The sequence below is a fragment of the Helianthus annuus genome, chromosome 15 (genome assembly GCF_002127325.2).
Source record: "Helianthus annuus cultivar XRQ/B chromosome 15, HanXRQr2.0-SUNRISE, whole genome shotgun sequence".
In the NCBI taxonomy this organism is placed as follows: domain Eukaryota; kingdom Viridiplantae; phylum Streptophyta; class Magnoliopsida; order Asterales; family Asteraceae; genus Helianthus; species Helianthus annuus.
The window spans coordinates 79,924,017-79,996,105 of NC_035447.2; the positions used below are offsets into that span (position 1 = coordinate 79,924,017).

General features: G+C 37.8%; 2 protein-coding genes and 1 long non-coding RNA gene across 5 annotated transcripts; all 3 read right to left on the bottom strand.

The window, feature by feature from the left end:
- Nucleotides 1-2,111: 2,111 nt before the first annotated feature.
- On the bottom strand, nt 2,112-40,554 carry LOC110875627 (glutathione S-transferase T3-like). Its single transcript, XM_022123828.1, has 5 exons — nt 40,452-40,554; nt 7,090-7,228; nt 6,420-6,504; nt 2,729-2,834; nt 2,112-2,626 (listed from the first exon to the last, which is right to left on the bottom strand). The coding sequence occupies exons 1-5, from the start codon at nt 40,552-40,554 to the stop codon at nt 2,112-2,114; spliced, it is 948 nt and encodes a 315-aa protein (XP_021979520.1).
- Nucleotides 40,555-61,424: 20,870 nt separating this feature from the next.
- Nucleotides 61,425-64,219, bottom strand: LOC110874282. 2 transcript variants are annotated; one of them, XR_002555807.2, is made up of 5 exons: nt 63,865-64,219; nt 63,692-63,760; nt 63,439-63,572; nt 63,013-63,106; nt 61,425-62,538 (listed from the first exon to the last, which is right to left on the bottom strand). It is a non-coding gene; the product is annotated as an uncharacterized LOC110874282 (long non-coding RNA). The 2 variants fall into 2 exon arrangements; XR_002555806.2 differs by lacking the exons at nt 61,425-62,538; nt 63,013-63,106 and having other exon boundaries at nt 63,275-63,572; nt 63,865-64,217.
- A 3,363-nt stretch (nt 64,220-67,582) lies between these two features.
- On the bottom strand, nt 67,583-71,179 carry LOC110877551 (la-related protein 1C). Of its 2 annotated transcripts, none has more exons than XM_022125701.2 (6): nt 70,377-71,179; nt 69,250-69,811; nt 69,030-69,159; nt 68,844-68,934; nt 68,440-68,511; nt 67,583-68,254 (listed from the first exon to the last, which is right to left on the bottom strand). In XM_022125701.2, the coding sequence occupies exons 1-6, from the start codon at nt 70,767-70,769 to the stop codon at nt 68,138-68,140; spliced, it is 1,365 nt and encodes a 454-aa protein (XP_021981393.1). In that variant the 5' UTR covers nt 70,770-71,179; the 3' UTR covers nt 67,583-68,137. The 2 variants fall into 2 exon arrangements, with proteins under 2 accessions (XP_021981393.1, XP_021981394.1); XM_022125702.2 differs by having other exon boundaries at nt 69,030-69,156; nt 70,377-71,173.
- Nucleotides 71,180-72,089: the final 910 nt, after the last annotated feature.

Consider the following 72,089-nt stretch of genomic DNA (forward strand, 5'->3'; position numbering starts at 1 on the left):
GTAAACTATTGTCAATGGTTTCAAAGATCAAAAACAATTTGTCACAAAGTTGAAGCAAGAAACAATTCGAAACCCTAAATCAAACAACTACCTCTACCGGGGTGAAACCGAGGAGACTAGGCGTTCATAGTCGAAGAAGCACGATCACCGGAGGATGAACACGAACCCCGAACCATAATCTTCAAGTCTTGAGGAGAGGTGGAAGTTAGGGTTTGAAGATGAAGGTGGAAGAGGATGATGGTGATGATGGAATGATGGAGATGGTGATTTGATTAGGGTTAGGATGAAGATGGTGTTAGTGGTGGTGTTAGGATTGATTAGGGATGAATTGGATGATCAAGAATGGTTCCAAGGAGGTGTTTTTACCTCCCAAGGTTCGTAACCCCCGAAAAATGGTCAAACAAAACGTTATAACTCGTCAAAGATCAACAAGAAACAAGATTTCGCGACTCAGCAAACGGAGGCCCGTCGCCGACGGCCATAGGGGCGTCCCCGACGGCCTCTGGTTTTGCCGGTTTTGTCCGAAACTGTTTTCTTCATAACTTCTTCGTTATAGCTTCGTTTTACTCACCGTTTTCGCCCACGTTCTCGTAATTCAGCCCTCTATCATGCCATCTTCCAATATATTCATTTTAAATCCATTAACATTCCACAAAACACATCCAATCTTCGTGATTAACCTGGTTTCGTTCATTTCACATCCCCGGTTTATCCGATTCGCGTCCCGGTGCTTCGTTTAGCTCCCGATTAGCTCCTTAAACTCTTTTAGATCTGTAAAACACAAATCCCATTAAAAGTAGGCTATTCAAGATTAAAAGCTCTGTAAAAATATCAACTTAAGCACAAACGATCACTGGTTTTCGACCACGTATCAGATGTGCACAAAATGCAACATATAAATTACATCAATTGTGGCATAAAACTAACCCTTTTTTAGTACTAATGTTGGAAAAAGTGTGTTTTTGTCTTCCTTTTGTATTTTCAGGATTAAATGAGCTCAAATAAACAAAAGAAGCAAAAAGGCAGCTAAATCTAACACAAATACAAGAAAAGGAACAAACGTGGCATGCCCGACCCCCCGACAGCATCTTCCCAAGCAAAACAAGAGAACAGAAGGCTGAACACACCCCGTGTTTTAGTTTCTGGCGCGATGAGTTTTGATGTTTCGATTTGCGCGTGTTGAGTGTTACAACGCGATAGAGTTTCCCATTCAAATTACTTTTAATCCCAACATGCGTTTAGCGTCTGCGATTCGATTGCGATTGAGTTTCGATTGTGTTTCTATTAATCACCACAATACAACATAAATAAACATGCACAAGTAACACATAAGGGCACACAAACACATAAAACAATATCTAGAACGCATAAATCGAGTTGCGAGTGCGATAAGCGATAAAGCGATAAATCATGCGATAAACATCGATTAAACCTCGATTAGTAATAGATACTCCACATAATACAACTAACGTAAAAACATAAAAAGACTATCTACGAGTCAAAGAAGTCAAAACAGGAATTGAACAAGGAGTGACAGATCGCAATTAGCAATCTTGTCTCCCTTTGACTTTAATCTTGACTTTGACTTTTGAAACACGGGGTGTTACACTACCCTAGGGCATTTTGCGGCACGTGTAATCCTAGTCATCAAAGGGGCGTTATTCACAAAGGGGCGTAGTGGTGATAACGCCCAATAATGCCTCGTCAATCATTACACTACTATTAAATTTTTTTAATTAAAACGAACAAAATTTCATTAAATAAAAAACATTACATTTTGAAAAAAAAATAAAAACCGGGATTAATAAAAAAATAAAATCCTAAAAAAACTCCGAAACAAATAAATTAAAAAAAACCGAAACTAATAAATAACCTAGAGTCCGTATTTTGACGGATTTGTTCCTGGCGCATTTTGGCTAGGATTAACGCGTCGCCTGTGAGATGGTCGATGGGTTTAGACAAAAATTCGATATCTTTCTCCATTTGTTTCGATTCTTGTATCACGACAAACTTTTTGTTTTCGGCGTTTCTTTCCTCGATACTATGTAAACGCCTATGACCGAGACCTCGAATGTCTTGAAGGCGTCGATTCATCTCTTCGAAATCTTGCTTCAATATTTCTTGATTAGAAGAAGAGGACTCCGCTTTCTTCCCTTATTTTTGGCACTTCTTCTACCCCGTGGTCGTTCCAACTCCAAATCTTCCTCGTCGTCTACAATAATATTTAAATCAACGTTGCGAGCATATGAGGTTGGTGTGTTTGGGTCAACCGATGATGATGTTTTGGACCGCTTTGATTTACGTCTTACGCTAGACGTCATCGTCAGTACGTTTGCCCATTTGGGACTTCCTCTTAAAAGCTCCCAACATCTAAAATAAGTGAAACTTCTTGTCGTATGATTGTATTCTTCCAACGCTTTTGTTATAACATTAGCACCATTTTTGCCGCTTTCCCTGTTGTCCCAATTGCGTTGAAAGACCTCTTGAAACTGATGGCATTTCCAGTTGATATCGGTCCATTTGCTCGAAATAGAATCTTGTTTGCGGTACTCCTCGTCTTTCCCCATAGCTTCAAAGAATGTTTCACGAATCTTTTGCCAAAAAACCGGTGATATTTGGTAATTTGCTACAAAGAAAATAAGAAATTATAATGTAATATTTTACAAGAAAATAAAATACAAATAACACTATGGCCGAAAATAATAATAAAATTTTTTAAAATACTCACCAACATCGGGGGCCTCCGATATATCTAGCCACGCACGTGCCAACGTGCACTCCTCGTCTTTCGTCCATGCAAGGTAGTCTCCTTTTCGACGAGGAGCGGTTGTATCCTTTTTTTGTGAGACCTTTACGATGAGGAGCGTTTGGATGCCTCGACAACGGGCTCGGGTTCGGGTTGTGTCTCCGATACTGTCTCTATCTCCGGAGACGGTTGCAAACCGCCCATGTTTTGAAAGGTTTGAGGAACTTGAAAGAATGGTTTGGAACAGGCCGATGCTAATATTTGAGTGTACACGAATACGTTAGGATCTATCTCTTGTAAGTTGAAGCTCGGTTGGGATTGCGTAGTGTTCGGCCGATACGCGTTGGGTTTACCGGGTCTCGAAGGCACACCAAATGAGGTCGGAAGGGATTCATGATTGTTGGTGAAGAGTGGAGAAGTTGTTAAAAAATGGAGAGTAGAGGTGAAAGTTTTATTAAAAATGAATGAAAAGTGGGATATATATAGGGTTTAAAGTTTAATATATATCTATATAGGGTAGGGATCCTGTACATTAATCCAGAAGTGTGGGAAGTGTGAGAAGTGTATTATAACACTATATATAACACTATATAACACCATATTAACACCGTATAACACCATATAACACCATATAACACTATGTAACACTATATAACACTATACATCTATCATAGACATGCTATCAGAAAAAATATAGTGTTACATAGTGTTATATGGTGTTACATAGTGTTATATAGTGTTTATATGGTGTTATATAGTGTTATATATAGTGTTATAATACACTTCTCACACTGCTGGATTAATGTACAGGATGCTCTCTCTCTCTCTCTCTATATATATATATATATAGGGTAGGGATATGGTAAAAAGTTTTTAAAATGTGAGAAGGGTAAGAAGTGTTTTAAACCATTGGATATTTGATCTAATGGTTGAGATCAATAGGGTATAAAAATGTAAATAGTGTTTTAATTAGAAGGACCTTATGTAAAAGTGAAGGGCAATAGTGTCTTTTCGGATGTTTCAAATATGGTAACCGTATCCTACACAACCAAAACCCCCATTATTCTCCAAAAAACTAGCGACTTCCATTCAAAAGTTGATTATCCGATTTCCTTGACTATTGTAAGACACTATACAGTTTAATTAACAATAATCTGTTGATTTAAATCAGTTAATAATCATAAAACACTACGAACCAGAAAATTAAGATGTCTGTATAGAATATAACACTCTTGATTGGGGATAAAACACTATGAAAGGAAATTAAGATGTCTGTACATAATATAACACTATTGATTGGGGATAAAACACTATACATATAAATATAAAAAAATAACACGGTTAATGATAAAACACTAAAAAAAACTTACCATAAACAATTCAATGTATAAAACACTATTGATTAGGGATAAAATACTATGAAAGGAAATTAAGATGTCTGTACAGAATATAACACTATAGATTGGGGATAAAACACTATGAAAGGAAATTAAGATGTTTGTACAGTATATAACACTATTGATTGGTGTTGGATCGTCGTGTGACCCTAACGAGTCAATCTGAAGAGTTCAACATCAAAATTAAGGGCGGAATCAATGAAATTGACGTAACACAACTTGTTTTCCTCTAATTATCTTCTTATTAACCGATTCTGAGCTTTTACGGATTCAAATGACAAACGGACAGCACCTCGGCTCTGAATCACACCTCCTAATTCCGTTTCAAATGAAACATGCTCATCAGTATTTATAGGCGTTTAATTCCGCACGAAACTGACTCACGCGGAATTACAAGTTCATGCGGAATTAGTTAATTCCGTGCGGAATTACTAATCTCGCTTGAAACATTAATTCCGTTTGAAATGATATATGATCATTTCATGCGGAATTACCCCAAAATATTGTTTTTTCTCGATTTCTGTGCCCTGATCTAACTAATACAATACAAGACTCAATAAAGACGAAGTTAACAGACATCGGTGCACCAACAGACTCCCCTTTGAATGTTGACGAAGTCTTTAGCATTAAGTCTTCAGTCTTTAGTCTTGATTTATCATCCTCTGCTCGAAATTGTATTATAATTGTAAAGCATCCTTCGATCTTCTATCTTCAATCTTTAAACTTCCCTTTGAATGTTGATCCAGAATTTTGACTCCCCCTTTCGTAATCTGGGACTTGAATTCTGGTTCAAACTTTGACATTCTCTTTGCCATGGGAATTTCACTTCATTACTTTCTCATTTTCAAACCTGTAACCTGCTTCTCAAAGATATAACATTACAAACTATTCACAATTTAACTTCTATCATTGTTCATCAGTTTTAGAAATCCACTTAAGTCTTCAGGTCCAAGTTAATGACCCTGAATCCTTAATTTATCTACCTAGTCCAACTTAATGACCTTGGTTGATCTGTGACAGAAACAAAAATGATTTTGTTCAAACATTTTCAAACATTTTCAAACATTTTCTCAAAATTACAAGTTTCAAATTAATGAACTTGGTTTTACTTTAATTTTTTAGATACAATCATAGTAAGCTCCAAACTCATCATCCAGCTAGAATCTTCCTGCATCTGTTCCAGACTGTGAATCTGTAGATCAGCTTTCCACTTTGGTTTGTCAGAAAATAAAGCAGAAATGAAAAATCTTTTTGGATTTTTAATAAAGATTCTAAACTAGAAAAGCAATAAAATCTTTTTGAGCTTTTTGAATTGAGAAACAGAAATAAAATGCAGTAAAAGTAAACTATTTACAAACATATTTTTGGTAAGCGTGTTAGGGAATCATATCAGCTATCAGACAAGCTACGAGTACCGTTAAGCTTTAAATTACATACTCAGAATTTAACAATTCACTTAGATTGTCGATATACTAATCCACTTTAAATTTTCACACAGATTTCAATCTGTTCAGGATACGAATTAAGTGTTTTAGAGACTTAGCTTATACGCGTGTACCATCTCAGAATATACTCCTGTATCCAGACAACTATATTTAGTCTTACAGGTGAATGCACACTAATGATATCTGTATATGGGTAAATGCGAGACCGTGAGAGCTCAGGTCGGAACTTCCGTTCACACGGAGAGATGACGGTTCGACTTTTGGTGTGTTCCCTTTGGGAATCTTTTATTTCAACAGCACATGATTCACATTTTGCAATGTTTCATCATTTTTATGCTGGGGGTGAGCTTTTAAGTACAAAGCTGTGTAAAGCATTATACGAGGACTAGGCTATTGCTTCCGCAAAATCAGAAGTCATGGTATAATACCCCAGATATCATCACGTACAAAGACCTAGTATGTCAGAAATAGCGTCTCTCAAACAAGATTTCAGGGGTTACCTATATATCCGAGAGATGTTCCCCCATGAAATAAACAAGTGATGATTTTTAGATTTATATCCCGAACAAACCTACTAAGTGTGTAAAAACCTAACGGCACATGATCAGCGAGACTGTTTAAGACTTTTAACAACTACAAATCTTTAGCATACTGTAACTGTCTAGCCGATGTACTATCATTTTCCCTTTTTACACAAGCTCTTTTCCAGTTTTCTATTTGGATTTTGAAATTTCTCATGTTTTTGTATTTTTGAATTTTTTACTGTTTTTGTATTTTCTGAAAATATACAAACTCCCCCTAAATACCAAAACAAGTAAAAAATCGACAAACCATTGCAGATTGCTTTTCAGCATTTTCAACAGTATCTCCCTCATCAACGTCAAGAATTTCCTCCGACACCGATAAAAGCTTCATACTATTCAGTTTTAAAAGATATTTAAAACGTGTTTTATCAAAAGCTTTGGTATGTAAATCAGCTTTTTGCTCATCAGTGTGGATTTTCTCAATTCGTATCAACTTCTTCTCGAAGCAATCTCGGATGAAGTGATGACGAATCTCTCTGTGTTTCGTTTTAGCGTGATGAACAGGATTTTTCGTGATATTAATCGATGCCTCATTATCAACAATGATAGGGGTAGTAAGAAATTGCAAACCGTAGTCACGCATCCGTTGCTGGATCCACAAGATCTGAGAACAACAACTGCTAGCAGATACATATTCAGCTTCACATGTGGACAAAGCTACAGAGGTCTGCTTCTTACATTGCCAGGTGACCAAACGAGGTCCGAAAAACTGACAACCCGACGTTGTTGATTTTGCGTTAACTTTGCAGCATCTGAAATCGGAATCGGAATAGCCTTCGAGCGTGAAGTCGCCTTCTTTAGGATACCACAACCCCAGTGATGGAGTTCCTTTCAGGTAGCGTAATATCCGTTTCACAATCACCATATGCGAAGCTCTCGGGTTAGCTTGAAATCTTGCTGCGAGGCACGTAGGATACATGATATCGGGTCTTGAAGCTGTCAAATACATTAGCGAACCGATCATAGAACGATACATTGTTTCATCTACATTCTCTCCGGTGAGATCAGGGTTTATCCCATGGTTCGTTGCTAACGGGGTGGAAGCTGGAGTAGATCCTGACATCCCAAATTTCTCTAAGATATCATGAACGTACTTCGTCTGATGTATGAAAATTCCTTTAGGTAGTTGTTCAACTTGAAGACCCAAAAAGAATTTCATCTCACCCATCGATGACATTTCAAATTTTTGCTTCATAACTCTTTCAAAATCTTTGCACAGATTTTCATTCGTTAACCCAAATATGATGTCGTCCATGTATATCTGAACTATCAGAAAATGACCATCGACTAACTTGGTGAAAAGAGTGGCATCCACTTTTTCACAGATGAAGCTGTTGGCTAGCAGGTGTTGAGACAATGTCTCGTACCAAGCTCTCGGGGCCTGGTGTAAACTATACATCGAATTCAGCAAATAAACCTTGTCTTTGTGGATTGGGTCAGTAAAGCCCGGTGGCTGTCCGACATATACCTCCTCTTTTACCTTCCCATATAGAAAAGCCGATTTGACATCTAACTGAAAAACTTTAAAACCTTTCCATGACGCAATGCTAAGAAGATCCTAATCGCCTCAAGTCTAGCAACAGGAGCATACACTTTAGTGAAATCTATACCCTCCTGCTGACTGAAACCCTGGACAACGAGTCGAGCTTTGTTACGAACAACAACCCCTCGGTCGTCTCTCTTGCATTTAAACACCCATTTTGTGTTAATCTTCCTGTGACCATCAGGCAAGTCTACTAACTTCCACACTCCTAACTTCTCAAATTGACTTAACTCTTCTTGCATAGCATTGACCCAAGAATCTTCAGTTAGCGCCTCTTTGTATGTTCGCGGTTCAATCTGCGAAATAAAACAACTTAGTGAAAACTCAGTTTGTAAAGGAGAAACTGTAGAATAAAAACAAGTAAGCCCTTGGTCAATTTGACGTCTAGTGCGAACGCCTGATTGTAATCATCCAATGATCAACTCCTCTGGATGGTATGAAAGAGTCCTTGGCATCACTTCGCCTGGAACATCTTCTTCACCTTCCAAATTTGTAACATTTTGATTTGCATCGTGTTCACTGACTGGGTTTGTTTGACTTGAAATCTGGATTTGCTCCCCCTCAGAATCTGAATCACCACGATCAAAAATTGGTTTGTGTAACACCTCGTAAAATCATGTCCAATAATATATTGACACGTGTAATGAACCCTAATGAAGTCAAACATTTAAATTTAGGGACTAATTTTTTGAATAATCAAAAACTTTGATTATGAAAGGATTGGAAGTGTTAGCATACCTAAAATAAGTTTCTAAATAACCTCTTACGATGTTTCTATTCACAAATGTGCCACTTGATGATTAAGTGTAGCTGTTTGCGTAATTAATTAAAGGTTTGCGCAATAAGAGGGTTAAAAGCGTCAACATGTTAATTCTTACCTCTGAGTGACCTTTTAACAAACCGGGAGCTTAATAATATTTAATTATACTCTCGGGAATGCCAAATGATGGCCGTCTAAGGTTTTTATGCCTATAAGAAAAGTTACGCGCAACTTTGCAAGTTAGAGGGACTAAAAGTGTCAATATGTTTCATTATACCTCTGAATCACCTTTTAGCGAACCCGAAGTATTGTGATGTTTAATAATACTTTCAAGGATGCCTAATATGGATTAGATGAGGCTTCAATGCTAATAAATGATGAGATGCGTAAGTTTGCGCAATAGAGGGGCCTAAAGCGTCAACTTTTGAATCTACGCCATTCGATGACCATTTAAGCAAATGGGAGCATAGTAATATTTAAATATATGTTTGGGAATGATTATTATGGGCCATGGAAGGCTTAGATATCATTAAACGGCATTTCGCGCTACTTTGCGCAATTAAGGGACTAATTGCGTCAACTGCCAAAGTATGTCGATTCGTATAGAATCGGACCTTCCAGAATGTGACCATAAGTTAAACATACCCTACTTATCCTTTATATAGCTTAGATATAGGCTTAGAGGTGTTTGGAGCACAAAAATAAACTTTTACGTCATAAAGGGACTAAAAGTGTCAAAAAGTGCACAAGTTTGCACTTTCGCGCATATCTCGCATTCTGAATATCCCCGGACACCCAAAAATTTACGTAAGCACTAAAATATTTTATTTTAGTGTTTGGAATGATAAAATCCCATTCGTCTCGTAGTTTGGATCGTTTTTAGCGTTCGTTCGTGTTTCGTCGTAATTAGACGCACAACGTGACCGTACGTCCAAACGAACCGACATCCGACATGTTTTTGAACATTTTTCATACCCCTATGTTTAAACATCATAGTGGAGCCTTAAAATGAGGTTAACAGGCCTTAATCATGCCTAAAATGACCTTATGAGCTCACAGGGACCTTTTCTGTCATTAATTGAAACTGTGTTGCTGAGATAGACTGTCAGGCGGGCCACGAAACCCTCTGGGGTTCCTTACGCGGGCCGCGAGACCTACACTGGTGCAGAAAACAATTTTATTTGCTGGTTTTGATGAAGTCTGGTTTTCCCACTCACAATTATCAAACTAGGGGCTGTTGTGGGCACCCATAGATTGCCCAATTCAGTGGGCATGATGTGTACGGACCAGATTTAAGCACGGTTATCGAGGAACGATCCTAATGGTCCTCTAAAACCTATATATATCCATTCCCCACTTCATTCCCTTTTGCACCTTTCCTTCTAATCTGCTCTTGTCTCTGATTTGTGAGGGTCTTGAACTCTTTTGAGAACCTCCTTCAGTCCCTTGGACTCTTGTAAGTAATCCCTTCATGCTTAGTTTAATTATTTAGCATTTTAAACCGAAAAGTCAAGCGTTTTCGATAAACGCTTTGACTTTTAAATGGTTGAACCATGGTTCGCAATGAACATGGCTACGTGACCATAATTAGGTAGGTACTAAACCCTCAAAAGGGCACCTCCTAATTACCACGTTTACTTAGTTAAATTGTCGGGTCAAATAAAAGTCAAACGGGTTATGTGACAACCCGTATTTTCGAGGTACAAGTCGTTCGTTTCGCTCTTACGAATAAACGGATATACTTATCTATTTTCGACAAATTAAATTTATACTCGTTTAGTATCGTGTGCAAACTTGTAGTCGAAACCGAGTCCGTTGGTGACGAACCTACCCGAACCGTTTGAACCATGACATAAACCGCATAGCATCAAGTTTTGAGGCCCGAACCCTTAGCGTGAATATTTTACATTTATGTTATATAAATCTTTATTAGTTGGTATTAGGTTTATACTAATAACGATATATGATAAAGTACCGAAGTAATATAACCCAAATCAAACTCCCTGTAAATATTCAGCCCAATCAACACAGTGTTGTGACAGCCCAATTCGAGCCCTTAATCTCTACATGTTTCAGCACTACTAGTTGGGCTTGAGCCCATTATCGGCCAAAACAGAAGCAAAGGGAACCGACTATCTATTGTTATTTATTTGCACGTATCATGTATGTTATTATGGAATACAAAAAGAAAGCGTAACCCTACCCTTCTCCCAAGAATACGGACGACAGCTGATACCCCTCCCCACCTCCATCGAAACCTCTTCTTTTAGGGATCACCCTTCGTGTCTTAAGTTCCTGGTTAGTCGATCATCCTTATTCAATTCTTGGTTTATTGTTTGTTCTTGATATATGCTATTTGGTTGTTATAGTTACACCCGATATATGATTGAGTTAGTAATTTCATGTTGGGTGAATCTTTAATTCATAAGTGTTAGTTCGGTTCATGTATGAGTTGAATAACCAAGATTGTACATGCATGGTATATGATGTTTACGTAATGAGGTTTCTGTGTGTGATTTCTTTGATTGCTACAGTAGGGTAATAGTTTTACTGTTAACCATATGTGTTACTAGTATGAATTAATTTGATAGGATGTCTCTAGTGATAAATGGCCGACAACTATGTTTTTGATAAATTTCCATTGGGCCTCACATATATTACTTGATTTAGGCTGCATAAGGTTTGAGTATGTGATGATTATTTAATCACTGATGCTATGGCCATGATTGAATATTGGTCCAATGAGCATTGTGTGGGTAAAAAAATTGTCGGCCACTAAACTTTATTAGACAACCATGTGATTTCATATGTGATTGATGCTTATACATAATACATAACACATGGATGATGATTCAGATGGTATTGCTGATAGGTGAATGAATAATTAAAGTGATTGTATGATTAGATTAGGTTAATCAAATGATTGTTATAACCGATGTAAATGTTAGACAGACGATGATTAGGGCTGTTGTGGTAAGTAACTGCTGTGATGATGATGATTTATTGTTTAGGCCGGTGAAAACCCCCACCCCACATGCTTTCCTTTATATAGCAGTAACATGAATGAATGTCAATTCATTATGTATGAATTAATTGTGAAATAGGGATGGGTTAGGTGGTAGCAATCTTGACGTCTGTTACTTGATGATTGGGCACTTATTTGTATTAAATGGAACCATAGAATTATGTATATTGACATTGAAAATAAATGGATGAATCTTGCTAGAATTGGTAGTCACAGTAAGTTCATGTTAACATTTGCTTAGGGATTTAATTGGGTTAAATATGATTAAATGCGATCTGTTATCAAGGACGAGCTCATGAAATTGTGTTGCGAGACTAGGTGGTTCAATGTACGTGATAGGTATGTAATGTGTAGTTAGTGGTTGATAATTGGACTCATGAGCCTCAATATTTGAATGGGTTAATTAAGTAAATTGTGGATGGATACGGCAGGCCCAGGAGTTATGGCGAAGCCCAACAGAACCCAATTATACCCGCAACTAATGGGCTTTACTGTGCAGACTCGCACACCAATGGGCCGGGCCGTTAATTAATTATTTGGGTCATGATATTTGTATGTGAGCTCGCGTACTGTTATATGGTTACATAGTGAAAATTGGCTTGTTATGTGCATGATATGATTTCTTGGCGCGACTTACATGATTAATTGAATGTGAATTGAACCATTTGACATGTGCTATGGTGTAACATGAACTTGTGTCGTAATTGTAATATGACCCGGATGCTTATTGTGACCCACGTTATGATATGTGTTTGGTTTGGTTATTATTTGAGCAATGTGTGTATGGAATATGAGATTGAGGGATACACGACTGATTGTTAATGGTAAACATGTTAGGATCGTTTTGAGCAACTTGAACACAAAGCTAGTCTTACCGAGCGAAACCAAGGTGAGTTCACACAGCCAAGGCATGGGTTCCCAGGGTGGGAATGGGTTGGATTATTTATTTGCGTTTACCTAGCACATGGAACTTAGTTATATGGTCCTCGGGTGAGGAAGGGTTATTGATAAGATACAACTAGACTAATGGTACTAAATTGAACTGATCTTCGCACACACGCCAGGGTTGGCCGCGATATTATGACTAATCTTCGCACACATGCCTAGGAAGGCCGCGAACTATACTCTAAACTTCGCATACATGCCGGGTGGCCGCGATACAAACATACCTGGTCTAGGATACTTGGGAACTTTCCCTAGTCATCGCACACATGCCTAGAGGGCCGCGATATGAACTAATACGATACATGACTTAACGGACGAACAAAAGGCTTACTTCCCTATTACTATTACTGAACTCTTTACTGTGAACTCGCTCAACTAGTTGTTGACTCTCTGCTGCATGCCTTGCAGGACCTTAGGTACATATGGAGCTTGCACAGGGAGGAGCAGGTCGTTGTGGGCATGGATCATGAATGCTTGTTAAACGTTTATGACATTACACACTTAATACTTATGTTTGGGTTTTTACGTTAATGCTTCCGCTACACTTGATTATGTTGGTTTTGATAAACACCTTTCGTATTGATGGATAACTATTACTACTTATTTACATGTTCAATATGATTGGTGGCTTGATCCTGGTCATGTCACGTCTCCAAGCGGTGGTACTCCGCGGGTGGATTTTGGGGGTGTGACAGGTTAGTATTAAATAAAATACAGAACTATTAATATAAAAACCATAAAAGTCAGTTTTCTCACTTTAATGACTTGGTAAATATTAGTTGAACATGCCTAAGCATGATTCAACCCGATAATTCTAAGTATAGGCTCGGTTTGGAATCGAACGTCGCAAAAGTTGACTTTTGCTTTGACTTTCAGTTCTGACCCGGTTTAGCTTAGTTTAGATATGCCTTAGGATTCCTTTAGGACCATATTATAGGTTAGTATAACCCTTCGAGGTTATACAACTTGGTTCCATAGAAATCCTAGTTCATGCGTGTTTCCGTGATATGCCTAAATGTTGACCGTTATGCCCTTTTGACCCTAAAACGAGAATTTTGAAAATGTGAGAGGACAATAATCTTTATTACTGATTTATAAACTTGTCCCTAAAATTTGACATCAGTTTGAGGTCTAGATTAGGAGTTATGCTCAATAGCGTAATTAGAAAGCTTTTTATTAATTTAACGGCTTAATTAGCATAAAGCCTATCTAAACCTAATTTTTGAAACCAAACTTTTTAACTACTGATATAAAATAATATTTTGAGATTTTTAAAGATTTTTAGGCTGAGCATAACATAGGGTTCTAGCTTTAATTCGGTAATTGCTGGTTTTGCCCTTTTGGGCTATAAAATGAGTTTTATAAATCCTTTTGACCCCAAACCTTTTTCTACTGATCTAATATGATAAATAAAATATTTTGAGCCTTCTGGAATAATAAAAACATCAGCTTTCCTTTGAAAACTCGGAAATGGCTCCAAATCGCCTTTTTAAGCATTTTTAACGCATAGTATGTATCAAAACTATTTTAAACATCTAAGAGTTGATACCTACTGATATATTCAGTAAATCTTTATATTTTAACAGTAAGGAAAAGTTTTAAACTCAGGTTTTCAGTTTTGACCTTTAAGCCTATGTGAAATTACCAAAATGCCCCTACGGTGCATAATATGGTTATAATTAATAAATTTCACATATATATGATACCCTACTGTTTAACTTATTAAATTAAGTATATTTACTGATTAAATCAGACCTATAACTCAGAATAATATTTACTCTCTTTTATTGCCGTTAAAATGACCAAAATACCCCTACAGGGCATAAATTGGTCCTTAATTCGTTTTGGGCATAATGGAAGGTATCCTACTCATATCACAACATGTTTATAGCATATTAACTTAGGAAATCGGTTCATGACTCTCGTGGTTACCCGTTACCCCCTTTCGCGTTCGGATCGGCTTATGTAACTAGTTTGCATAAATTAGCCGAAACGGGTCAAACCTTATCACTTTTATCTCAAAATCCAGAATGTGTTTAGTTTACCCATATTAAACAAGTATTCAAACTTGTTGGGACTAAACCACATTCTAATCCGGTCTTCACATAATCTTGCATTTGAACCGTAAACCTTTCTTTAAAACTAACCGGTCTAAGTTAATACTTAAACAAGACCCATTAGGAATCTAATAGGTTAATAAAAACCTTCGTTCCAGACTAAGAGCCCCAGTAGAAGTACTTGTGCTTGCTGATTAGGATATACGGCTGAGTATAAATTTCATTTTTAAGCTCAGGTAAATACTCTTAACTTATTTTCCCTATATGGGCTTGGGATACGGTATTATAATAATACCGCTTGGTCGGGTATTGAATGTTTGATCGTATTGTGATTAAATTATTAAGGTAACCCGCTTTAATTTGTATCGTTTGAAATAAAAGCCTTTGGCATCATTATATTATAAAATGGCCACGTCTTATGCACGAGGTGTAGGCGTACACCTGACAGTTGCATAAGGGAAACGGTATCTCACTCTCTTGTGGGCCTATATGTCACACCCTGACTTTTGCGGAAGCATATGATGTGTGACTGGTTTAATATCATTGCATTCAATCGTAATAAACAACTACATGATCAAAACGATGTTCATACATTCATAAAATTTGAGTATTACAAACACTGGTTATTCAAGTTTTTTTTTAAAACACAACCTTCGACTAGGTTACAAACCAACAAAAGTGGATGACATCTAAACTTGAAGTCTACTTCTAGTTACGACACCCGCGCCCAAGATCCATCCTGTCACCTGAAATACATGTAATTTTGGAAAACATCAACAAAAGTTGAGCGAGTTCATGCGTTTTGTATGAGTACTGTATTCTTGTAAATCTTTGAGAGACTCCTTTGTGAACATGTATGAAAAGCGTGTATGAACATAAATGTTTTACAAGGACTTTAAGGCATGTGAGGACATAGGGAGCACTCGTAATGGCTTATACCCTTGTCGATTTTCCTCGACTGTGTCGATTTACCTCGACTGTGTCGATTACCCTTGACTGTGTCGATTACCCTCGACTGTGTCGATTAACCTCGACTGTGTCGATTAACCTCGACTGGTACTCCGAAGCACTACTAGGTACTAGTTGTGACCATGAGTGGGGTTCGGCCGTACCCGTTAGATCTAACCCTCGTCCCTAATTAAGTATTAATGGTATTTCAATATCTAGTGTATGCTCACATGATCTAGTATTTCATAGGAATTTCAAACCGTTCAAGTATTCGTAACATGTATTTCACCCCCGAGAGTTATAAAACCAAAAACAGTTAAAGAAAAGGGGGAGCATGAACTCACTGTTTTGCGTCTTCAGTACTCGTAACTAAAATCTCGTCAGCAAACATGACTACCTACAATGTGCTAGGGTCTATTAGACGAGCGGGCCGTGCCTTACCTTAGTATTCATGTTTTGAGTTACGTTTCCTTTATGTCTTTAACATTATCCAAAGTTATATTACTTCTCAAGTATTTATTCTCATATTTCCTTCCCAAGGATGGGAGTATTTCATACATATATTCTCGTATTCTTGTATTTGTAGTTTCCAAAATAATATATTTTCAAGTTTCACTTAGAAAATATATATATATAGACTCGTTTTGTCCAAAAATAATGTATTCCCAGAAAATATATATTTTTATCTCCTAAAGATAATATATTTTCTTCTTGTTGAAAATATGACATAACTTGGTAATATGTACAAAATCATATTTTCACATCTTGTATCCAAAATAATATTTACCAAAAATATATTTGTAACGGTATTTTCCAGAATATTTTATAAGTTACGTTTTTGTTCGGTTTGCCAATATTTAAGTGTGTAACTTATATACTTTATTCCTTGTAATTTTTGGTATTATTTTGGATTGTAAGTTCTTGGTACTTTTGTTAAGTCATATTATTTTAAATCGAAAAATAATATAGCTATACACAAGGTATACACATATTCACACAAGTGTCTTTAATGTAAAATATATATTCTAAATATATATTTAACCATTTTTATCTAGAATAACCAACCTCTAATGTTTGTATTTTTGGTACAAAAATTTATGGCAAAATTTATGTTATAAATCATGATTTAAGACACACTTGTGAACACTTGTTTAGAAAATATTTTCTAAGTGTTGGAATTTTTAGAAAATTTCGCCATAGTTTCCTTTGTAAATGGAGGTGTCCATGCTATTTAGCATATCATTTTCTTTTCAAAAATCATTCAAACAATCAACAACAAATCACTAATCATCTTGTACTTACCAAGTGCAAAAACTATTCCGTTTACAATATAACATGAACTTGATCTTTCACAAAAACGCGTAGTAACTTGGTAAAGTGTTTAGTAGCCTTAGTTACTTTCCATAATATATTTACTTCTTGGTAAACTTCATTCTTGAAAAGATTTAGTGTTTGCAACTTGTAAACATATTTTACAAAAATGTTTCTTTATTAAACCTTCTTGTTTCTCTAGTGTTTATACACTTGTTTTTCCACTAAATATGGTGTAAGTTTAGTAAAAACTATGATCTTTCAAAAATCATATTTTGAACTTGGTTTTCTTGAAAAATCATTCATAAATCTTGGATCTACAAGTTTACTAGTTCACTTTGTTTATTACTTTTCAAGAAATCATTTTGTTTATCAAGTTCATGTCCATATGTGAAGATGATTATCTTATGTTGTTACATAATCATCTTCCTACTTGCTAGATCATGTGTTAAATCACCATCTAGCAAGCTTCATGTGATGATTAACATCATCATCTCAAGAAATCAACAAACAAATATCATTCATGCACTAAACAACATCATTTCAACAAGATTTCATCTTATGTTAGCTTTATGTTTCAAGATTCAAGTGTATGTTCTTTAGTGATCTTGTGTTTATCAACATAATATAACTTTTAACCACTAAAAATGGAAGTAAACAAGAGTCAAAAAGAATCTTACTACTATCTTTAAGCTAGGGAAGAAACAAGATGGAAATGGAGTGGATAAAAGCTATTGTTGGAGGTCCTTCAAGATCTGTTGCTTGCAACCTTCCTAAATAGGCTCGAGACACCTTAGAACCACCTTAGAACACTTGGGAATTGGTTGAAAATGATGAGGTTGAGGAGGGGTGTTTGGGCCGTAAGTTAGAGGAGGAAGAAGAGGGAGTTTTGGTGTGGGTTAAAGTGATGAAGATGAGCTTGTAATTCTTATAATCATGTTGAACTGTTATCCAAAGTGTAATATGTCTCAAGAGTACAAGGCAAATCTTACTAGGCAATCTTTATAAGATCATCCAAGATCAATTAAGATCTCACAAATAGGCCATGTGGCCGTGAGCTAGTTGGGGGGGGGGGGTCTAGCATAGATTTAAATCATATAAGATTAAATAGAATCCAAGGAAGATCTATGTAATATCCAAGGAAGATCTAAGCAAGATCTAAATGATTCTTCCCAAATCCAATGAAAGATCCTTAGAAGATTTAGGAAGGATTATGTAATCTTTGAGGGTGGGGGCCACTTGGGCTACAAATCATATATATGGGGGGGGGGTTAATTGTAACTTTGATGGTTTATGTAGGTATTTAGTTGGAGGATAAGTATAAAGTCTAGTGTTTAATGTGTAGGATGCTTTATGTAGTATGTTAAAGTGTTCGGGAACCATAACTAGTTCAGAAAAAGTAAAACAATGCTTTTAGCAATATTTTGGTGTTCCGGGTAATGTCCGGTTGTTCGGTTAGATACCGGTTCGTTAAAGTGTCAAGTTATTCCGTATAGTGTCCTTTATGTAACTTTTTGTGACACTTTTAATTCCCGACACTTAGGAAAACATACAGGACCATTTTGCCATATTTTTGCATGTAATAATCTTGTTAAATGTTGAATTTTTGTTGATTTGTGCTGAATTCTGCACTTTATGTGGGTTTTAGGCACTTTCCGGCACTTTGTCTATCACTTAGGCATGCAGTTTTGTGGTCCTTATTTCCCTACACACTATACTATTGTAATACGTCATTTCTGGCTCATACTGGGCCTCAAAATACTGTCTGTCTATGTACTGAACTTCGTCAGCATTTTTAGTTTGTCTGGTAACGGTGCCAATTCTGTTCTGTGTATCATTAGAACTATCTCGTGTTGCATGTAGCAACGAATAAAGTCTTGTATCATGAAATGCCATTGTATGTATATAACAGTAATCAAAAATTCATTTGTCTTGTAAACTAGATCATGCACAGTTATTAAAGCACATATTACTGTTCATTTAGTGTACGGAATGTACGGAAAAGTGACGGTTGTCACAGTCTCCCCCCGTTAAAAGAATTTCGTCCCGAAATTCAAGCGATGCCATCAGTCGCAAGGGAGTTGTGAATCAAATGTGGTCACTTGTGTTTAAAATTTGTCTTTATGTTCCCATGTACTGTGGGTCATGATATGAATTCTAATGTACTCAAGTAATTCAATTACGTTTTTTCTGTATCTTGTGGACTCTTGGTCCGTAACCTTAACAGGTTTCTATAGTAACTTTGTCGTTTTGTCATTGACGTGAATCTTATTTGTGGGAACATTGACTGTTCCTTGAGTCTGACTCCTCTAGACACATGGAATGTGTCGCGATCACTACTGATCTTTTTCTGGAAGTTTCATCTTGTGAACAATGGTTTCGATCCCTACATCGGGGTCCAACCTTTTCGTTTTCCAAATCACACTACGCCTTCTCTAGGCGAGGCTCCCATTAAAGTCATACTTCTTATCTCAAATTCTTACGATTTCCGCCACTCATCGGCGCAATCTTTCTGTATTCTGCGGGCTGTCTTGATATGATCACATATCTGAACGATCTTGCCTCTAGTTTCTCGTGGGCCAACTCGGGCCAGTAGATGGTTTATCTCTGGTCTCCGTTCAACACGACGGGGATCGACTTATTATATTCCATCTAAAGCTTCACACAAGCACGTATCATGCCCATACAGTCTGCATCGTTCAGTAGCTTAGTCTATTCATGTTAATATTCAAGTTTTTACGGTCAACGGTGTGCTGCAACCCTTGTAATTAGTAGGTCGTGCAGCGTTTCCTTACAGGTAATGTTGTCGAATTTGCGGCGAAAATTACTGTATCTAGATCAAGGTTTCTTCTCATGATCTTTTAATCAACGTGACGTGTACGCAATGCCGTGGTCTCGTCGTATTGACGTGCAATCGAGACTTTCTTGAGAAGCGTCACATAATTGCAACTCTAACTCTTTAGCTCTTGGTTGCAGGGTTGGCATGAATCTCGTTCCTATCCACCATGTATCTTAAAGTTTTCATCTCGCGAATTCGAAATCCGCTTTTCGTCATCATAGCATATAACTGTTCTTTCTCTAAGAGTTTCAAGGTAAATAGCAGTTTTTGCTCACGACCTTCCTTGGTCGTTGGCCATATAAGAATGTAGTCAATAAGTATAATCATGATTCATCTAGGTATGGCTTACATGTTCAATTCATGAGGTCTATGAATATTGTCGATGCATGTGTTAAGCCAAATGGTACGACAAGGAACTTGTAATGCTCGAAGCGAGTCCTAAAGGTCGTTTTAGGGATATTTCCTTCTTGTATTCACAGTTGAGCACATCCTGTCCTCAAGTCGATCCTTGAGTGGTAACTAGAACCTTACGATTGGTCTGTTCATGTCATCAATCCTTGGCAGAGGATACCAATCCTTGATATCTGATTCTCTGGGATTTATGCAAAACGGAAACTGTCAACTTTCTCCTCATGTCCTTAACTAAGGATGTCATGTCCTTAATTCTTTCTGTCTGGCAGCTCTTACAGTTACATCGAAAGCTCATGCTTCGCGGACGAAGCTAGTCGGTAAGGCGTCATTCGGCACTGGTGCCGCTCCTGGCACGAGATTTATCCTAAGCTCCTCTTGGCGCTGTGGAGGGGCATTCCTGGCAAGTCTCCAGAAAAGGCTTCTGGAACTTCTTCCATAACGGAGATGTTCTCAGGCTCTATACCTGGATATCCAATCCATGCAGATTATCATATTATGACTTCTCAAGTCAAAGGTAACAGAAGGTTCCGGCCTTCTGAGTCCCTAAATACAATCCTTAATTGCTTCGTCTGCTTAAAGTAGCCTTCTATATACCAATCTCTAAAGAATACGGGACGTCTATTCTACTTGAGACTAGGCCAAGCAGTTTCTTAAGTTCTAAGCATGCAAGGTTAAAGTTGATGTCAGTATTAAAAATAGATGCATGAGGTTGGTTAATAGGGAACGTACTCGTAACCGCATCTGGATCCTGGCGTGCTTCACGAGTTTCGATCATGAAAACCCTTCCTTGCTTGTTTCTTCCTAGGGCAATCTTTCCTAAAGTGCCCTGCTTCACCACATTTGTAGCAACCCGGTACTCTACCTTTATTTCTTTTGTCTGGATCCTTCGCCCAACAGACATCCTTGCTGTGTCCTTCTTTCCCACACTTTCCGCACTTAGGCCTCAGACATCGACTTTCGTGGTGAAAATTGCATTCCCCGCACCTCGGCTTAGTCCCCGAGTAAACTTTACCACCAACCTTATTAGTGGCTCCATCAGTTTTCCTACCATGCGGCAGATTCACTTTCTTTCTTTTGTTTGCTTTAGAGCTTCCATAGTGACTTGGGTACCTACCTTTAGGTTTGAAGACTTCCTTTTTCTTGTTGTCTGATGACTCCACATGAGTCTTTTTCTTGTTATCCTCAGATTCTGAAAATTTTCCCATGCGTAGAGCTTCTTCAGTAAGAGTGACACTCAAATCGATAGCTTCTTCGATGGTCGAGGGCTTTGAGCTAGTAACCATGCTCCTAATTTGAGGTGCAAGTCCCCAAATGAATTGTTCAACCCTCTTGAATTCCGGTTTGACTAAGTAGGGGACGACTCTAGACAAGTCGTGAAATCGCTGGACGTATTCAGGAATCTTTGGTCCGTCCATTTTGAAATTCCAGAACTCCACCTCAAGCTTCTGGATTTCAGCCCTATAACAGTATTTCTTCTCCATCATTTCTTTGAGCTCGTCCCAGCTCAGTGCATAAGCAGCATTCGCACCAAGGGTCTGAACCTGAAGGTTCCACCATGAGAGTGCGCCATCCAAAAACAACCCTGAGATAAAGGTAACACTCTGCTGGGGTGAACATTTACTCATTCTTAGAACGAAGTTAGTCTTTTCTGCCCAACGGACAAATGCAACGACACCTCCTGTGCCATCAAAATTCAATGGCTTGCAGTCCAGGAATTGCTTATAGGTGCAGCCAGTTGGAGGGTTATTTCCGGTAGTGCCATCGCTGTGCTTAGAGCGGAGGGCTTCATGTCGTGCAATTGCCTGTGAGATTCGTTCTTGAAGCTCGGCTTCTGTCCTTGGTAACGTACCGGTGTCTGTATCGCGTCTGGGCGGCATTCCTTTTCTGTCAAAAGGTATGAGGTGGGTTAGACAATATTCCATAATTGTCTACGGGGTACATATTACCACAAGCATCATGTAATCTCCCAATATCACATGCATATAAAATCAACAATATACTAGCGAGGAAACAATTATTGAGCCTTCACATAGGCTTGGTGACTTGGCCTATTGTTGTAATAATGTATTCGAGGCTATATCGCCCTGGTCATACAAGTTTCATAAAGTGGTAGAGTGTAACGTTACTGAATCTTTCTGAATATTATCCATCTTCTCTTGCTTAAATATCGTTTCTCAAACGTCTCGTACATGGGTAGAAGTGCCAGACACGAAGTAGGCAAGACAGGTTTCCTACTTTATAATGTGCTAAAGCACTGGTCTAGGTATTGTTCAACCATTTGAAGGTGTGAACACCTAGAGTTTATTTTTGGAGGGATGGTGATTATCAACCTGACCCGCAGAGTCCACCAGGATTTCCATGCACTACAAGTTGTTATTACGTGGGCCCCCGTAATAATAAATTGTCTTGCACAATTACCCCAATTTCCTCTCATCCAAGCAGATGATCAATCAAGGAGGGGACACTACTGTCCTTATACCTCTGTCATGGAAAGGACCGTTGCGATGGTCCACGCGCTAACACTTGTTATCGTTACGCGCGAATAGGCACGATGATTAAATGAAGAAGGAATAAAGAGAATTCCCAATAGTTTGAGGGACACCTTCAAGATGAATACTTCATCTTCCTTTTCTGGTCAAGTGCGTCGTCAGTCTTGCTTCACAAAAGCCGTGGGGATCTCGTCCCGCTGATTAAGGAGTTGTCCAAGGTTGCCACCTCTTCCTCGTCGTCACTACCGTAGTCAGGCACCATCACGATCGAGAGGGAAGAACAGCCATTTCCTACGGAAGCAAGCTCAGAATCTTGTTTGGTAATTACTCCAGCCATGAGCTTTGCAATGAACGCGAGGTCGATAGCTTCATCGTGTGAGTTAAGTACAATAATAGGAGTCGGAGTCGAAAGTATCATGTTCACGTCAATAATCATTCCGTACACTTATTTGTATGTATATATCAGTAAACAAATATGTTACTTAGCATAAACAGGCATTTCGATGCATCATATCACGTATAACTCTCGTTTATCCTTTGGGGGGGTCATTTTGTCTTTGGCAAGTCTAACTCGTGTAGACTATGCCTTAGTTGGCACCATATCTTGAGGGCATTCCCTACTAATGTCCTTGCCTTGTCTCTTCTTTGAAAAATGTTTGACTCATGGATCTTGAAGCTTACGTGAATGCAATGAAAAACCTTTTTGTAAAATGTTTTTGTGAGAGAACTCTAGTGATTGTAGTCTAGACTCGAGAAGGAATCCTAGTTCACTACAATCGAAGCTCTGATACCAAACTGTTACACCCTGACTTTTGCGGAAGTGTATGATGTGTGACCGGTTTAATATCATTGCATTCAATCGTAATAAACAACTACATGATCAAAACGATGTTCATACATTCATAAAATTTGAGTATTACAAACACTGGTTATTCTAGTTTTTAAAACACAACCTTCGACTAGGTTACAAACCAACAAAAGTGGATGACATCTAAACTTGAAGTCTACTTCTAGTTACGACACCCGCGCCCAAGATCCATCCTGTCACCTGAAATACATGTAATTTTGGAAAACATCAACAAAAGTTGAGCGAGTTCATGCGTTTTGTATGAGTACTGTATTCTTGTAAATCTTTGAGAGACTCCTTTGTGAACATGTATGAAAAGCGTGTATGAACATAAATGTTTTACAAGGACTTTAAGGCACGTGAGGACATAGGGAGCACTCGTAATGGCTTATACCCTTGTCGATTTTCCTCGACTGTGTCGATTTACCTCGACTGTGTCGATTACCCTTGACTGTGTCGATTACCCTCGACTGTGTCGATTAACCTCGACTGTGTCGATTAACCTCGACTGGTACTCCGTAGCACTACTAGGTACTAGTTTAACCAAGAGTGGGGTTCGGCCGTACCCGTTAGATCTAACCCTCGTCCCTAATTAAGTATTAATGGCATTTCAATATCTAGTGTATGCTCACATGATCTAGTATTTCATAGGAATTTCAAACCGTTCAAGTATTCGTAACATGTATTTCACCCCCAAGAGTTATAAAACCAAAAACAGTTAAAGAAAGGGGGAGCATGAACTCACTGTTTTGCGTCTTCAGTACTCGTAACTAAAATCTCGTCAGCAAACACGACTACTTACAATGTGCTAGGGTCTATTAGACGAGCGGGTCGTGCCTTGCTTTAGTATTCATGTTTTGAGTTACGTTTCCTTTATGTCTTTAACATTATCCAAAGTTATATTACTTCTCAAGTATTTATTGTCACACCCCCAAAATCCACACGCGGAGTATCACCGCTTGGGAGCGTGACGTGACCAGGATCAAGCCATCAATCATATCAAACATAGCATTTAATAATAAAAGTCGTTAAAGTAATTCATCAAGACATGATCGATGTTTCAAAACCAAGCATTGTTTAAGTAGCGGAAGCATTATTGTAAACCCAAATTAAAAGTACTGAAATGTCATGAGTGTCTAACAAAGTAATAACGATCCTTGTCCACAACGACCGGCTTCTCCTTGTGCAAGCTCCGTGTACCTAACGATCTGCAAGGCATGTAACAGAATGATCAACAAACTAGTTGAGCGAGTTCACAGTAAGTAAATGCGTAACAGTAAGTAACGGGTGGCTCTACTGGGCCGTTAGTAAGTTATATAGGTGGGGGCTTCCCATGTTATGTGACCACTAGACTATTCGTATCAACTACTAGTATCATCCCTGTTCTTCTTCCGAGAACAGTAGCGCGTATGGGGTGTACGTAGGTTTTACGTACGTATCCTTCATAACCGAGGATAGGAGACGCGGGGGTGTACGTGGGTTTCACGTACGTATCCTTTGTACCGAGGATAGAAGTAATGCGTACACGTAGGTTTTACGTGCGTGCCTGACATCCGAGGCAGTATTTGGCATATGACCACGTAGGTGTTATCCTAACCTACGGAACCGTCCTGACATCCGAGGACCATGGTAGGTGATAGTCTAGGAAAGCATATGTACGTTCTTAGTCAATTGTAACCTTTATCCCATTCCCACGACCCGGGAATCCCATGCCTTAGTAGGAGTGTGAACTCACCTGGGTTTGCTCGGCAGACAATATAATGCTCAAGTATACAAGTAAGGAATCAACCACGTCCTATCATGGTTACTATGCAACTTAGGTTCGTATGTAGCACGTTTGTATCACGTATGGTATCAAGTATGATCATGGCAAATCATATAAACGTATCAGCAGTTCATATCAAGTAACGAGTCCAAGTAGTCGGCCCAATAAACATAAGCAGTCCAATAACATAACAGTCATAAGATTGGGCCCGTGACAGTGTAGGCCCAAAACGGTGTGCGTGTAAATGATGGTCTCGAGTCGCAACGGAGATCCCGAGTCGCAACCGGAGATTACGAGTCGCAACAGCTGGTTACGAGTCGCAATGGAGATCTCGGTTCGTCATGGTCCGGTTACGAGTCGCAACGGGACTCGCAACCATGGTCTCGGCTTGTACTGTTGTGGTTTCGAGTCGTGACCACGAGGTTTCGACTCGCAATCTGAGTCGCAACCGTGTGTCGTGTGTGTGTAACTGATTTTCCTGATTTCATGCAGATCGGTTACAATCACATAATAGTTTCCAATTATACTCAACTCAATCAACAGATTTCTAACAATTCGTTTAGCATGATATCGATCAAACAAGGTATTTTATCAAGAACTCTCATGAACCCTAACAATCATATGAACAATTCTTAACAATTCGCATGAACATATATCATAACATTTAATCCGAATTGTCTAGCACATCGACTGATTACAAGCATTCCGATTACCATTTAACTTATATCATACCATCCGATTTCTTGTGACCCTTGACTATACACATGAGCCGATTAACATCATACAAAACACATATATCCGATTTCATGAGCAAGCCAATTACATGAACATTATCTATCATCGACCCAATCTAATAATATCATACACAACAAGTTTCGGTATCAAGCAATCATCAACATACAAATCATAACACACAATCAATCAATACATAATCACTAACCGGAATGGAGAAGAAACAAGGGTGATCCGAATAGAATTCTTGTGCCGTCGGGTTCCAAGCAACGAGAGGGAGAGAGAGAGTTTGTGTGTGTGTTGCAAAGATTGTAAAACTAAAACCCTAAGATGTGTGTATGAACATATACGTGTGAGGTGAGGGTGGGCCGAGACCTCACTTGGGCTGTGTCATGGTCTCGAGTCCACTAAATGGACCGAGTGGGTTTGTGTTCGATGTGGTTCGGTAATTATAACATTAAATCACATGATTCACGTACTACGTATCATTCAAACAATCACTTAATCGCAATAATTCACATAGTCACACGTAACATCATAACATTCGTTAACTCAAAGTGTCGTATCAGCACGTAACGTTACATCCAAGTAAGTCTAAAGTCCGAGTTGTCACATTATCCCCAACTAACTGGAAATTTCGTCCCGAAATTTGGTATGCACTCACTGAGGAAGCTAGGTAAGTTATAGTATTCACTGGTTTTCCTGGGGTGTCACATCCTCCCCCCGTTGATCTGGAATTTCGTCCCGAAATTCCGAAGTAGTAGCTTCGTCCTCAGTAGTGGTAGCATTGGTTTCGAATAACTTGGGGTACTTTTCTGTCATCCTGTCTTCGCGTTCCCAGGTGTACTCTGGGCCACGTTTGGAGTTCCAACGAACTCGAACAAGAGGGATTCTCTTGCTTTTGAGGACCTTCACATCCCGGTCCGTGATTTCTACTGGTTCCTCGACGAACTGCAGCCGCTCGTCGATAGTGAGTTCCTTAAAAGGAATGATGAGGTTTTCATCTGATAGGCACTTCTTTAAGTTCGATACGTGAAAGACATTGTGAACTGCTCCGAGTTCAGCTGGTAGGTTCAACTTGTAGGCTACCTTGCCAATCTTTTCTAAGATTTCGAATGGTCCGACGTACCGCGGATTCAGTTTGCCCCGTTTGCCAAAACGTACCACACCCTTCCAGGGTGAAACTTTCAATAAAACCCGGTCCCCGACCTCAAATTCCAATGGCTTTCTACGCTTGTCCGCGTAGGCTTTCTGACGGTCGCGTGCTGCCGCCATGCGTTGTCGTATCTGTGTAATCTTTTCTGTGGCGTCCACTACAATCTCTGGACCCGTAATCTGACTATCCCCCACCTCTGCCCAACAGAGAGGTGACCGGCATTTACGTCCGTACAATGCCTCAAATGGAGCGGCTTGAATGCTGGTATGGTAACTGTTATTGTACGAGAACTCCACCAAAGGGAGGTGCTTTTCCCAGCCGTTGCCGAAATCGATAACGCATGCCCGAAGCATGTCTTCTAGAGTTTGGATCGTTCGCTCAGACTGCCCATCCGTCTGAGGATGATATGCTGTGCTCATGTCTAATCGTGAGCCGAAAGATTTATGCATTGCTTGCCAAAGTTCTGACGTGAATCGTGCATCGCGATCCGAAATAATAGAGGTGGGCACTCCGTGCCTCGAAACAACTTCTTTGAGATAGACTTCTGCGAGAGTGGAGAACTTGTCCGTTTCCTTAATCGGCAGGAAGTGTGCAGACTTGGTGAGTCGATCAACTATGACCCATATCGTATCGTTCCCACGTTGAGATCTAGGTAAGCCTGTAACAAAATCCATGGAAATTTCTTCCCATTTCCATTGCGGTATCTTAGGCTGCTGAAGTAGACCAGCTGGTTTCTGATATTCAACCTTGACTCTCGCACAGGTCAAGCATTTTCCAACGTACGTAGCGATGTGGGCCTTCATGCTAGGCCACCAATAAGTAGTGCTGATGTCGTGGTACATTTTATCCGACCCTGGATGTACCGAATAGCGAGACTTGTGTGCTTCGTTCATCACAAGTTCGCGTAGACCGCCATAAAGTGGGACCCAAATACGCCCCGTTACATAGTAGGCGCCGTCTGCCTTCTGTTCCATTTGCTGTCGTGAGCCGCGTAAGGCTTCAGCCTTAACATTTTCGGGCTTCAATGCTTCTACCTGAGCATTTCGTATCTGTGCTGGAAGGCTAGACTAAATCGTAAGCTGTAGTGCTCGCACGCGCCGAGGTAAAGTGTCCTTTCGACTAAGGGCATCGGCCACAACATTGGCTTTGCCTGGATGGTACTTGATGGCGCATTCGTAGTCGTTAAGTAACTCGACCCATCGTCGTTGACGCATGTTCAAATCCTTCTGCTTAAGGATATGCTCGAGACTCCTGTGATCGGTGTAAATCGTGCATCTGGTACCGTACAGGTAGTGTCGCCATATCTTAAGCGCGAAAACAACAGCTCCCAGCTCTAAATCGTGCGTCGTGTAGTTTCGTTCATGAACCTTTAGTTGACGAGAAGCGTAGGCTATCACTTTATCACGTTGCATCAATACACAACCCAGACCCTGGATAGATGCATCACAATATACTACGAAGTCTTCTGTGCCTTCTGGCAATGAAAGAATAGGTGCGCTGCAGAGCCTATCCTTTAGATACTGAAAAGCAGTTTCCTGCGTGTTGCCCCAACGGTAGGTGACACCCTTCTGTGTCAGTAGCGTAAGTGGTTGCGCGATCTTCGAAAAGTCTTTAATAAACCGTCTGTAGTAACCCGCCAAACCCAAAAATTGGCGTATTTCCGTTGGCGTACGCGGTGCAGGCCAGTTTCTGATCGAATCTACCTTGGATGGATCGACGTGAATCCCATCCTTGTTTACCACGTGGCCTAAGATGTGGACTTCACGAAGCCAGAAGTCGCATTTAGAAAGCTTGGCGTACAGCTGTTCCTTTCGAAGGAGTTCCAATATCAGACGAAGATGCTGCTCGTGCTCCTCCTGACTCTTGGAGTAAATCAGGATATCGTTGATGAATACTATGACAAACTTGTCGAGATAGGGTTTGCACACCCTGTTCATAAGATCCATGAATACCGCAGGCGCGTTCGTAAGCCCGAACGGCATAACCAAGAACTCGTAGTGACCATAGCGAGTTCTGAATGCTGTCTTAGAGACGTCCTCCTCGCGGACTCTCAGTTGGTGATAACCTGACCGTAGGTCGATCTTGGAATAGTAACACGACCCTTGCAACTGGTCGAATAAGTCGTCTATGCGTGGAAGAGGATAACGGTTCTTCACCGTCACCTTGTTGAGTTCCCTGTAGTCTATGCACATCCTGAATGTACCGTCTTTCTTTTTCACGAAAAGCACTGGAGCTCCCCAAGGCGAAGAGCTTGGACGAATGAAACCCTTTTCCAAGAGTTCTTGCAGCTGCTTTGACAGTTCTTCCAATTCTGATGGAGCTAGACGATATGGTGCGCGAGCTATGGGTGCCGCTCCTGGAGCGAGCTCGATCTGAAATTCGACCTGACGATGAGGCGGTAAGCCAGGTAAATCTTCAGGAAACACCTGAGGGTAATCGCGCACAATTGGAATATCCTCCAATTTCTTCTCCTTTACTGATGCGTCTGAAACAAGAGCCAAAATGGCTGTGTGACCTTTACGTAAGCACTTCTGAGCCTTCAAGAATGAGATGATGCCAACCACTGCACCACTCTTGTCGCCTTGAACTTCAAGAGGTTCCTGACCAGATCGAGGAATGCGAATAATCTTCTCGCTGCATAGGATTTCTGCCTGGTGTTGGGACAACCAATCCATCCCAATCACGACGTCGAAACTACCCAAAACTATGGGAATGAGATCAATAGAAAAGGCTTGACCAGCTAGAATAAGGTTACAACCCTGAACTACGTGCGTGGCTTCTAGACTTTTACCGTTAGCTAACTCTACTACATGTTTGGTGGGTAAAAGTGTTGGTGCACGTTTTAGCAGTTGACACATTTTCACAGACATATAACTTGTATCTGCACCCGAATCAAACAAAACAGTAACGTAAATATTGTCGAGGAGAAACTTACCCATAACAACGTTGGGATCGTTTACTGCGTCGCCACGACCTAGTACGAATGCACGGCCCCTTGCCTCGTTGCCGTTGTTGTTTCCCCCATTGTTGTTGTTGCCATTGCCCTGATTGTTGTTGTTGTTGTTGTTCTGGTTCCTGTTGAGCTGTGGGCAGTGTCTCTTGATGTGGCCTTCAGCACCACAATTGTAACATCCCTTGTTGCCCTGTTGTTGGTTAGACTGAGCGTGAGGTTGCTGCTGATTTTGGTTCGCAGGACGAAGGCTTCTACAGTCTTTGGCCTCGTGACCTATCTTGAGGCATCTTTGACAACGACCCTTGTTACACTGACCGTTGTGGTGTTTGTTGCAGTTGTTGCACTTTGGAAGATTTCCGCGATATCCACCCTGCCTGTGGCTACCTGACGACTGCTGGTTAGGGCTTTGATAGTTGTCAGTCTTTCGCTGCTGATTCTGGGACTGAACCGAAACTGATGCTTTGCTTGAATCCCCCTCCCATTTCCTCTTGTTGTCACTGAGGGTAACGGGAGTAGCTGAAGGAGTGACTGTTGTAGTAGCGCTGACACGCTTAGGCAGTTTATTCTGTTCCACTGCCTGATCGGTGATGCGATGAGCGAGGCGTTGGATTTCCTGGATGTTTTCGAGGTTAGCCGACGTAACGTGGCTCTGAATTTCTGGCGCCAATCCCTTGAGATACAACTCAATGCGCTTGTATGGAGGGTCTACCATAGTTGGACACAGCACGGCCAGCTCGTTTGACCGCTTGGTATACGCTTCAATCTCCGACCCAACCATTTTCAGATTGTACAGCTCGTCTTCTAGCTTGTGAATATCTTCACGCGTACAATACTCACGCTTGATGAGTTCCTTAAAATCGTTCCATGGGGTGGCGTTAGCAGCTGCCAACCCAAGAATCTGCACCTGCGCGTTCCACCAGGTTAGCGTGATTCCTTCCAAGGTGCCAGTAGCAAACTTGACCTTGCGAGCCTCAGGGCACTCGCACATTTCGAATACTGATTCTAGTTTCTCGAACCAGTGGAGGAGTCCAACCGCTCCTTCTGTGCCGCTGAAAGAGTTGGGACGACAGTCCATGAAGTTCTTGAAAGTGCAGACAGGCTGCTGCGCGTGTTGACCTGCTTGAGCTGCTGCAACTGCCGCAGCAACTTGGGCTTGAACAAGAGCCTCTAACTGGGCTTGTGTCATGTTAATTCTTCCAGCCATTGATCTTCATGTCAAAGGCGAAATAGATGAGAAAAGTTCGCGAATAGTGCGATGACAGAAAAGCGTAAGCACGTAAGGGTTCTTAAGCAATAGCAAATAGTGAGCATTGTAGTCTAAGCATACCACGAGCAATGTTCTAAGTAATTCTAGCAAGTAGGCAATAAACATAAACCTTATTACCTAAAATGTCGAGTCTTGCACGTGGAGCGAAGCGTCGTTGTGGATCGTTGAGAGCACTGTTCTGGTTATAGTCCGGTTTTAATAAAAACGTTTTCCCATATTAAAACCTAGTTCTCTATAACCAATGGCTCTGATACCAATCTGTCACACCCCCAAAATCCACACGCGGAGTATCACCGCTTGGGAGCGTGACGTGACCAGGATCAAGCCATCAATCATATCAAACATAGCATTTAATAATAAAAGTCGTTAAAGTAATTCATCAAGACATGATCGATGTTTCAAAACCAAGCATTGTTTAAGTAGCGGAAGCATTATTGTAAACCCAAATTAAAAGTACTGAAATGTCATGAGTGTCTAACAAAGTAATAACGATCCTTGTCCACAACGACCGGCTTCTCCTTGTGCAAGCTCCGTGTACCTAACGATCTGCAAGGCATGTAACAGAATGATCAACAAACTAGTTGAGCGAGTTCACAGTAAGTAAATGCGTAACAGTAAGTAACGGGTGGCTCTACTGGGCCGTTAGTAAGTTATATAGGTGGGGGCTTCCCATGTTATGTGACCACTAGACTATTCGTATCAACTACTAGTATCATCCCTGTTCTTCTTCCGAGAACAGTAGCGCGTATGGGGTGTACGTAGGTTTTACGTACGTATCCTTCATAACCGAGGATAGGAGACGCGGGGGTGTACGTGGGTTTCACGTACGTATCCTTTGTACCGAGGATAGAAGTAATGCGTACACGTAGGTTTTACGTGCGTGCCTGACATCCGAGGCAGTATTTGGCATATGACCACGTAGGTGTTATCCTAACCTACGGAACCGTCCTGACATCCGAGGACCATGGTAGGTGATAGTCTAGGAAAGCATATGTACGTTCTTAGTCAATTGTAACCTTTATCCCATTCCCACGACCCGGGAATCCCATGCCTTAGTAGGAGTGTGAACTCACCTGGGTTTGCTCGGCAGACAGTATAATGCTCAAGTATACAAGTAAGGAATCAACCACGTCCTATCATGGTTACTATGCAAGTTAGGTTCGTATGTAGCACGTTTGTATCACGTATGGTATCAAGTATGATCATGGCAAATCATATAAACGTATCAGCAGTTCATATCAAGTAACGAGTCCAAGTAGTCGGCCCAATAAACATAAGCAGTCTAATAACATAACAGTCATAAGATTGGGCCCGTGACAGTGTAGGCCCAAAACGGTGTGCATGTAAATGATGGTCTCGAGTCGCAACGGAGATCTCGAGTCGCAACCGGAGATTACGAGTCGCAACAGCTGGTTACGAGTCGCAATGGAGATCTCGGTTCGTCATGGTCCGGTTACGAGTCGCAACGGGACTCGCAACCATGGTCTCGGCTTGTACTGTTGTGGTTTCGAGTCGTGACCACGAGGTTTCGACTCGCAATCTGAGTCGCAACCGTGTGTCGTGTGTGTGTAACTGATTTTCCTGATTTCATGCAGATCGGTTACAATCACATAATAGTTTCCAATTATACTCAACTCAATCAACAGATTTCTAACAATTCGTTTAGCATGATATCGATCAAACAAGGTATTTTATCAAGAACTCTCATGAACCCTAACAATCATATGAACAATTCTTAACAATTCGCATGAACATATATCATAACATTTAATCCGAATTGTCTAGCACATCGACTGATTACAAGCATTCCGATTACCATTTAACTTATATCATACCATCCGATTTCTTGTGACCCTTGACTATACACATGAGCCGATTAACATCATACAAAACACATATATCCGATTTCATGAGCAAGCCAATTACATGAACATTATCTATCATCGACCCAATCTAATAATATCATACACAACAAGTTTCGGTATCAAGCAATCATCAACATACAAATCATAACACACAATCAATCAATACATAATCACTAACCGGATTGGAGAAGAAACAAGGGTGATCCGAATAGAATTCTTGTGCCGTCGGGTTCCAAGCAACGAGAGGGAGAGAGAGAGTTTGTGTGTGTGTTGCAAAGATTGTAAAACTAAAACCCTAAGATGTGTGTATGAACATATACGTGTGAGGTGAGGGTGGGCCGAGACCTCACTTGGGCTGTGTCATGGTCTCGAGTCCACTAAATGGACCGAGTGGGTTTGTGTTCGATGTGGTTCGGTAATTATAACATTAAATCACATGATTCACGTACTACGTATCATTCAAACAATCACTTAATCGCAATAATTCACATAGTCACACGTAACATCATAACATTCGTTAACTCAAAGTGTCGTATCAGCACGTAACGTTACATCCAAGTAAGTCTAAAGTCCGAGTTGTCACATTTATTCTCATATTTCCTTCCCAAGGATCGGAGTATTTCATACATATATTCTCGTATTCTTGTATTTGAAGTTTCCAAAATAATATATTTTCAAGTTTCACTTAGAAAATATATATATATAGACTCGTTTTGTCCAAAAATAATGTATTCCCAGAAAATATATATTTTTATCTCCTAAAGATAATATATTTTCTTCTTGTTGAAAATATGACATAACTTGGTAATATGTACAAAATCATATTTTCACATCTTGTATCCAAAATAATATTTACCAAAAATATATTTGTAACGGTATTTTCCGGAATATTTTATAAGTTACGTTTTTGTTCGGTTTGCCAATATTTAAGTGTGTAACTTATATACTTTATTCCTTGTAATTTTTGGTATTATTTTGGATTGTAAGTTCTTGGTACTTTTGTTAAGTCATATTATTTTAAATCGAAAAATAATATAGCTATACACAAGGTATACACATATTCACACAAGTGTCTTTAATGTAAAATATATATTCTAAATATATATTTACCCATTTTTATCTAGAAAAACCAACCTCCAATGTTTGTATTTTTGGTACAAAAATTTATGGCAAAATTTATGTTATAAATCATGATTTAAGACACACTTGTGAACACTTGTTTAGAAAATATTTTCTAAGTGTTGGAATTTTTAGAAAATTTCGCCATAGTTTCCTTTGTAATGGAGGTGTCCATGCTATTTAGCATATCATTTTCTTTTCAAAAATCATTCAAACAATCAACAACAAATCACTAATCATCTTGTACTTACCAAGTGCAAAAACTATTCCGTTTACAATATAACATGAACTTGATCTTTCACAAAAACGCGTAGTAACTTGGTAAAGTGTTTAGTAGCCTTAGTTACTTTCCATAATATATTTACTTCTTGGTAAACTTCATTCTTGAAAAGATTTAGTGTTTGCAACTTGTAAACATATTTTACAAAAATGTTTCTTTATTAAACCTTCTTGTTTCTCTAGTGTTTATACACTTGTTTTTCCACTAAATATGGTGTAAGTTTAGTAAAAACCATGATCTTTCAAAAATCATAGTTTGAACTTGGTTTTCTTGAAAAATCATTCATAAATCTTGGATCTACAAGTTTACTAGTTCACTTTGTTTATTACTTTTCAAGAAATCATTTTGTTTATCAAGTTCATGTCCATATGTGAAGATGATTATCTTATGTTGTTACATAATCATCTTCCTACTTGCTAGATCATGTGTTAAATCACCATCTAGCAAGCTTCATGTGATGATTAACATCATCATCTCAAGAAATCAACAAACAAATATCATTCATGCACTAAACAACATCATTTCAACAAGATTTCATCTTATGTTAGCTTTATGTTTCAAGATTCAAGTGTATGTTCTTTAGTGATCTTGTGTTTATCAACATAATACAACTTTTAACCACTAAAAATGGAAGTAAACAAGAGTCAAAAAGAATCTTACTACTATCTTTAAGCTAGGGAAGAAACAAGATGGAAATGGAGTGGATAAAAGCTATTGTTGGAGGTCCTTCAAGATCTGTTGCTTGCAACCTTCCTAAATAGGCTCGAGACACCTTAGAACCACCTTAGAACACTTGGGAATTGGTTGAAAATGATGAGGTTGAGGAGGGATGTTTGGGCCGTAAGTTATGAAGATGAGCTTGTAATTCTTATAACCATGTTGAACTGTTATCCAAAGTGTAATATGTCTCAAGAGTACAAGGCAAATCTTACTAGGCAATCTTTATAAGATCATCCAAGATCAATTAAGATCTCACAAATAGGCCATGTGGCCGTGAGCTAGGGGGGGTCTAGCATAGATTTAAATCATATAAGATTAAATAGAATCCAAGGAAGATCTATGTAATATCCAAGGAAGATCTAAGCAAGATCTAAATGATTCTTCCCAAATCCAATGAAAGATCCTTAGAAGATTTAGGAAGGATTATGTAATCTTTGAGGGTGGGGGCCACTTGGGCCGCAAATCATATATATGGGGGGGGGTCAATTGTAACTTTGATGGTATATGTAGGTATTTAGTTGGAGGATAAGTATAAAGTCTAGTGTTTAATGTGTAGGATGCTTTATGTAGTATGTTAAAGTGTTCGGGAACCATAACTAGTTCAGAAAAAGTAAAACAATGCTTTTAGCAATATTTTGGTGTTCCGGGTAATGTCCGGTTGTTCGGTTAGATACCGGTTCGTTAAAGTGTCAAGTTATTCCGTATAGTGTCCTTTATGTAACTTTTTGTGACACTTTTAATTCCCGACACTTAGGAAAGCATACAGGACCATTTTGCCATATTTTTGCATGTAATAATCTTGTTAAATGCTGAATTTTTGCTGATTTGTGCTGAATTCTGCACTTTATGTGGGTTTTAGGCACTTTCCGGCACTTTGTCTATCACTTAGGCATGCAGTTTTGTGGTCCTTACTTCCCTACACACTATACTAGTGTAATACGTCATTTCTGGCTCATACTGGGCCTCAAAATACTGTCTGTCTATGTACTGAACTTCGTCAGCATTTTCAGTTTGTCTGGTAACGGTGCCAATTCTGTTCTGTGTATCATTAGAACTATCTCGTGTTGCATGTAGCAACGAATAAAGTCTTGTATCATGAAATGCCATTGTATGTATATAACAGTAATCAAAAATTCATTTGTCTTGTAAACTAGATCATGCACAGTTATTAAAGCACAGATTACTGTTCATTTAGTGTACGAAATGTACGGAAAAGTGACGGTTGTCACACTATACTTGTGGCGTGTCTGTTAATCTTGACTCGGTTTCTACATCGGGCCCTAAATGTATAACGGACATGTAAATCTGTATACAAGATTATTTTTATATAATTGTCCCAAGTTATAAAAGTTTTGTGCCATGTGCATTCAAATCAATTTTCAAAAACATTTTCAAAATGAGTCAGTTAAGTTGTATTTACCAGTGTAAACTGACGTATTTTCCCAAAAGTTTAAGTGACAGGTGCTATACGTAATTGGCTGAGAGCTCAGAGCGTCAATAGGGAATCTCGCAAGTTCTAGATGCCTGAAGTCTGTTGAACAATGTTATCTTTCTGTTTTAAGATCCGCCTGTGGATCCAACTTACATTTCGTTGTAATAATTGATATTACTTTTGAATCAGATTGTAATATATTTATCTTACTTCCGCTGTGCATTTAAATTGTGTTGTTTGACTATGATGATATCCACTATGTCACTATACCCCCACCGGGCCCACCGGTGACACGTGGAAAATAGGGGTGTGACAGTCTGTCATCAGATTCTTGATTTTCGTTGACTGTCGTCTGATTATCAGGAGCAATTTGTTGTTCTACAGATTGTTGAATATCATCATGTTCACCATCATTGCTTGGACCGACTTCATCATCATTTGAAGTTTCCCGTGGTCGTCTAGAATACTCAGCTGGAAACCTTTCCTGTGATGACTCATACTCTCTCAGAACATCCAACTCATCAAAGAACTCTGTTTCTTCTTCTGGTTCTTCCATCATGTCAAACGAATCCCACAAAGTGTCGTAATTAAAACGCCATGAATCTCCAGGATTCTGTGGAGGCATTGTATAGCCTTGACATTCAACATTATATGCCTCAATAATCTGCTTCAAGCTAGGAATGAATACTCGCTTCAATGGACTTGCATAACCCACGAATATTCCTTCTATGCCTTTTTTACCAAATTTACCATGAAGCTCTAGAACTGTACATGGAGACCCAAACGGTTCAAGATACTTCAGATTTGGTTTGCGGTTATTGATCAATTCAAAGCACGTTTTGTTGAATTTCTTGACAGTGAGAACTCTGTTGAGCGTATAGCAAGCGGCTGCAACTGTTTCTGCCCAAAAATTTATCGGTAGCTTTGAATCAGCAAGCATTGTTCTGGCCGTTTTGATTAGTGTCCTGTTTTTATGTTCAGCTACTCCATTCTATTTTGGAGTGTATGGAGCACTAAACTCTTGCAATATACCTCTTTCTTCACAAAATTCTTCCATCTTGTTGTTCTTGAACTCAGTACCATTATCACTCCTGAGTCTTCTAATCCGTCTCTGGTACAGGTTTTCAATTTTTCTGAACAACGCCATCAAGCTATCAAACGTTTCATCTTTTGACTTCAAGAATGATACCCACGAAAATCTTGAGTAGTCATAAGTAACCACAAGACAATAAAGATCTCCTGTAATACTTTTGACATTCACAGGACCAAACAGATCCATATGAAGTCTTTCCAGAGGTCTTGAGACTGAATTGACTTTCTTTTTAGGGTGTGACTTCTTCTTTTGCTTGCCTTTGATGCAACTAATGCACTCCCCTCATGATGAAAACCTTTTACATGAACACCAGTAACTAAATCGTTGTGCACCAGGTGATTCATTTTTCGTAGGTGAATGTGGCCCATCTTTCGACGCCACAACTGTGATTCTTTTTCAGTTGCTCTTGACATAAAACAGTGAGCCTGACCCGTGGTTGTAGTAGCTACACTCATGTCCAACACGTACAGATCATTGACTCTTGGTGCTCTCATGATAATCCATTCTTCGGGAAAAACAAATCCTGGTTTCAAGATCAAACATTCTTTGTCTGTGAAGTGTGTTGTGTACATTCTGTCACAGATTTGTGAAATGCTCAGAAGATTATTCTCAAGCTCAGCAATGTAGTTAACTCTTTCAAACGTGACAATCCCATTAGATAAAGTTCCTTCACCGATAATTCTACCACCTTGATTGCCTGCGAATCCCACATAACCTCCATTAAACCCTCTAACATCGTACAGTAGGGTCTTCTTCCCCGTCATGTGCCGAGAAGCTCCACTATCCATAATCCAACGTGAAACGGATCTTGGAAGCTCCTGCACAAATCAACAACTTAGTTAGATTTTGATGCCATCCAAGCCTCTTTCGACTCAGGTGGCTGAATGTTTACAACTGTGGTTTTGGTGTATAATGGTGGAAAATTTTTGTCATTCATTTTCAAATTTCTTCAGACCCAATCTCAACCTTCTTGTATAAAAAGAAATTATTTTTCTAAGGTTGACCAGATGATTGGTCTGTCTTTGGAACAATCTTCTTTTCAGAAACCTTAGACTCTTGTTTTTCAAGTTTCACATAATAATCCAAAGGAACATTCATCTTTACCGGTGTGATAGAAGACGATTGTTTTTTCGACTCTGAAACCTTTGGTTTTGGAGCACTTGTTTTCTTTTCAACCACTTTTGGCTTCCATGTTTGTTGAGGTGAAGCAACCCTTGTGTAAAACTTGTCATTTTTAGTTACCACATTCTTTACGGGTTCAGTTTTGATTTTTGTGTTGTGATTTTTCAAAACCTTTTTCTCAACAACCAATGGAACCTTGCCCTTTTCAACAACTTTCTTCTTCTGAATCTCAACAGTTTCAGACTTAGGCTTCAAATTGGTATACTTTCGTGCAATATGTCCAGCTTGGTTACATTTGAAGCATGTTCGAGTATCAACTACCCAACTTAAACCTTCAGTCTGAGGCTGTGAGGCCTTTTTCTCAAAAAATTCTTGATTTGTCTTTGAAAAAATTTCCGACTCTTGTTCGGAATGAGAACTCGAACTTTTCACAAACACTTTCTTCTCAACAAACTTTCTGTTTTGAACATTCCTTTTCTGATAATTCTTACCACCCTGATAACCACCTGACCATCTGTTTTGATTGTTATTATAAAAACGTGGTGGAACAATAGGTTTTTTATAGTAAGATTTATCTTTTTGAAAAAGTTTAATTCTCTTTTGGCATGTTTCAGCCCTTCAATTTCTGACAAATCAATTTCAATCAACTTGAAAACTTTTCTCAATTTACCAACATTCACATTCTCAATCAGAAAATCACGATCCGAATACAACTTATCAGATCCCGCCATCTTGTACATCACAAGATTAGGTTCGTCATTTAAGTTGTTTTTGGATTTAGACTTTGGAATGTATTTATAAAGAAAACATTCATCATCCTCAATAGTGTCACTTTCAGTTTTCAAAACGTTTTCAACCACACTTTTAATCACTTCAGATTGGACACTATCTTCATCAGATGACGAATTAAATGTGACATCAATTGATTCAGGAAGTTTCACTTCATTTTCATCATCATCGTCATTAACCAACCCTGATTTTTTCTTTAAAAAATTGTTTAGAACTGGTGGTGGAACCTGATGAAACCCAACCCCAGTTCCATCCGAATAAACATCTTCGCCTGCTTTGTTCTTTCCAATTGGTTTAGGAACGATATGTTGAAGAACAACGCTTGCGGAGTTGTAACTGCTCAGTTTCAACTGGATACGTTCATTCTCAATTTTAGCTTCTTGAAATTGAAGCTTTAACTTCGCAATTTCATCCAGTTGTTGATTGATTAAACCTTCCTTCACTCTAAGAACTCCGGTTAATTGCACATTTTCTTTTTTGGTTTTACCATTTCTTTCATCAGAATCTTTTACCGTTCGTTTTAGCTTGTCAAAATTTTCTGAGAGTTGACGATTTTCATGAATTAGCTTTTTGTTTTCTTTCCTAATTCTTTCTACTTCACTTTTATCATTGTTAATTTTCTCAGTTAAATTCTTAACTCGATCATTTGAAGCTTTTAGCATTTTGTCACGGTTAAGAATCTGATCTTCAACATTTCTGACTTTTGTTGTCAGATCTTCAACCTTCTTACCACTTAGGTAAGCGAGTGTACTACAAACCTTGCAGTTTTTCATGCATTTTTTGCAGTCACTGTCACCTTTGACCTTCTTACCTGACTCACTTGTAGAATCATTTGAACTGACCTTGCTTTTAGACTCAGTTTCAGACTTAGAGTCTACCTCAAGTTCTTTTGCAGCAAGCACTTTGTCAGCCATCTTCCCCAAGTTTTCAGCAGTGAATTCTATTGATGTATCAATAATCCCATCATCAACCTTCTTAGGCTGCAACTCTTTCTCTTTTTCTTTCTCTTCTCCACCTCCCCATCACTCTCTCTGTCTGGCTTCTTCTTCTTCAGCAAATTGCTCACTGAAAGCTTCAACACTAAGAGAAGCTGGATCAATAGCAATGTTTCCATTTGTGTCAAGATAACATTCTCTATCAGCATCCCATCTCATTGCTCTCTTAGCTTCGCTGAATATCTTAGATAATCTGATCATCCTGGTTTGTGCTTTATCTTTCTGTTTATGTATTTTCTTCTCCATTTCTGCTGTCTTTGAAAGGAATAGTCTTTTCTTCTACGAAAGCATAGCCTACTGCGTCTTCCTTTGGTAGCAGTTCACTCCAATCGAAACCTTCATCATCATGAATGACAGTAAGAGCTCTGGATTTTTCTTTGGGTTATCTTCGAGTTGCTTCATTCTTGGCGGTTCTGATTTGTTCTGATGATAGATTGCTCTCTTGTAGTAATCTTCACGAAATGGATTTGCAGTATCATCAGCTGGTGCGTTTCGGCATTCACGTTTGAAGTGACCTTTTTGTTTACATCTGAAACACGTCACCTTTGACTTATCATGTCACACCCTCAAAATACCACCTAGGGAGTGTCCCTGATAGGCGTGTGACATACCAATAACGAGCCACCAATTACATTGAACCCATACAAGTTATAATTTAAAATCCCCATTATTAATAAAACATCTTCAAAATATTTAAACGAAAACCAGTAAGTTCAGCGGAAGCAAATATTAAACGAAGTTAAACTGTTTCAAATTCAAATATAGTTTTATGAAATCAATCGCATAAATCCTTCTTGTCGACCTATGACCACTCCAGCTACTCCAGACAGCAAGTTCCCCATATCCAAGATACCTAACGACCTGCGAGCATGCAACAAGTGTATCAGACAACGCTGGTGAGTTCATAGTTTTACGAAAACGTTGGTTACCAAATGTTTAGTTAATCCATTAAAGTTAATTCCGAAAGTAATGATGAAAACAATGTTGATAATACCCCCAATACAAGACGGCTTCTGATTATTTTGCCCTTTCTCCAATGCTCCTATCAAAGCATTGGTCATGACTAGGTCATTAGTTCAACACCCGTTCTCCCAGATACGGGGTGAGGTTGCCAAACCTAAGTAGCGCTACTAACTAATACCATGTTACCTTCCAGGTAACCAAACAACACGGAGGGACTTTAAAGGTGATAGGAAGAGTATATTATCCAACATTCCCGTTTTTACCCAAAAGACTTGTCCCTCCCAGGAATACCCACTGACTGTCCCAACCACCGGGACGCATGCTCAAGAAAGATGAACTCACCTTGGTTTTGCTCGGTTAGACTGACTACGTGTTCAAGTTGCTCAAAATAATCCTAACATGGTTTATCAATAACAATCAGTCTCGCATTCATATTGATTCACGTATTTTGTCACACGTATTGCTCAAGCAATAAACATCCAAACACATAACATCACGTATGTCATACAAGCATCCGGTAATAGTATATTTACGATACAAGTTCATGTATTAACACATCACCCGCCCGGTTAGTTTGTTACTTGGATAAGAGTGTGCGGAATTAGATTAACTATACCATTCTCATTACCCGCACATTAAGCTCGGCCCAACATACAAAGGCCCAAATCAGTGAGACTCCGTTATCTAATTCGGGCCATCTGGGCCGAAGTACAATCCCTCGCGGAGTAGGCAACCCATCGAGGCCCAAACCCAGTTTACTACTCATAATTCCACATAAACATCAATCTAGCATTTAAGTTATAACCGGCTCAAATGGAGTACATTCATTATGTTCTGAACCCTTCTAAAAGGTCAAGTGACAAACGTCAAGTATCACTCCAAATAAATATAACATAATCATCATTCTATCAACATCACCAATCATATAAAAAAAACCCTAATCATTACTCATAGGTTCCTGTCAACAATATTATTATTGATACACACAACATTGGCCAACAACTGTCCATGCTTTCTTGTTATTATTGGACCGATCCAAGTGATAAGCTGCAATTTCATTCACGTGATACATGACACATATATTCTTCCTATGACATCAACAATCTAGTCATGAGTTCTTATCAAATAAACCACAGGTTGTAATAATATTTACCAACTCAGCGTATATTACTTGGCTGCCTTATCAAGACTTTTCACATGCAATTCTATTCCCTAAACTTCTGCAATCATTACGTAGTCAAGTCTATCGATTCATGTTATTAAAGTAATGTAGTCAAGAAATCATTACCTCATGAAATCGCAACCATCATTATTAAATTAATGTTCACAGCATCATTACCCTTATTAAAACAAACAAAAAGAAAATGGCAGACCACTAGTAATGTATCGAAGTTACCATTGGACCGATTTTTTTTTGAAAGGAACCATTGGACCGATTTATGTGGTGGTTTGACAATTTTATTCATGTGGTGTATTAATCTAATCATGCAACACAAATTTATGAATTCATCCTTGATTTCAGTTCTTATCATATCATCTTCTAACCATTAATACACATAGGGTCACACAAAAACATAAATCTTGACAACAATCATGAATTATGACAAAGGAATTTAATTTGCAAACAGAGGAGATTTTACTAACCGAAAAATAAAGAAGGAAGTGGGAAAAGCTTCACAACAAAGGATTGTTGTCGTCGGGTTTCAAGGGCTCTAGGGTTTCTATTCTACAACTCCCAATTACGTATAACATGTGGGTAATATACATGGCACAAAAGGGGTGGGCTCAATCGAGTAGTTTGGGCCGGACACATGTGGGCCAAGGTAAATAAAAGGTAACCGAGAGGTGTAAGTGTAGCCCACTTCTGAGTGCGGCCCACTACACCCCCAAGCGCGTGTCATACGATCATAATTTACGTTTAGTAAGTTTACTAAGGTTACGAAACAGTCTTAACATAACTTAGGTTAACGGAATTATAACGACGCAATCATAAGGTTAACGTCACTAACCCTGAAAGTTCGGGTTGTCACATCATCCCCAACTTGAAAGAAATTTCGTCCCGAAATTTGACAAGTAAGTACAGAGAAGTGAAGCGATAGAAACTCTAATCAAACTATATGTAATACTACACAAATAATAATCACAAGTAATAATCAAGCATTACACACAATCACTAATCATCCAGATAACTACGCAGACACCACGTAAACCAATTTATAAAAACAGGATCGCGAAGTTAGTTGGGTGAAGTTAGTTGGGTGCCACATCATCCCCAACTTGAAAGGGAATTTCGTCCCGAAATTCGTCAATGATTTCAGAAGTTGATTCCACCGCTCGAACAACTGAGGATACTAGAGTTTATTCCGATCTTGGGTTACCATGTGAACTTTGGTCCACGTCTTGAGTTCCAACGAGCTCTCTCACTATTGGGATTTGGCAGTGCATCGGCGTGTAACTGGGACTCTGAATTGAGCCATCATGGTATATCGCTGGATCATCGGTACTCTCGGATAGAAGTAATGTTCCGCGTGTTGTAGGGTTGGGTTTCAAAACTCACAAGGGTATTGGGAAGTAGGTCAATGTCGAACACTTGACCCACGAGATCAAGTTTACAACCAAAAGAACATGAAAAGCTTCTATCGATTTACCATCAGTTAATTCTACTGTATGCTTATTTACAAGAAAGGTGGGAGTCAGTCCTAACTGACGACTGAACCCTAAAGCACATAACTCCAATCGAAACAAGAGTCAAATAAAACAGAAGCAGAAAAAGATCATTCGAAGAAGACGTACCGGTCTCAACATTGCCTTCACTGCGAGTCTCCCCCAGCGCCAATAGTATACACTCCTCCACGTGCTCCGTTCCCACCATTGTTCCCATTGTTGCCGCTCCCAGTATTGTTGTTGTTGCCAGCTTTCTGATTAAGCTGAGGGCAATCCCTCTTAAAATGACCCTCATCACCGCACTGAAAGCACCCCCTTTGATTTCCCCGGTTCTGTTGAGACTGTTGCCCCTCCTGTTGCTGTGGCTGCTGCTGCGGCTGCTTTGGAAGCCAGACCCTGCAATCTTTAGCCATATGACCCACCTTGTTGCACCTATGACATACCCGGGTGCACGGCCCGCGATGGTGAAACATACACTTATCACACTTTGGTAACTTTCCCGCGTAAGAACCCTGATTTGAATTGTTGCTCTGATTCTGGTTCACAGAGGATGTCTGGCTGAAACTACGGTGGGTGCTGTTGTCTGCCCTTTTCTGAGATTGGCTGGTACCGGTAGCTTTGCCAGTATCGTTCCATTTTCGCTTGTGATCACTAGCAGGTGTGGTAGCTGTAGCAGTCGAGGTAGTAGCAGAAACACGTGGCGGCAAGTTGCCACGTTCGACCTCTTGGTCAGTAATCTTATGCGCCAGACGGACAATACGGGGCAGATTGTCTAGGTTTGCAGCAGTAACGTACCCCTTAACAGCTGGTGCTAAACCCTTGAGATACAACTCAATTCGCCGGGATGGGGGTCGAGACATGTTAGGGCACAAAGTTGCTAGATCATTAGACCTCCTAGTGTATGCTTCGATCTCAGAACCCTCCATTTTCAGATTGTAGAACTCGTTCTCCAATTTCTGAATCTCATCACGAGGACAATACTCCTCTCGCATCAACTCCTTGAAATCATCCCAGGTAGTGGCATTCGCCATCTCAATACCCAACATCTGAACCTGGGCATTCCACCAGGTTAAGGCACCATCCTCCAGAGTGCCTGTAGCATACTTCACACGGTCCCCCACGGGACAGTTGCACATAGCAAATACTGATTCAGCCTTCTCGAACCAACGTAAGAGTCCCACAGCCCCTTCGGTCCCGCTGAAGGTCTGTGGTTTACAATCCATGAACATCTTGTACGTACAAGCAGGTGGAGCAGGTGGATTGTTTTGATTCGCAGGTTGACCTAAAACGAAGGAAGTAAGACGCACAGGTAAGATTCGAGTATACGACACAAGGATAGAAAGTAATTGGCACATATCGTACCAGCCTGGTAAGCCGCTAGGGCTTCAGCTACACGAGTGTTGATCAAGTCGGTTAATTCGGCCTGGGTCATAGCAATGTGACCACGTCCACCACCTCGGCCTCCTCCACGTCCACTCATGGTTCTATATCAGAGAAGGGAACAATCTTAAGGGTCGAAATGAGGTAAAAGTCGAGTATCACATTGAAATCTACAAACTACCAAGTTTACACACGATAGGGCAGAACCCCTCTCACGCTCATTAAGCCTCACTGAGATTTGCATGCACCCCGCGTTATTATTATGTGTGCACCCATAATAATAAGGCGATTTGCATGCTTATCTCAGTGCCTCTTAACTTGCGCTAAAAGGTTCCCCACATTCAAATAGCAACAAAAGGTTTCACAGGATCGAGAATCACAATAGTCAAAGGGTTGTGTCACACTAACAGTTCACATAATAGGGGTTGGTAATATAAGGGCTCATGTTGTTGTGCCAAGTGTGCATTCACATGTAATGTTATACATAAGTGTACACTAGATATACTATGTAATCGTAAATGAGAAACGAACCTTGCAGTCTGGAGCTGAGTGTCATGGTCGATTTCGGTACTGTTCGGTTATAGTCTGGTTTTATGAAAACGTTTTAAAACCAAGTTCACTATAACCAATGGCTCTGATACCAACCTGTCACACCCTCAAAATACCACCTAGGGAGTGTCCCTGATAGGCGTGTGACATACCAATAACGAGCCACCAATTACATTGAACCCATACAAGTTATAATTTAAAATCCCCATTATTAATAAAACATCTTCAAAATATTTAAACGAAAACCAGTAAGTTCAGCGGAAGCAAATATTAAACGAAGTTAAACTGTTTCAAATTCAAATATAGTTTTATGAAATCAATCGCATAAATCCTTCTTGTCGACCTATGACCACTCCAGCTACTCCAGACAGCAAGTTCCCCATATCCAAGATACCTAACGACCTGCGAGCATGCAACAAGTGTATCAGACAACGCTGGTGAGTTCATAGTTTTACGAAAACGTTGGTTACCAAATGTTTAGTTAATCCATTAAAGTTAATTCCGAAAGTAATGATGAAAACAATGTTGATAATACCCCCAATACAAGACGGCTTCTGATTATTTTGCCCTTTCTCCAATGCTCCTATCAAAGCATTGGTCATGACTAGGTCATTAGTTCAACACCCGTTCTCCCAGATACGGGGTGAGGTTGCCAAACCTAAGTAGCGCTACTAACTAATACCATGTTACCTTCCAGGTAACCAAACAACACGGAGGGACTTTAAAGGTGATAGGAAGAGTATATTATCCAACATTCCCGTTTTTACCCAAAAGACTTGTCCCTCCCAGGAATACCCACTGACTGTCCCAACCACCGGGACGCATGCTCAAGAAAGATGAACTCACCTTGGTTTTGCTCGGTTAGACTGACTACGTGTTCAAGTTGCTCAAAATAATCCTAACATGGTTTATCAATAACAATCAGTCTCGCATTCATATTGATTCACGTATTTTGTCACACGTATTGCTCAAGCAATAAACATCCAAACACATAACATCACGTATGTCATACAAGCATCCGGTAATAGTATATTTACGATACAAGTTCATGTATTAACACATCACCCGCCCGGTTAGTTTGTTACTTGGATAAGAGTGTGCGGAATTAGATTAACTATACCATTCTCATTACCCGCACATTAAGCTCGGCCCAACATACAAAGGCCCAAATCAGTGAGACTCCGTTATCTAATTCGGGCCATCTGGGCCGAAGTACAATCCCTCGCGGAGTAGGCAACCCATCGAGGCCCAAACCCAGTTTACTACTCATAATTCCACATAAACATCAATCTAGCATTTAAGTTATAACCGGCTCAAATGGAGTACATTCATTATGTTCTGAACCCTTCTAAAAGGTCAAGTGACAAACGTCAAGTATCACTCCAAATAAATATAACATAATCATCATTCTATCAACATCACCAATCATATAAAAAAAAACCCTAATCATTACTCATAGGTTCCTGTCAACAATATTATTATTGATACACACAACATTGGCCAACAACTGTCCATGCTTTCTTGTTATTATTGGACCGATCCAAGTGATAAGCTGCAATTTCATTCACGTGATACATGACACATATATTCTTCCTATGACATCAACAATCTAGTCATGAGTTCTTATCAAATAAACCACAGGTTGTAATAATATTTACCAACTCAGCGTATATTACTTGGCTGCCTTATCAAGACTTTTCACATGCAATTCTATTCCCTAAACTTCTGCAATCATTACGTAGTCAAGTCTATCGATTCATGTTATTAAAGTAATGTAGTCAAGAAATCATTACCTCATGAAATCGCAACCATCATTATTAAATTAATGTTCACAGCATCATTACCCTTATTAAAACAAACAAAAAGAAAATGGCAGACCACTAGTAATGTATCGAAGTTACCATTGGACCGATTTTTTTTTGAAAGGAACCATTGGACCGATTTATGTGGTGGTTTGACAATTTTATTCATGTGGTGTATTAATCTAATCATGCAACACAAATTTATGAATTCATCCTTGATTTCAGTTCTTATCATATCATCTTCTAACCATTAATACACATAGGGTCACACAAAAACATAAATCTTGACAACAATCATGAATTATGACAAAGGAATTTAATTTGCAAACAGAGGAGATTTTACTAACCGAAAAATAAAGAAGGAAGTGGGAAAAGCTTCACAACAAAGGATTGTTGTCGTCGGGTTTCAAGGGCTCTAGGGTTTCTATTCTACAACTCCCAATTACGTATAACATGTGGGTAATATACATGGCACAAAAGGGGTGGGCTCAATCGAGTAGTTTGGGCCGGACACATGTGGGCCAAGGTAAATAAAAGGTAACCGAGAGGTGTAAGTGTAGCCCACTTCTGAGTGCGGCCCACTACACCCCCAAGCGCGTGTCATACGATCATAATTTACGTTTAGTAAGTTTACTAAGGTTACGAAACAGTCTTAACATAACTTAGGTTAACGGAATTATAACGACGCAATCATAAGGTTAACGTCACTAACCCTGAAAGTTCGGGTTGTCACATATCAAAGCCAAGTTTTGTGGATGGCCCGCCAATTGAATGTCTTCCAGTAATCTCCATGAAGCGTTGAGCTCTCCGGACTGCACTGGCCATACACCACCTGATGTCGATCAATTCCATCTCTTCCGGATTGATCTGGTCATAATCCTCTTTTGTTAGGTTAGTGTTTCCAATCTTGCCTGCCACGAGACTCTCGTACGATTCAATGAAATTTTGAGCATTCTTTAAATCCACAGCAATGTTGCATTGGAATAGATTCTTTGGAACAGATTGATCATGAGCAGTTGATGATGATCCCGTATGATAGCCACTGCTTGGAGTTTCATGATTCACTGTGTTTGAACTCTCTGCAGAAAAAGCTGTCTTTGGTGATGTAGATTTTGGGATTATGCTTCCTCTGTAATACAGCTCCACATTCTGCTGATAAGATGAGTTGTTGACTTTGCTGGATTTCTTGATCTCTAACTCATGACTTTCCAATCTTTCGATAAGCAGATCCGCTGTCAAATCTTCTGACTTGATTGTGTTTTTCAGCATCAAGGCAAAGTATTGCCAGTCTTGCTCATTTGGTAGAGAATCAAATAATTTGTCAACCAACTCTTCTTGAGTATATACAATTTTGTGTCTTGCAAGCTCCATCTTCAAATGCCCGAATCTCTCGATCATCTAGATACAGATTCATTTTTCATACATCCAAACAAATCAAACTCTTTTCTTAACAACTTCTTTTTGTTCTTTACTATTTCAGCACTGCCTACACATTTTACCCTCAATTTCTCCCAAAGATCTTTCGAATTTACATATTCGATTAACGAAATTATGTCATCTCTTACGGACTGATGAATCAAAGCAATGCACTTTTGTTCAGCAACAAATCTTACTATATCATCATTATCTGCCAAATTTTGACAATCCTGTCTTTCCGAACTGAAACCATTCTTTAAACTCTTCCAGCTGGGATACGCAAACGCTTTAAGCCATTCTTCAAATCTTGTAGCCCACCTATTGTAATCTTCAATAGCCATTAACTTGGGCGGCTTATTGTATGTTCCGTATGCACTGTCTACACTAATAGCATCAGATAGAATCTTTTTTGCACTCGGTGTTGGTGTAGTTTCGTTCGTGTTATTTAATGTTCTATCTCCCAATCCACTGGTAAATGCAAACACGTCACTAAATGGATTCATGAACTCATCCATCTTTCAAGAAACCTGAAACAATCAACAAACACTTCGAAAAATTTTTGAAATTTTGAAAACAAATTCAAACGGAATTAGTTCAAGCGGAATTATGATCTCAAACGAAATCAAAGAGTTTCACACGAAATTAGGTTTTTCAAACGGAATTACCAACTGAAATATAATTCCGCGCGAAATTAGCGTATGTTCAAACGAAATTAATGAACTTGGTGCGAAATTAGTAATTTCGTGCGGAATCTCCAAACGAAATTAAATTAGTGTGGAATGATCAACAAGTTTCAAGCGAAATTAGGTCTAATTTGTTATTTTGTGCGGAATTAGTATGATGATGTCAACAGATTCGATTTGTTGTTCAAACGGAATTAACAAATTTTATTAGAATTTGTTCGAATTAAGGTCCAAATCTTTCAAGGATTAGTTAAAACTATGTTTCGCTTATAACATGTGAAAGTCAAGCCATTTTGTCCGTTAAAATTCGTTCAAATCAGAAAAGAAGGAGTAGAAGTGAGAGAATCCGATGAAATCAAGCTAAATTGGTATGAACTCCTCGTCCTGAGCTCTGATACCACTTATTGGATCGTCGTGTGACCCTAACGAGTCAATCTGAAGAGTTCAACATCAAAATCAAGGGCGGAATCAATGAAATTGATGTAACACAGCTTGTTTTCCTCTAATTATCTTCTTATTAACCGATTTTGAGCTTTTACAGATTCAAATGACAAACGGACAGCACCTCGGCTCTGAATCACACCTCCTAATTCCATTTCAAATGAAACATGCTCATCAATATTTATAGGCGTTTAATTCCGCACGAAACTGACTCACGCGGAATTACAAGTTCACGCGGAATTAGTTAATTCCGTGCGGAATTACTAATCTCGCTTGAAACATTAATTCCGTTTGAAATGATATATGATCATTTCATGCGGAATTACCCCAAAATACTGTTTTTCTTGATATACGTGCCCTGATCTAACTAATACAATACAAGACTCAATAAAGACGAAGTTAACAGACATCAGTGCACCAACACTTGGGGATAAAACACTATACATATAAAATATAAAAAATAACACTGTTAATGTATAAAACACTATGAAAGGAAATTAAGATGTCTGTACATAATATAACACTATTGATCATCCATATGATACTATACATCTAAATATAAAAAAAAATATAACTCTGTTCATGATAAAACACTAAAACAATTATAATTGATGAAGAATGATGCGTACATGAAATTCTTATTGGATCTTGCAAAAAATTACAAAATTCGAAAGAATCCCTAAAATATCTCGCCAGTTTTTTTGGCAGTTATCTTGGAATCAATTAATTGATAAGAATAGAAAATTACTAATACACCCTTTTGAATTAATTAAGATAAAGGACACTTGTCATTCCCAAATTATTTCTCACACTTCTCACAAAAGTTGGACTTTGTACAGGATCCTCTACCTATATATATGTATATATATATATATATATATATATAGGGTAGGGTTCTAGCGTGAACAATCTCCCAAGAGTGAACTGCGTGAACAGATATGGACCCTTGATTTCCTTTTTAGTTGTTAAGGATAGGATTGCAATTATATAAAAAATTAGATTTAAATCATTATTTTAATAATTGAATTAAGTTACATCTTGCCTAATTTAAATTTATTATCCACATTATGTTTAATTATTAATAAGATAATTATCAAAACAAACAACAAATTACTAGATTTCAATTTTAATTTTTATTTCAGATTTCATCACCAGAATTCAAATTTTGATTTTTAAGCTCCACGTAACCTTCATATTTCAACGGTATACACATGTGTACTTGGATATAAATAGAACAGTACACATGTGTACTCAGCATCGTACATATGTGTACAGTAATTCACAGGTGTGCATCAACATTCAATACAAAAAAAAATTATGAGATATCACAAAAACAGACGATATACACATGTGTACATCGCATTAAAAAGAGGGGAAAATCAGAATACACATCTGTACATCGCATTTAAACAAATAATTATTTTAATAATTGAATTAAGTTACATCTTTCCTAATCCTTGATTTGATTTGTGAGAGATTTATGCAATCAATTTAAGAGGATAATTAATTACTTGATTTGTGAGAGATTTATACAATCAATTTAAGATTGAAATTACACATATACCCTTTTTGTATTTAATTAAATAGAAAAAATTAACCAAATAATTATCATCATGTCACTCACTTTAATCTCAAGATCATAAAAATCAAGGGCCCAAATCAGTTCACGCAGTTCACTCTTGGGATTTTGTTCACATTTGAACCTAATCATATATATATATATATATATATATATATATATATATATATATATATATATATATATATATATATATATATAGGAAAAGTGTAAAATACATTACGACTTATCGTATGATACGTACGCGATCATCCCAGCCGTTCGATCTGGTGCGAATTCAATCTTCGCATGTGAAAAAATGGTTAGCATGGGGTAATGTGAAAAATGGCATGGGGTGTGTAGATGGACAAAATCGCATGTGCAAGATTGAATATCGCATGTGAAAAAATGGCTAGCATGGGGTAATGTGAAAAATGGCATGGGGTGTGTAGAATCACATGTGGAAGATTGAATATCGCATGTGAGAAAATGGCTAGCATGGGGTAATGTGAAAAATGGCATGGGGTGTGTAGAATCGCATGTGGAAGATTGAATATCGCATGTGAAAAAATGGTTAGCATGGGGGTAATATGAAAAATGGCATGGGGTGTGTAGATAGACAAGATCGCATGTGGAAGATTGAATTCGCACAGTTCGTACAGTTCGCATGGAGGTATGAAATCGCATGGGAGATGAAGATCTGACGGCTGGGGTTATCGCGTACGTAATATACGATAAGCCATATTGTACGTTAACTGGCCTATATATATATATATATATATATATATATATATATATATACTAGGTTTTTACCCGGGATTGCTTCCCGGGCTCGGGAAAGTTATTTAGATTAATTACTATTTGTTATTAATACGACCACATTACATCAACCATCTCATTCGATTCAATAACATTGTCTTCAAATCACTGAATTAGATCATGAACCCATATTAGAGGTTGTTAGGATCTGAATTTCATTTTGATTGTGTTTTTGTTTAAGAATTAAGAAGATGAACAAGTAATGCAGCAAAATTAAAATGGAAATAAACTTTGCACACAATCAAACAGGTGAAATGCTTTCAACACACATTTTAACATCTAGGAAAACATTGGAATAGATACAAGTGGCAGTGATTGTGTGGTTGTTTGTGGTGGTGAAGTGTCATCATCTAGGACAACATTTAAACATACCTTTGCCAATATTACAGGTTTTTACACTCTCAAACCTAAATATTTATTTACTTAATTTAAATAACAAACATGGTTAATAATTTTAACACAACTAATTATATAAAAACTACAAGTGTAAAACAGAGGTAACTATATAATAAACAAAGTTCAAAAAAGCAAACAACAATCAATAGAATACAGCATACTAATTCCAAATCAATGCACGAAACAACATACAAAGATCTGACGGCTAAGTGTTGTCCACGTCACAACCTCTGATGAATAATGAATGACAGTTGTTAGGAAACCACTGATGAATCAATATCAGTAGTTTACAGTGATGAAAATGAAAACAGTGGCTGACTATAACTATCAGTGGATTAAAACACTGAGCTTTAACAACAGTCATTATATAAACAGTAGTTCAAGCATGTTCCTTCTCCAAAAAAACTACATTTTAACCCAACAGTCATTTCAATCCCCTTCAACCTCCACAAAACACTATTTTAACCCAACAGTGGTTTTAAACCACCATTTTAACCAAACGGTAGTTTCAACCACGGTTTTCTTAATAGTAGTTCCAAACATCTGTTTTATTTTCAAACTTCTGTTCCTAATAACAGAGTTTTGATCATTTAAACATACCTTTGCCAATACTACAAGCTTTTACACTCTTAAAACCTAAATATTTATTTACTTAATTTAAATAACAAACATGGTTAATATTTTTAACACAACTAATTATATAAAAACTATAAGTGTCAAACAGCATACAAAGTTCATCCATCTGTTGACCCAAGTCAACAGATGTATCAACCATTGTTTAATTTTGAAACAGCTGTTCCCAATAACAGAGCTTTGATCATTTAAACAGACCTTTGCCAATATTACAAGTTTTTACACTCTCAAACATCAATATTCATTTACTTAATTTAAATAACAAACATGAATAATAATTTTAACACAACTAATTATATAAAAAATACAATTGTCAAAACAGCAAATAGCATTCAATAAAATACAGGATCCTAATTCCTAATCAATTGGTGAAACAGTAATCTCGATAAGTAAAGCTCCTTTCGGACCATTGTAGTTGTCAACATGTTGGAGGTATTTCCGAAGTTCGTTGCTCAGATCAACTTCAATCATATCCCCCAGATGCTTGTTATCAGCCACTTGTTGTCTTCAATTATATTAGTACTTTGGCGACTATCTACATAATCAACTACATGAGAATTATTGAAAACAAACACCTTCATCCAGCCTTCTTCATATCTGAGCAAATCAGCAGTTAGCTCAGCAGACTTTCCAATAACAATCAAATGCAACCTCTTTGCGATGGTCAAAAAATGCCCTTGGCAAGGATTGACTACAATACTCTCAGGAAAATGAAGCATTCTGAACGTCTCACTAAGAACATCAAAAGCAACGATGTTCCTCTCAGCTAGTGGATACCAATAATTTGAAACCATAAAATATATGGTTTTATCAGCATAAACTCCTGTAGACCATGAATAACGACTTGAACCATAATTGTTTACGCTACCGAAATTTATTGTTCTCCATGACTCACGATGTCGTGAGTAAACACGAGCAGCAGTTACATTACGGTAACATCTGATGTTCAGCACTTTCAGATCATTGAACTGATCATAATAAATTCCACCAGTATCAGAGTTTCGATGATGATGGTAATTGAAGTAGTCATCACACAAAACCTTATACCGCCTGATAGTTGGATTCCAAAGAATCAACTGACAGCAAATCCCTTTATTGCAAACTAACAACAAACCATTAAATGAAGATAGAATACGTAAGAAGCTAGGGTGCACATTGTTAGGAAAACTTAAGGTTTTGCTTCTAACAACATCCAAATTACCACCAACTACGTCGTCAATGACAACTGACGTGTCTTTAAAGGATAGTAGTTTCTTTTGTACTGAATCTCCACTTCGGATAGCATGCATCATCTGAAATGCATGACTTGACAATTCCTTATAAAAATTCTTGGAAAGACATTTGAAACGGCTAATATCTTCTGCAGAGAGCCTTGTGAAAATCTCGTCAACAATCACTTGAAACCCAATTTTTTCCATTCTGTAGAGAGCATTGTGAAAATATCGTCAACAAAATTTTTGAAGATGACTGAGTAGATGGATGAAAACGGTAATGATCAAAATCTCTGCCCAATGTATTTTATATACCCAATGAAGGCGGTTATGACTAAATACATCGTCAGACGAAAGAATATGATGCGACACTCGTTAGGCTTTTAATGCATTTACATGGGAAAAATATAAAATTAAACACGTTATTATAATTACAATTAACCTATTCATTTACCTATAAGACGCCTACCATAAGACAGAAGTGATTGCTTGACGTGCATTAATTGCAAAGCACATATCTCAAGGCATTTTGAATTTGAAATTACCGGCAATTTCAAAACCACTGCTATGGTATATGTTTGCCAAAGGAAACATCTGCTAAGTTATACTTTCTTGGCTATGGGCAGTAGTTTGCTGATCTAATTTGCAAACAATTGTCATGATGACTTTTCTAATAGCATTAATTACTGAATTGATTTGCAACAAATAGTCATCAAGATTTTTTTTATTTTTTAATTTAACTTTAAATTTTATCATGAAAACAATGTTGGAGTAACTCTTATCTCATTGAAATGTAACGATTAGGTAAATGGTAATTTCATTGTAATTCTAGTTTTTATTTGATAATTTCAATCTATCAATAATTAACACAGTCAATAATAAAAATGTGAGCAGTAGATGTTTTTTAGGAAAACCAATGATGGTCAATATCAGTGGATGTCAACAATAAAAATGTGAGCAATGACTATTATTTAACTGTCAGTGGATAGCCAACAGTTATTGAAACATTGATGTTTAGTCAGACAGTGGTCAACATGAAGATTGAAGAAACAGAAGTTGTCTTTCAACAGTGGATAACATTTAACAATCAGATGTTTGAACCAAATCAGTGGTTGTAACAGACTTTTAAGGATTAGTGAAAACTATCATTTTTAACTATTTTGAGATTGTTTGACCTTAAACAGATATTTGACCTTCTATATCAGTTGTTTGGAGTTAAACAAATATTTGGACATAAACAGATGTTTGAAATTAAACAAATGTCTGACCTTAAAAAGAAGTTGGCCCATAAACATCTGTTTGCAAAAAAATACAAATTTCAAGAATACTATACCCAAACAATCAAAATGGGGAGCTTAATAATCATCCAAATGTACTTCATTTTTAATTAGTAGTATAAAGATTAAACCACTGTTCAATTTATAGTACAGATAAGTGATATGAAATCTAACAATCAAAATGGGGTTATGTGATAAATAGCGTTACATATAAACATCTCAGTGATATGAAATCTAAAAATCTAAAAAAGTATAAAACACTGATGTGATAAATACTGTTACATATAAATATTGTTAACATAAACAAAGGTAGAACATCTACTGTTGATGCTGAACCACTTTTGTTATTGGACAGTGGTTCGTCTTTGAGTTTGTATAGGGTTTGTCTCGAGAGATAAAATATAGCGAACCACTGCTACACTAAACATTATTACATAAGAAACACTGATATATAAATACCAATGTTGAATCCGCTGTAGATGCTGAAACACTGCTGCTACTGAGCAGTGCTTTTCCTTTTGTTGATCAGGCTTTAGGTACATAAGTGCTTGTCTTTAACAGGGCTTTGTCTTCAACAGTGCATAGGCCTCATGAGTCAATAAGCCCATCAGTCTTTATAAGGAGCAGTGGTTAATTATAACAGTCCTTAGCATGATCAGCTGTTATAACTACACCATAACCCTTTGAGAGGAAGCAAGTGTCCGTCTATTCATTTGAGAGGACTCATTGCATTACATCCCTGTTAAAAAACAGAATCCATAAATTTAGGGAAAATGGATTTGAAAGATGATAACCAAACAGTGGAGGATCTCATTCTACAGCTCAGATAAATTCAGGGGTATTCTCAAATAATGGTTCCTAGATGTTTGAAGAACGACAAAGACATACAAATGTCCACAGTGCTGCTTCTTTGAACATTTGTCGGTCTTCAAACATCTACGAATCTACGAAGCATTATCTCATTGGAATGTAACGATTAGGAAAAATTGTAATTTCATTTAGATTCTAGTTTTCATTTGATAATTTCATTCTATAATTAATTAACCACATCAACAATAAAAATGTGAGCAGTGGATGTTTTTTAGGAAAACCAATGATTGTCAATATCAGTGGATGTCAACAATAAAAATGTGAACCGTGACTATTTTTTAACTATCAGTGGATAGCCAACAGTGATTGAAACACAGATGTTTGGTCAGTGCGTGGTCAACATGAAGAATGAAGAAACAGAGGTTGACCATCAAACAAATCCTTGACACTATTAAACCTCTGTTGACCTACCAAACAGATGTTCAGACACAATTCAACATCAACATAATCTAAATATTACTGAAACACTAAATAATAAGTAAAAATAAAACACAACATAGATTCATAAAATTAAATTTATTCATTTATTCATGACCTTAAAACTAAAAGTCCAATAATTACATCACATACTGAACAATATTAAAGTTCAAATCTAAGAATAACAGCAAGAATTAAGAAACTTTAGTTTCAACTCTATCGATTGCTGAACCTCTCGATGTATGTCCTTCAGCATCGCCATGAACTGCACGTCTCTATCACCGCACTCTATATTACTGACAACACAAATAAGAAACAAACCTAAAATGCAAAGGTCTCTTCTCAACTGTTGTAGCACATCTGAGTTTTCACGCTATTGCACGAATCTATACTTTCTATAAAAGAAAAAAATCTTCCTGGCGCAAGAAAACCTGACTTTCGATTTAACGAAAATCAAACAATGTAACTCACCCATCAAAGAAGATAGCACATGCAACTTTTCAAGATAGAAGATACATATCGTCCGTTGAAGCTGCAACTCTACCATCAAAGAAGGTAGCACATGCAACTTTTCACGATGTTGCAACAATGATACTGCAGCATCGATATTGAAAGGTTGATGTGGGATGCGAATTTTCATTCAAACGACGATGTTGGAACAATGATACTGGAACGATAACATGTAAACATAATCAACAAACATTAGAACAAAGAAGTGTAATCGGAGATTAGCGGCTGAATCATGAGAAAGATGCATTTGAGAGAGAAAGATACACTCACATATATGAGCAAGCGAGATTTGAATGTGAAACCAGATAATTATATCTTATTTATAGGATAAAAATATATGGTTTGAATTTTGAATTTCAAAATTACTGATATTATCAGTAATTACTGATCTGATTTGAAAGCAATTGTCATGATGTTTATTGGGAACTGAAAGGTAAGTAGTGTATATCCTTATATCCTGCTTTATTAAATTAATTAAATATTAGAAATGATATGCAAAGTAGGAAAAAAAAAGAGAACGTCAAATTTAAATTAACATTTTGCATATTTTGAATTTCAAAATTACTGATATTATCAGTAATTACTGATCTGATTTTAAAGCAATTGTCATGATAACTTTTCTAATTTTTATTTCAACTTTAATTAAGAGATAATACCCATCAGTTTGAAATTCACATTTTGCATATTTTAAATGTCCAAAGCTCAAGAAATTAGCATTAATTACTGATTTGATTTGCAACAAATAGTCATGAAGATTTTTTTTAATTTAACTTTAAATTTTATCACAAAAACAATGTTGGAGGAACTCTTATCTCATTGGAATGTAACGATTAGGTAAAATGGTAATTTCATTGTAATTCCAGTTTTTATTTGATAATTTCAATCTATCACTAAGTAACACCATCAATAATAAAAATGTGAGCAGTGGATGTTTTTTAGGAAAACCGCTGATGGTCAATATCAATGGATGTCAACAATAAAAAAGTGGGCAGTGGCTATTTTTTCCTATCAGTGGATACCCAACAGTTTGTTAAACACTGATGTTTGGTAAGTCGGTGGTCAACACGAAGATTGAAGAAACAGAGGTTGTATTTCAACAGTGGATAACTTTTAACAATCAAATGTTTCAACCAACACAGTGGTTATAACAGGCTTTTAGACAGATGTTGGGGCTTAAACAGATGTTTCGCCTTATATATCAGTTGTCTGGACTTAAACAAAAGTTTGAACTTAAACAGATGATTGCCCATAAACAGAAATTTGGCCATAAATAGATGTTTGGCCTTAAACAAATGTTCAAGCTTAAACAAATGTTTGCCCATAAACATCTGTTTGCAAAAAAAGACCAATTTCAAGAATACTATACCCAAACAATCAAAATGAGGAGCTTAATAATCATCCAAGTGTACTTGATTTTTATTTATTAGTATAAAATTAAACAACTGTTAAATTTATAGTACAGATCAAACTAATGAAGTGATGTGATAAATACTGTTACATATAAACACTGTTGGGACAAACACTGTTACATATAAACACTAATGTCATAAAAATTGTTACATATAAAACACTGAGGTGATGACATCTAACAACCTAACAGACTATAAAACACTGATGTGAAAAACACTGTTACATATAAACATTGTTAACATAAACAAAGGTCTGAGCTTAAACAGATGTTTGCCCATAAACAGAAGTTTGGCCATAAATAGATGTTTGCCCATAAACATCTGTTTGCAAAAAAAAGACCAATTTCAAGAATACTATACCCAAACAATCAAAATGAGGAGCTTTATAATCATCCAAGTGTACTTGATTTTTATTTGTTAGTATAAACATGAAACAACAATGTCTTCAAATCACCGGATTAGATCATGAACCCATATTAGAGGTCAAACAAAACCACAACAGGACCACATGAATAATATCATTTCCACTTTTACTTCAATGCACTTAAATAATAGGGTGATTTGGGATTTTGTACTTGTTTAAAAAATAAGATGTTGGCCAAAATTCAAACAGATGTTGACCAAAAGTCAATCAAATGTTGGCCAATAGTGAAATAGATGTTGACCTTAAACAGATGTTTGGTTTAAGGCCAAACATCTGTTTATGGCCAAACATCTGTTTAAGGTCAAACATCTGTTTAAGTCCAAATATCTGATACAGAAGGCGAAACATCTGTTTAAGGTAAAACATATGTTTAAGGTCAAACATCTGTTTATGGCCAAACATCTGTTTAAGGTCAAACAACTGTTTAAGTCCAAACCTCTGATATAAAAGGCCAAACATCTGTTAAAGGACAAACATCTGTTTAACCCTGAACAGATGTTTAACTTAATATGATCTACTGTCTTCTCACACTGTTTTCCTCTTAAAAACACTGTTCAACCTAACATGGGTTTCCATTATCTATTGACCAAAATGCAAACAGATGTTCAAACCACTGTTTGTTATTGTACTTCTTTACAAAATTACATAGAATTCAAGAAAACGAAACTAAGAAATTTACGAATCTAAAAGCAACAATTTAAAATCTAAGAACAACACCAAGAAATTTACGAACCTAACAGCAAAAATTTAGTGCTTTTAGCTTAAAATTTAGTGCTTTTAGCTTTAAACTCCATCAAAGTATATCTTCGACAATCGCCATGAACTCCACGGAAGTACTCAATGCATCAACAACAGGATTTATAGAAACCTGATCTCTCGTGAACAGACCAAGATGCAGTACATGAAAACACTTCTTCAGCTGTTGAAGAGTAGCCCTGTCCTCATATACTTAATCCTTAACTTTGTTCATAAAGAGCTACTTTAAACCAAACTTTATGCTTCTTTTAATACAAAAAAGGCAGGAAAGACCATTACTCTAGTAAGATAAAATCTTATCTTACAGCAATAGCAGATGCTTTCTTGCGTTTAATAGGAACTACTGCGGCTTCTACATCATCATCATCTGCCCAGAGTCATATATAATCATCATTTAGTCACCAGTAAAAATTATTTTAAATGTAGATTTAAAAATATTTCTTTGTGTTTAATTTAACTTTATGCTTCTTTTAATACAAACCTATAATAACCCGCAGCAGATTGTATGAATTTCAAACAACTGTGATTAGACTGAAATATAAAGTGAGAATTAGAGTATATCACTTCAAAATAAAAAAACTAAAAAAATCAAAATTGGAGTAGTAAAACACACATACTTTAAACGATGTTGGAACAATGATACTGGAAACAACCGTAGAACAATCATCATCATCTGCAGCAGATCATTCACAATCATCATTTAGTCACAACTCAAGTAACAAAACTTCAGTAAAAATCAAAAACAAAAACACATACCATTATCAAGGGAAACCACATATCAACTTGGTTTTAAAAAGCGAGAGGCGCACAAAAGCGACGAGGTCTAAAATTGAGGCGCGAAGCGCAAAGCGCAAAAGCGGTGGGCTTTTCGTACCCGAGGCGCAAGATGTTTATATAATTTTTATTATATATCCCATACATATCCCATAGGTTTTTAGCTTCCTTTAACCAAAATATAGCTATAAGTAAGGCTTTTATACCATTTTAATTACATGTACAATTCAAAAAACCCAAGGTACAACATTTTTATGCAGTAAAATGCCTAAGGTACATAAGGCACGCGCCTCAGGTCAAAAAGCCCACAAAAAACATCAAAATTTGCGCTTTTTGTTCGCTTCCTGTAAAAACATAAGGCGAGAAGCAAAAAAGCCCCAGACCCTGCGCCTTGTTGCGCCTTGCGCCTAGGCGCGCCTAGGGCGCGCTTTTTAAAACCAAGCATATCAACAAAATTTTTTTCTGAAAATGGGTTAGAGAGAGCTTCAGTTTTCTGTTATCCTTTATGAACAAATGCCGAGTATTGAGAAGAAGAGATTTGAGGGATAGATACATATCGTCCGTTCAACTTACAACTCTCCCATCAAAGAAGGTAGCACATTCAACTTTTCACGATGTTGCAACAATTATACTGCAACATCGATATTGAAAGGTTGATGTGTGATGGGAAGCTTCATTGAAACGACGATGTTGGAACAATGATACTGGAACGATGATTATATAAAGGAGCAGTGGTTAGTTATAATAGTCCTTAGCACATGGAACTTTAACAGGGATTTGTCTTCAACAGTGGATAGGCCTCATCAGTCTTTAAGTCCATTAGTCTTTATAAGGAGCAGTGGTTACTTATAACAGTCCTTAGCATGAACAACTGTTATAACCATTCCATAACACTTTGAGAGGAAGCAAGGGTCGGTCTATTTGATTGAGAGGAATAATTGCATTATATCCCTGTTGAAAATAGAACTGATAAATTTAGGGAAAGTGAGGTTGAAAGATGATAACCCAACAGTGGAGGATCTCATTCTACAGCTTCGATAAATTAAGGGTATTCTCATATAATGGTTCCTGGATGCTTCTAAAGAATCCGCACTTTGGACATCTGTTGTTCTTCAAACATCTATTATCTACTATCTATTATCTATTCTATCTATTATATATAATAAATGAAAGTTATTTGGCGCCAAATAACTTTCATTTATTATATATAATAGATATAATAAATAATAGATAATAGAAGTTTGAAGACAACAGATGTCCAAAGTGCCGCTTCATTGGAAGCATCTAGGAAGAATTATATGAGAATACCCTTAATTTATCGAAACTGTAGAATGAGATCTCCACTATTGGGTTAACATCTTTCAACCTCACTTTCCCTAAATTTATCAATTCTATTTTCCAACAGGGATGTAATGCAATTATTACCTTATTTAAGATACCTTCAACTGCATCTTCTGATAAAATCAACATTCATTTCACTCAAATGATCCCTTCAACTGCATCTTCAATGATGAACTATCTAAAGAAATGGATGAAATCATCCAAAAATACCCAAAATAAAACTAAGTAAACCATCCAATATTCTTGAGTACTCACCACTAAAGTGATGACCAATATAAAATCAAACCCTAAAAGCATACAAATCATAATTATATGAAAGAAACAAACCAAAAAACTTGTTGGGCAATTAAAATTAAAAGGATATCATACGCAATATTCAGGTAATTAGAATGGCCATTTTTACCTTACTTGACAACAATAGCAAACAACATCAAACAATAATAGCAAACAACATCAAACAATAATAGCAAACAACAATAGCAAACAACATCAAACAATAATAGCAAACACCTGATGTTGAATCCACTGTAGATGCTGAACCACTGCTGTTACAAACAGATAATACCTCGGGAACTGGAAATTTAAAAGGATCGGCTTCAAAGGCTTCAACAATCGGAAGATTCAAATCTCAAGCAAATGAAACCCTAATTTCAAAAAGAATAATCGGTGAACATATTCAAAGATCAATAATCAACAGATGTTGTATTCATATCATCACCGTTATGAAAAAAAACCCTTAGTTTCTGAACATATTCAAACATACCAGTTCATGGCGGAAATCTATCCGCAGGTAAGCGGATTTCAAATTTGATGACCATCGATGACAACAACCCTGGAACCATATGATGAGATTACGAGTAGAAATTAGGGTTTAATTAAAACTTTGTATGAAAATAAGAAGAAATCAACACAGATCTATAAACATACAAATCAAACCTCAAATGGAAGAACCTAGCCGACGCAGAAGATGAAAGAATCTTCCCAACTATAGCTCGGGATGATAATTACAAAAGCCAGATATTACCTCTTCATGGTATAGTCAGACATGAAAATTACAAAGGTTGAATGATTCATGATGAGATGATTTGGTTTGATCTTTGATTAAGAAGGCAGAAGAGTACAGGAGAAGGAGAAGGAGAAGAAGATTCAGATCTAGGGTTTGGAAAAGGAAAAAAAAGGAGACGGATGGAGTATAAAAGGGATGGAAGTGTGGTACTGTTGGACGGGAAACCAGAACTGAGGATGCCCTAATTAAGTGACGCGTGGCCCAAATCACTTTCATTTATTATATATATAATATATATATATATATATATATATATATATATATATATATATATATATATATATATATATATATATATATATATATATATATATATATATATATATATAAAATGTTGTTACCATTTGACAACGGTAAAATCTCGAAAATATCGCCGGGCAAGAGCGTTGTCTTTACAACGCCAAACAACAAAATTTCAAAAAAAAAAAACGCCTCGGGGGCCGAGCCTGGGCGTGTTTGGGCGTTTTCTGGCTAAGAAACGCCCCATTTCCTAACGACTACGGTCTAATCACAATTTCAGTTCAGGTGACCACTGCAAAAATCAACCTCTTCCACCACCACCACAATAATCAACCTCTCCCACTGCAACCATCACACAACCACCACTGCAGCCATCACAACATGGAAATACATAGGATTCAATAGATTATTTTATCATAAAGGGGAATTTATCCAAATCAAACCTCTAGCCATGGGCCAGAACATGATTACAGGAACATCAGTTCATTCATACACCAACACTATCGAATTTATAAGAACCAAATGCAAGTCTGCATCGATTTGATCTGCAATTGCAAGTTTACATCGAATTGATAGCCCCTAAATCTTCATCAAATTCTAGCCCCTAAAAAATCGTTGTACGAATCAGATCTGCAGGCCAAAGCTCAATCGCTTAAAATGCAACTTCAAACCGATCACACGAATTGATTCACACTTCGGGTAAGCTTTTCCGGCAGCGGGTTCACCAGTACCAGATCTAGGGTTTTGTGACCGAACAGTGGATACGATTTAGGCATTTTCTCAACTGGTACTAGATCTAGGGTTTTATAGCCGTTAACACCGACTTGCAACTGATTGAACGGTGAAAGCGAGGCGGTAGTGGTAGGTAACCGCAACGACAAGTAGGGCGGTGGTGGTGGTTGGTGGTGGCTGTGGAGAACAGGTAGAAATAGAGAGGTAGAGAGAGGGTAGTGGGTTTTGGCCGGACTCTGGTGGTGGTGGGAAGTGGTGGTGGTGGGGGTGGGGTTTTATATATAGTGCATGTTTGGGGTTCCTTATTTTGAAGAAAAAAGTCCTTTTACATGCCCAAAAGTCCTTTTTTTGGGTGTTTGTCTTTCCTTTTTTAGCCCAAAAGTCCTTTTCCAAAGGCAAAAGTCATGTTTTTCTAACTTTTTGTTTCCAAAAGGACTTTTCTAAAAGTTGAAAATAAGTTAAGCCAAACATGCCCATACATGAATGAGGAAGATGGAGTTTTAAAAAGGGAGGGGAAAAAACAATAATGTCCTCATGTGGGTCCTATGTGACCAGACTTAACTGTAAAATAAACTGAGTTAGGGCTAAAGGACTTAAGGTGCAAGGGTTTGTGAATATCGAGTATGTTTTTTTTTTTGTACTTTTTAAAGGTAAAGGAGTTTGCAATTTAGTATCAACGTAAAGGTTGGTTTTTGTAGTTTACTCTTATTATTAGATATTTCACTTTATATCAAGAAAAACAATTAAAGTTTTTAAAAAGAAAGTGCAATACACTGTCTGACATTTAGCTAATAGAACTTAGACTTTTTTGTAAACCATATTTGTTAGATGGTCTATTGAAAATATATCCTTCTTCTTCGTCCTATCTATATCATCTTGTCACCAATTAAAGTTACCCCTGTAAACCGCACAAATTCAAAAAAATTTCTAGTGAGCACCTCTTTTTTCACTTTTTAACCTTTTTTAACTCTCATTTTCCCAATGTAAGGGGGCGATTGCAATATTTTATGGGGGGTGTTTGGGATTTTCGCAAACCTCTTACACTAAGAAAATTATTTTTAAAGGGGGCACCCGTCCACCCAAACCATGCTCTAGGTCCACCCCTGGTCTTGGTCATACAGTGGTTTGTGTTGGCTAAAGGTCTCACTTAGCGTATGACGTGGTTTAGAAGTAGAGAATTTGGTAACGGGTCGAGTTTGGTGAAACTCGTTGTATGGGTAGTTATCGATTTGGGTGTGTGATGAGCAAAGACGATTTTGGAGTTTTGGTGAATTCAAGTTCAAGCATTTAAGTGATTTGGTATCGATTTAATTACTTTAAAAATATAACTCTTAGAACTCACTCAGTGTGTGATTTGAGACCTGGAGCTCTTGGTAGCAGATGGTGCCACTCGTGACTAGTGAGTGCGGGCACTCGTTCTCGCTTTTTAATCTTTAAACAAATCGATGTATGTTTTGGGGATTTGCGTTACTTAATACAGTTTGTTATTTAAATTCTGATACGTATTTTGAAAACCATTATGATGTCCAACTTTAGGGTACTGGGTTCGGGGCCTTACACTCGTGTTGTTCTAAAAGGAGGAATTAAGAAGAACGATGTGCCTCCAACACTCGGGAAATATTCGAAGTAACATAGAAAAAGGAAGGGAATAACAAAAGCGGACACCTTGTTGGTTGGGAGCGAATATGATCAGGGCGCATTCAACAAGAACAAAACGGACATCACCTGCATCATAACGCTTTAAATGGAAAGTATGTAGCAGATCTATCAACAGATCAAAGTTAGCTATAGGGACAAATAGCATTAATGATGCCTGAACCCTCTTGCACCAGAAGGAATGGAACACCCTACGTTTATGGGTTCAACCCAAGAAACTTGACCACAAGGCTCTAGGAATAGAACCAAAGGCTTGGGCCCGAAGGGTCACCAACACTATAAATACCACATACTACTTTAAGTAAAGCCACATATCTTATTGAGCTCAAACCTCTCACACTTTTTTTTTTTTTTGAATGGCTAAGCTTATTTCCCCTAAATTCTTTACTTATTGTATCTTCAAGGATTAAACTTTGGTCTCCCCACAAGAGGTAATTCCTCTTGACCACTAGGCCAAAGCCTAAGTGGCTCAAACCTCTCATACTTATCATCTTTACTTTCACTCTTATACATTTATGCTACGATTAATATATCCCGTACAACTACTGACTTGAGCGTTAGAGTGCCCTTGGAGCGCAAGCTCCAAGGCCCTCTAACGAATTTCTTGTGGTTGCGGCTCATGAGCTTGAGAATAATAAATGATATCGCAACACCAACAAGCCAAACCTGAACCAGATGATTCACTTCTTCGACTGCCCCTAGGTTATGAGCCTTACGAGCTACCAAACTGCTCTACCCTTCGCTGAATAGAACTAAAAACTACTATACAAGCAAGGATGGCTAAAATTTGTGAAAACCTTTTTTTCCTTCTGAAGTTCTGATTGATGGTGTGAACAAAAAACGCTCTTTCAAAAGTACATATCTAACCCACTTTTAGAAATAGTGTGTATTATCATGTATGTATACAAGATGAGCGCCAAGACAAGATCAAATCATGATACTCAACACACGACCTGCAGATTTATGATCAAATATGTCACCAAAGACAACCACATCCCACAAGTCCAAATTACCTGCATCTGCATCACATCAGACCTGCACAAATTTGGAGGAAGAAACCACCAAATTCTTCCCCAATATCATCTAAATACAACCAACCACAATAGAAAACACACAACCATGATGGAAAATAGGTCCAAAAAAATAAATAATAAATCCAACAAAATCAAAGTCAACCATCTCCAAAGTCACAATAACTATATCCACTTTATGTTTTATACATATATATAAATATAATTTTTTTTTTGTTTTTTTTTCCATTTTTTTTGTTTTTGTTTTTTTCATTTTTCATTTTTTTTTTGTTTTTTCCTTTTTTTTTTGGTTTTTTTTTTTCCATTTTTTTTTGGTTTTGGATGGTTTTATGTGTTTAATGTGCCTCTCAAAACATCATTTCCATCTCCCAGTGAATCTCCACAGAAATCCAAGATAGCCCGCATTATCATCGAGGTCTTGTGTGTGTGTGTGTGTATATAGATATTTGTGCATGTATATCACATATAATTATTCTCATATCCCTTAAGCCACTGGGGGCGGGTCACCTCCACCAGGTTGTGAATGGCGCCCCAATGAATCTTGAACACCTGGAGGCATAAGCCACCTCACCCAGTCATCACGCCGCCTCATCTTGTTACCCTGCAATATCAATATCTTAATCATCTCTGAGTTCTAGACTTTGTAAAAAAGCCGGTATGAATGTTTGTCAAATTTCAATCAATAAAGGCTAAAACGGTGTCACAGCTAAAATCTTTCCCAAAAAAATTAAAGAAATTAAAATTATGAACAAAGGTTTGACTGAATTAAATGATAATAATGCGCACCTGAACTTCCACAACAGTTGATTGCTGCATTACATCAAGTATTAGTTGAACATTATCAGTCAGACACAAAACCTGCAATAAGAGAATAATTATTTATCTTTTTCATATGAAAAACTAAAGAGACAATAGTAATGCAAAGCGTTAACATTTTGACCGCTAAGAGGTTAATAAAGTGAAAGTATAACTTCAAGACGGATAACAGATACAACTGCTAACGTTGTAATCTTGCAAATCAGAGATTAAGCTTCGGAGCACAAGGCTAGTTAATTATGATGTCACCGAAACAATTTACTGCTAAGTCAACTTTTAAAGAAGAAGGATAACATAATATAATGTAACCGGTAAAAATACTAACTTTGTATTCATTTTCAATAAACAGACAATTAAATTAACAAAATACTCACTTTATTAAAGCCTGCAATAAAATTAACAGGAACCCAGCCCTCTTCATCCATGCATCGTCTCAAGTATATATCTTTGACCAAATTATCAATACTGCAAAAAACAAACAGCAGAAAGGTTAACTGTTAACTCATTAAATATATGATATATTATCACTAGGTGAACTTTCTGACAATAAACCGCGATACCTAAAGTAGAATTCGATTTGTTTCCTTATCTTGTCAGGCAACGGATCTAGAACCGGAAAGTAAATTGGAGCAGGAAAAAATGATGTATGTGGTGGACCATGAAAATAAATTATACCAGATGCAGCATCTGCTAGTACATATAAACCATCACACGTAATGAGAATAAATATATACATAAATAAACAAATAAATAGACAAAACCCAAGTAACAGATACTCACCAGGGTACATGATATTGCTACCAAACGGTCGCACTGGCTGGGGCATTGGTGGATGAATAAATGGAGTTGAATTATGCGCAGACGGTCGTATGTAACCACCCCTGTGGTAACCACCTCTGTGAGGCTGCATAGTGGTATCCTTGTTGTTAAAGTTTCTATGTTGATTCCGTTCCTGATAGCCCCGACCCTGACTCTGACTATGGCCGCGTGGATGTGGCCCACCATAGCCTCTTTTATATGCATTCTGTTGATAGTGATGGTCATTACCACTGTTTGGTTGTGAGACAAGACCGCCTCGTGGTGGCTCCTTGTATGTATGGTCTTTTGGATAAGGATCAAGAACCATAGCAGGTTTTACAGGCGGATTAGTAACAGATTCAACTTTTGATTCTTGGCTTGCTGGTGACCGCTGAGAAACCCTTCCCGTTGATGATAGATCCGCACCCGAAATCCCACTGCCTCGCCTCATCGACCTCTGCGCAGAATGTGTTACATGGTTTGGAGTAGAAGCAGGATTCACACTTGAAGGTTTATGTGATGAAGAAGATGAATTTGCAGTCACCTATGATTTAAAATTTAATAAACATACATATAAATACAACACAATAATATGAACTCTATAGTCTTTTGTGGGATCCCCCACTATTAGGGTGCTACTTTACATACACCACCCCCAAATCCTTATATGGGCGTATAATTGGCGAAAAATGATCATACAGGGCATATGGCCTTGTCAATGGTGTTTTCGTTCACATCAGTCACTTCTGTGTCATAACACATTCTACGGTCCATTATAAGGTCCGTATAAACATTTTGACCCATATGATGCAAGTCATTATACCAGCCCAAATCCTTATACGGGTCGTATAATTGATGAAAAAGATCATACAGACCATATGGCCTTGTCAGTGGTGTGCTCAATCACATCAGCCGGTTATGTGTCGGTCTAACACATCATAAGTCCCGTATAAACATTTACCACCTCATACGATCTATTATTACCAGTTAAATTGCCTGAATAACCGTATAATTTGCTCCTATATTTCTGACCTAACTTTATCCACAATAAAATTAACCATATAATCATCGATAATCACAACAACTGAACGACATAATATTACAAATACCTGTAACGAATCCGATGAAGACGATGAACTAGCAGTCTTAGTAGACTCGCCGAGAACCGGCCAAGAAGCCACATCCATAACCGGACTGACAACCTCAACCACGTTTGCCGGTTTACTCCACACCGGCTTCTTCACCGCATTACCACCGCCGTCGGAACTCTCGTCGGAACCACTCGCCGTATCAGTTGAACTTTTCACGATTTGCTCCTGAATAGGTGACGACGAAAACGACGCCGTTTCGACCGGAAAACTAACAGAAACCACCGGAGGAGACAGTTCATCGTTTTCATCGCGTACGACCGTAATCCGAGCCGGAGAAACCCTAACCGAACGCTCCGGCGACCTGTAACCGTCGCCGCCACCGTTTTCCGACCGTAGGTTTATCGAAGCCATGAACGTAGCGGTTTTTAAGCTTTTAATTGCAACAATCAAGCCTAAGAAACCTAAAATCACCGAATTTTCTCAACAAATATTGACGTTAATCGAACTCGAATTATACGATCCTTCGCCGGAAAGTTGATCGGAGATTTTGATATCGGAATCAAAACAAAACGATTAAAACTAGTGTGTGTAGTGAAGATGAGTACATGAACGGTTAATCAATCGAGAATGCAGTTGATCCGAAGAGTTGACGACCGTCGGATCGGAGAATATTACGATGAGTTAGTTACGGCTCTGCAGAGACACACACAGCACGGTGGTTTTACACATACAAATACAGACGACGGAGGGGTTTTGGAAATTAACGTGGTTTTCCTGAGGGTGAAAGGACGGGACTACCCCTGTAGGAATTTGATGAAGGTTTGGATTTGTGGGGTTGGGTAGGTGAAATTATCCGGAAGCTGTTCAGGTTTTTCCAAGAAAATAATAAGTTTTAAATTTTAATTTTCAAAAATCGCATCAGATAAAGGTAATGTAATAAAAAATTGTTACTTAAGTTGATATAATTAATCAGGAAAGGATAAAATTAATTATCATGAAACTTTTGTTAAGCTATACGGTGTGGGGCTTGAGTTAGCGTGAAAGCCCTTCCATGTCAGAACACCACACCGCTTCATGGTAGAGGCGGACCTAGGGCTTACAAAGGGGCAACCTCCGCTACGGCTTGGCGGGGAAAATTTTGAAAAAATTAGTGTAAATTTTGGAAAAATTTGACGGTTTTTCGATTTCGTTACCGCTTATTTATAAAACGTTACGGCTACGATCCGTTTCTAGATCCGCCACTGCTTCATGGGATAGGTCTGTTAATGGATGGATATGGATTGGATTAATTAATGGATTAGTGTATTTTTTTTTAATCCATCCAATAAATGATTTAAATGGATTGGATATGGATCAATATCCAATCCATTGACATGTTTACGGGGAAGGTGGTGACGTGGCAGCGAGTTATTGGTTGTTGTGGTTTGGGTTTGTTTGGATTTTAATTGTTTGTTTAAAAAAAAACTCCCTTACAAGCCTTTTCTACCTCGTGCTTTTTATAAAAATGCTTTCTATTAATGTGGTTGTCACACAACGCTTCATACCGTTTCTTTAAATCCCTCTACACCGAATAGTTTTATGAATTAAAATGAGTTTTCTTTAATGACTAGGTAATATCAAGATGTTTTGAGTCTTTTTTAATCTACAAAACTCTTTCATATAAGTTCTGAGTCTTTTTTAATCTTCAAAACTCTTTCATATAAGCATGATATTGTCAACACTCAATTACTC

What these genes read in the sequence shown, in the direction of transcription:
- LOC110875627 (XM_022123828.1), bottom strand. Translation starts at nt 40,554, where the DNA reads ATGGCTGACAAAGTGCTTGCTGCAAAAGAACTTGAGGTAGACTCTAAG. An exon ending in TGATTCTACAAGTGAGTCAG is followed by an intron (nt 7,229 to 40,451) that starts GTAAGAAGGTCA and finishes TTGGGATGTCAG; the next exon opens with GATCTACTCCAGCTTCCACC. An exon ending in ATCGGAGGCCCCCGATGTTG is followed by an intron (nt 2,627 to 2,728) that starts GTGAGTATTTTA and finishes TTTTCTTTGTAG; the next exon opens with CAAATTACCAAATATCACCG.
- LOC110877551 (XM_022125701.2), bottom strand. Translation starts at nt 70,769, where the DNA reads ATGGCTTCGATAAACCTACGGTCGGAAAACGGTGGCGGCGACGGTTAC. An exon ending in TAGCAATATCATGTACCCTG is followed by an intron (nt 69,160 to 69,249) that starts GTGAGTATCTGT and finishes TATATGTACTAG; the next exon opens with CAGATGCTGCATCTGGTATA. An exon ending in CAACTGTTGTGGAAGTTCAG is followed by an intron (nt 68,255 to 68,439) that starts GTGCGCATTATT and finishes TTGATATTGCAG; the next exon opens with GGTAACAAGATGAGGCGGCG.